Source organism: Mytilus trossulus, chromosome 5 (genome assembly GCF_036588685.1).
Source record: "Mytilus trossulus isolate FHL-02 chromosome 5, PNRI_Mtr1.1.1.hap1, whole genome shotgun sequence".
Lineage (NCBI taxonomy): Eukaryota > Metazoa > Mollusca > Bivalvia > Mytilida > Mytilidae > Mytilus > Mytilus trossulus.
This window is the reverse complement of record NC_086377.1, coordinates 44,824,665-44,876,685: the sequence shown is the minus strand read 5'-3', so window position 1 is coordinate 44,876,685 and position 52,021 is coordinate 44,824,665. Positions and strand designations below refer to the sequence as shown.

General features: G+C 32.9%; 4 protein-coding genes and 1 pseudogene across 4 annotated transcripts; 2 read left to right on the top strand and 3 right to left on the bottom strand.

The window, feature by feature from the left end:
• Positions 1-334: 334 nt before the first annotated feature.
• LOC134719678 (collectin-11-like) lies at positions 335-13,761 on the bottom strand. The gene is made up of 6 exons (XM_063582652.1): positions 13,489-13,761; positions 13,134-13,181; positions 5,162-5,260; positions 2,384-2,478; positions 1,826-1,910; positions 335-883 (listed from the first exon to the last, which is right to left on the bottom strand). The coding sequence occupies exons 1-6, from the start codon at positions 13,697-13,699 to the stop codon at positions 657-659; spliced, it is 765 nt and encodes a 254-aa protein (XP_063438722.1). The 5' UTR covers positions 13,700-13,761; the 3' UTR covers positions 335-656.
• A 6,318-nt stretch (positions 13,762-20,079) lies between these two features.
• Positions 20,080-22,683, bottom strand: LOC134719679 (perlucin-like protein). The gene is made up of 4 exons (XM_063582654.1): positions 22,589-22,683; positions 21,927-22,021; positions 21,348-21,432; positions 20,080-20,757 (listed from the first exon to the last, which is right to left on the bottom strand). Exons 1-4 carry the CDS (start codon positions 22,680-22,682, stop codon positions 20,528-20,530), a joined length of 504 nt encoding a protein of 167 aa, XP_063438724.1. The 5' UTR covers position 22,683; the 3' UTR covers positions 20,080-20,527.
• A 4,961-nt stretch (positions 22,684-27,644) lies between these two features.
• On the top strand, positions 27,645-29,250 carry LOC134717989 (uncharacterized). The gene is made up of 2 exons (XM_063580487.1): positions 27,645-28,002; positions 29,168-29,250. Exons 1-2 carry the CDS (start codon positions 27,645-27,647, stop codon positions 29,248-29,250), a joined length of 441 nt encoding a protein of 146 aa, XP_063436557.1.
• A 6,081-nt stretch (positions 29,251-35,331) lies between these two features.
• On the top strand, positions 35,332-38,100 carry LOC134717988 (uncharacterized; annotated as a pseudogene).
• A 7,618-nt stretch (positions 38,101-45,718) lies between these two features.
• On the bottom strand, positions 45,719-51,616 carry LOC134719680 (perlucin-like protein). The gene is made up of 4 exons (XM_063582655.1): positions 51,522-51,616; positions 47,819-47,913; positions 47,250-47,334; positions 45,719-46,348 (listed from the first exon to the last, which is right to left on the bottom strand). Exons 1-4 carry the CDS (start codon positions 51,613-51,615, stop codon positions 46,119-46,121), a joined length of 504 nt encoding a protein of 167 aa, XP_063438725.1. The 5' UTR covers position 51,616; the 3' UTR covers positions 45,719-46,118.
• Between the last annotated feature and the right edge of the window lie 405 nt (positions 51,617-52,021).

The window sequence follows — 52,021 nt, the reverse complement described above, 5'->3', positions numbered from 1 at the left end:
ACTGCATATGCTTACTTTAGTACTACCCAATATGAGATACAAACATCGTGTAAATAAGTCTTTTTTTCTGATTGGATAGACATACTTGGTGCTTTTGCCAATGCACCTACCAATAATCTGCCATTCAAATGTATATGCTATCTACTAAGTAACTCCATATTTTTATTCATAGCGCATGACTATCAATTTACCCTCCACGTTTTTCAAAATACTATCAAATCTTTGTATTCCCTAGCGTTGCATAAATACTCATTTAAAATTAAGAGGATAGAATAATATAAACAAACTACGAACTGTTAAATATTTATGTTATTGAAGACGTGATATAAAACAAATGAACGTGTAGGTGCAAACCGGAGTATGATATTGTGAATTCGCTTCTTGTTTTATCCGTTGGATGCCAATTTTCGTGGATTTCGTTGGTACACATGAAATACAAAATAATGTGTTGAACGACTAACATATTTTCATTGGGCTTGTATGCCGACTTCGGCATAACCACGAAATAAAATATCCATGAACATTTAAGTTTTCCTTCATCCACAAAAACTGGTATCCAAAAAAAATAAATGAATCCACAGCAACCGATGCTCGCAATCCGCAATCCTCCGGTTAATCCTCTACTCTCCGTCTATTCGTAAAATGAAGGCACGAAATCAGCCGAGTTCCGAATGTTTCTCACAAATATATGAAAATAAAAGTGAACATGCCCAATCATTCCATCGGTAGTCCCACCTTTTACCCATTGATGCACAATCCTCGCCTGGAGCAGCATTGTTAGGTTCATTAGGATTCCAGTCAGTAAAGGTAAGAGATGTATTGTCGGATTCCCAGACAAAATTAGATTCCTGTTCATTATCAGTTGCTCCAATCCAAACGTTATCTATTAAAAGAAACAACAACCTCTTTTAATATTCTCTTATCAAAATTGTTGATAAACCACATTGTTTAAATACGAGATAATATGTTACTAATTGGTTTAAGACTTTCAATACTCGTTTTGTTTGTACAATGTAATTAACATTATCTATCTTTCAAAAAGAAACATAACCATCCGAAATATTCAAATATCTAAATTTTGAAAACAATAAAAAAAAAAAACGTCACTTGTTGGTTGAAAATATGGAATATGTTTCACAGATGACGAAAATTATGTTCAAATTGTCTTAACCCCCTTTCGTCTTCTTTCTCCCTAATTTTACAACAGTTGGAACAGGATCTGCATTCCTTTCCGGAGAACTTGAATTATCTCCCCTTTATAAGTTTTCACACCACCGGTTGCACTTTAACATATTTATAAAGCACTCCGGTGTGATGACTTCCACAACGCATGTGTAATTCGCAAAGTCTCTTTTGGCGAAAAGTGTTCGCCTAAACAGATTTGGAAGGGGAGGTGGGTGGTAGCCAATATCATAAGTATTATTCTATGGTGGGGTCTGTATTGCTCAGCCTTTAGTTTTCTATGTTGTGTTTTGTATATTGTTGTTTGTTTTATTTTTTTGTTGCTATGGCGTTGTCAATTTCCTTTCTTTTCTATGTTGTTGTTGTATACTGTTGTTTTGTCTTTTTGTTTCTGCCGTTGTCAGTTTATTTACGATTTATAATTTTGAATATCCCTTTTGCCTCCATGGCGAAAGTTTTTTTAGTTTAGTTTCAAACATAATAGCAAACAAAAGCAAGATATTGGCTACTACATGACATATGCCGGAGGCCATGTCTTGACAAAAGCTCACATTGACATTATAGGAAGATGAGCGAATGACATATACGAGTCGTTTATGTCTTCATATAAATAACCACTACTATCTTCTTAAACATAACTTACCATTTTGCAAGTAAGATTTTAAAAAACAATTCTCCACGGCGTTGTCAATTTTTACAAGATAACCTCCTTTGCTATGACAGTCAATCTATGAAACATGCAAAGTTAAAAACATTAACACACAGGCCTATGAACTTATTACGTAGCATATTTACCTAACGAGATCGGGATATTGATATTTGTCAAATCCTGACCGGAAATTATGATATTTTTTCTCCTTTAGTAAGAGCACAATCATAGACAATGGTGTAGAGGACGACATTTAACTCACTGTATCGGTACAGATTTAATATGAGCATGCTAGGATGCAATTTGAAAAAAGGTAGAAGTTTTTGAGTAAATAAAGAACAGGAAGAAACAATTTGCTGGAAAATGACAGGATGACAATTTATGTAGAAAAATGTCAGGATAAATATTTAGACAGGACCGAATAGAATAAAAAATAAAAATGTGGGACAAAATTGTTCAAAACTACCACCCCACCATCAAAACCCAACCCTCATCAAATCCCAGGCACACACACGCACACACACACACATAAATCAATTGGTAGTCCCTTACCTTCGCATCTTTCCAAGTCTTCACTGATTCTAATTCAAAATAATAACAACTGTTCATGAACATTTCCCATCCAACCTCGCAGCCAACTGTCTTAACTGTTTTAAAAGATATTTTTTGCATTTTAAGAATATTCATTAATTCAGTCCTTTGTTTATTGATACATATAAGAAGATGTGGTAGGAGTGCCAGGGAGACAACTCTTGATCCAAGCTACAATTTGTAAAAGGAAACCATTATAGTTCAAAGTACGGTTTTCAATAACTTGGCTCACAACAAACAGTATGCTATAAAGGGCCCCTTTATATAAGTGTGCTTTCCCGCGTTTCGTTTAGTATAGCGGGACAATATTGTATTGACGGGTACGGGTCGTATGAATATATCATAAGGTCACACATAGTGACCAATTTGTTATACATTCTGGCAGTAAAGCAAAGATTCACTTTCTAGCTGTCGTGCATCGAGTAAACACTTGATGTACATGTATATACTAGTAATTTGATAGTTTTACTGCAATCAATTTTGCCAGTACGCACATGTTTTAGGTGTAGGTCAGAGACTTGGCCCTGGAGACGGGATTGCGCACTTGGCATCCACTGACACAGGTATCTAGAGAATTTTGGTCTGTTATATTGTTTTATCTCTAGTTGTTCCTGGCCGTCTATGAATGGGTGCATTTAGTCGGAAGTTTGGTTTTGGTGTATGTAGGATAATACGTACATTGGAATGATGATCCTCAATGCTCTTCAACTTTGTATTTATTTGGCTTTTTAACTATTTTGATCTGAGCGTCACTGATGAGTCTTATGTAGACGAAACGCGCGTCTGGCGTATAAAATTATAATCCTGGTACTTTTGATAACTATTTACACCACTGGGTCGATGCCACTGCTGGTGGACGTTTCGTCCCCGAGGGTATCACCAGCCCAGTAGTCAGCATTTCGGTTTTCTGTTTACCAAACTTTGAATTTTTCGAAATACTAAGGATTTTCTTACCCCAGGAGTAGATTACCTTAGCCGTATTTGGCACAACTTTTTGGAATTGTGGATCCTCAATGCTCTTCAACTTTGTATTTATTTGGCTTTTTAACTATTTTGATCTGAGCGTCACTGATGAGTATTATGTAGACGAAACGCGCGTCTGGCGTATAAAATTATAATCCTGGTACTTTTGATAACTATTTACACCACTGGGTCGATGCCACTGCTGGTGGACGTTTCGTCCCCGAGGGTATCACCAGCCCAGTAGTCAGCATTTCGGTGTTGACATGAATATCAATTATATGGTCATTTTTATAAATTTTCTGTTTACCAAACTTTGAATTTTTCGAAATACTAAGGATTTTCTTACCCCAGGAGTAGATTACCTTAGCCGTATTTGGCACAACTTTTTGGAATTTTGGATCCTCAATGCTCTTCAACTTTGTATTTATTTGGCTTTTTAACTATTTTGATCTTAGCGTCACTGATGAGTCTTATGTAGACGAAACGCGCGTCTGGCGTATAAAATTATAATCCTGGTACTTTTGATAACTATTTGAGTATGCATTGTAATTGTAATAATGATGATAATAATATTTGTAAATATTTATAATATAATCTGGTGTCTAACGAGCATGACGGGCTTTCGGCAAACTAAGATTATGTTTGCGTTGCTTATATTTGCCACGGGTATGTAGTTAATACGAATATAAATGTCAGTTAATACGATACACCATTGGTTGTGCTTCTTTTTTATTGTATTGTTAAAGAGTTGCTACTTACAACGAAACTACTGTAACAAGTAAAGTCGAAATCTTTTTTTCATTAAGTTTCATGCAAACCAATAGCCTACATGTATGTCATTCCAGAAAACATCAGAAGCCAGCTGATGTTTTAGTTGGGTTCACGTCGTATTCATGTAGTGATAATTTTGTCCGTAGTGAAAATCTGTTTGTCTTACTTTTTTCATTTGGTTATAGTTTTGTCTTTCCTTTATTTGACTTAAATGTTTTAACGCCTCAATATAGTTTCAAGTCTTCAATTTTACTTGTAAACTAAGTTAAATGTAAGGTGTGTCTTTCGTGGTTTAAGAGGAAGACAAGGACATTTTCTCTTGTAAATCATTTAAAAAATACAAGGAAATCAATTACAAAGACGGCAGACTTGATATGTTTACTTATTTCAAAATGGGAAATCAATTTACAAGTCTCCTTTTCTCTGAATACATTCCTGTGTTTTCTTCGTAGTTGTGTGAATTTCTGTTTGTTTTATCGGTTTTTTTTTGGTTATCGTTTTGTCTTTCTTTTTTTACTTATATTTTGACGCCTCAATATAGTGTCTAGTCTTCAATTTAACTTAGATACTAAGTTAAGTGTAAGGTCTCTCTTTCATGATTTAAGAAGAGTCTTATTTAACTTATGTTTAACGCCTCAAACTCGTTCCCTTACATGTTAACCTAATCCAACCCAGTCCCTAGCCTCTGATCCTAATATTTTTAATTATCTTAATCCCCAACCACTAAATATACCACTATACCTTACCCCAATCATTACCCTTAACCCTAGCATTTATCCATATCCCGATCAAATAACTCTGACCTAACATTAATCCATACCACTGAACCTAACAATAACCCTTACACAATCCCTAACCTTATAGTGTAACATGTAGGTTTGTCCCACTTTCTAAACCTAAACTTAAACATAGGGTTATCATAATCACAACTTTTAAACAAGTAATATGGTGCTAAATGCTAGCTTTAATATCGATCCAGACTGCTTGAGTAACTTGCTTACTTACCTAATAAATCAAATTGTCTATGAGCGCTGGAAAGGTCCGAAATATTTTTTGTCAGTTGTTGTATCTGGCCTTCTTGTCTTGCACTTTTTTCCATGATAGCTGAAATATTTTTCTGATAAATTTCTGATGTTTGAATTCGAATTAATTGAATAGTCAGTCATAATCAAATGTTATATACATATTCGAATTAAAAACTCTCAATCTACTGCAAGATTGCTCCCAAATATTTTAGAAATATTATTTCTCCTTTTCTTCGTAACATACAGAATGTAAATTAGCGATTTTAAATTATATTGTCCTTGTTTATGGCATGTTCCTCAGCTAATTAAATTTGTGTAGTGAAAGATTCATAAACCCAACATTTTGTTCCAGTCTTAACCACAGCAACATGTTCATAACTTAATAAACATGTCCATAACCACAGTATTATGTCTATAGCCACGTTAAGGTAATTCAGGGGTATACCGCCATCTTGAATTGTACAATCACAATAAATAATCGGTTCTTTTGCCAAAATCTTCAAATTCGGAGACAGATTTGCAATTTATTGGTAACACTGTTTATTTATATAAAGAAAACTTAATTATTTATTGCATTATCGAAAATGTTTTAACAAATACCACATAGTTGTGCTTTAAGAATTATTTTTTTCAAATGAGCCATTTAAAGGGAGAAGTCTTTTACGTACAAAATTTATACTGGAAATATAGGGAATTTTCATTTTTTACGTGTAGCAAGAAATAAGTTTAGTGACACCATTTTTCTTTTAATTTTCTTAAAATATATTATAATACCTTTCTTCTCATATTTTATTTCAAAATTATGTCTCATACATTTCTTTTTATGCACAAAAATGTGTTTTTTCATGAAAAATTTAAGCAAATTTTGGCAATTATAAACCACTCGTATCGTGAAAAATAGCGGCGACCCTTACTTTTTATCAATTTTTTGTAAAAAAGCATAGTAAAATCTATATTTTTGTATAAGAAAGTTCTGTCATTTTTTTCTATACCCCTGAACTACATATACATGTCCTTAACACGTTGTTCCGATTTTGAAAATGCTTTTTAATTTCACATTCAATTGGGGATTTTTCCCTGATTTTGGGACAGGAGGAATCCTTATAATAGTTCCAAAAAAATTAGACTTATCCGACCCAAATAATTACCGTCCTATAATTCTAGTTAGTGTGATGTAAAAATTTTTACATCTATTTCGACTAACAGATTTATCAATTGGGCCGATGACGAAGAAAAGCTTATTGACAATTGGTTCGGATTTCGACCAGACCGGTCAACTGTTAATGCCATATTCATGTTACATTAAATCATATCACACATATTACACAAGAAGTCTAAAGTTTATTGTGCTTATGTCGATTTCCACAAAGCCTTCGGAGAAGTTATTACAAAGTGGAGTCAGTGAGAAATTTATAACAATTATGAAAGCAGTATATGAAACCGTGCGTCTATGAATTAGAACGAAAGACGGTTTATCTGATGCGTTTGTAAATTTTCCTGGAGTGAAACAAGGGGAACCACTCTCTCATCTCTTGTTCCTATTTTCATTAACGATATAATCAGTGATATATACAAGTTGATAACAATGGTGACATAATCTAACTTAATGGTTACCTCATATATTTGATACAGTTCTGCTAGCAAAGTCTGCCGATGCTTTGCAAATTTTATAAGATAAACTTACATTATACTGTAGGAGATGGAATTTGACTGTAAATACGGACAAAACAAAAATTGTTGTATTTCGAAATGGTTGGAAGCCCGTAACTGACCATTTTTATTTCGAAGGCCAAGCACATGAAATCGTCAAATTATATATTTACCTTGGTATGCTGATACATTTCAATGGTAAATTTGTTCAAACTGAAAAAAAAATGGCACAACAAAGAGCTCTATTATCTTTAATTAACTCGATGAAAAAAGTATTAATTGGTCAAAGTCAACAGTGTTTTTTTATTCAATAGTATGATTGGATCCGTTCTGAACTATGCGTCCGAGGTGTGGAGATTTCATCGGGCCAACGAAATAGAATATGTTCATAATCGTTTTGGTAAGTATATACTCAACTTGGGTAAAACTGTACCAATTTTGTTTGTATGTGGTGAACTCGGACACTTTCCGAGGCGTATTTCAAGAAAATATAAAATTGTTAAATATTTGTTGCATTTAATTAAGGACCAACCAAATATTGTGTATGATGTATATAAAGTTTTATGTACTGATGCTACTAATGGCAAAACAAATTGGACATCCAATGTAAGAGACCTTTTGTTTAGTTTAGGTGTCATTTGACCTTATTAAATCACGTATGAACGATCAAAATTATCAAAGCTGGTACGCTAGTATTAATGCTTTTGAAAAACTGTCTATCTATAAATGTTTCAAACTAGTTTTTTATGGAGAATTATTTACAATATGATTTAAATACCAATATACTTACAAAACTACGTAGTGGAAGCTTGAAATTATATTTAGAAACAGGTCGCTATGACAATATTCCTAGAGACAATCGTATTTGTAGAAGTTGGTTGTAAAATGAATAATGTATTGAAGATGAATATCATTTTCTGTTGATTTGTCCTGCATATAGAACACTTAGCTGTATTTTTTTGCCAAAGTATTATTGTTCATGGCTAAATACATGAAAGCTAATTTTTCTGTTACAAGCTGGGTCTAAAAGCTCAACTAAAAATCTGTGTAATTATCTTAAAGCTGCATGGAAACTAAGATTGCAAATTATCAGTTCATATATTACTCATATTATTATAAGTTATCTCTTCATGTATTTTAAATAACGGGTGGATTTCAGAAACCTTCAACATTGAGCGCGGAATTCGACAAGGGTGTCCTTTAAGCGCTCTATTGTTTGTTTTATCAGTTGAATTACTTGCTTGCAGAATAAGAGACTCTAATGATATAAAAGGAATACAAATCAAAATTGATAAAAAAACTCATAGTCTAAAAATTTCACAGTTAGCAGATGACACAACTCTTTTTTTAAAAACTAAAAATGAAATAAAGCATGCACTTAATATAATTGAAACCTTTGGATCGCTCTCTGGACTAAAACTCAATAGAAACAAAACAGAAGGTATATGGCTAGGTAAACTTAAACACTGCAAGGACAAATTCGAAAACATTAATTGGAAAAATAACGTAAAAAGTCTTGGTATTTATTTTGGCTCTGATAAGAAAGAATGTCAAAAACTTAATACAGAAAAACAGTTGGAAAAATCAGAAAAAATAATTAATGATTGGAAAAAAAGGAAAATTAGCATGATTGGTAAAATCACTATCATCAAAACACTAGTCATACCTAATATAACATATATTGCATCACTAATAAATCTGTGCAAAGAAACTATATCTAAGTTTAAGAAGATGATATATAATTTTTTATGGGAGGGTGGTAGTGAGAAAGTTAAACGCTCAGTGCTAAGTAAAGATTATTTAGAAGGGGGGTTAAAAATGACAGATCTAGATTCTTACATAGAAGCAATGAAAATAAATTGGGTTAAAAGACTTACAGATAAAACTTGGGCAAACTGGAAAATTATTCCAACCTACTATTTCAGTGAGTTTGGGGGTAAAAACCTCATATTTAAAATGAATCTGGGTTCTCACAAATCATTAGAAAACATAAAATACCTGCCTACTTTTTACTTAGAAATCTTAAAATGCTGGATTAAAAATGGTGGCGGGAAGACAAAAAACCCTGAGAATTTTTTAGATATCAGGAAACAAGTTATATGGGGAAATCAATATATTAAGAATAAAGGCAAAAGTTTGTATTTTAAACATTGGATAGAAGAAGATATAATTTTTATTAATGACATAATTGACGATAAAGGAGAAATTTCTCAAAACATATTAGACAAGCTTAAAAGGAAACAAAATTGGATAGTAGAAACATGTTTTTTACGTAAAGCTATACCCAAATCTTGGAAAGAAAAATTAAAGAGTAAAACATCCACAAATACTAAACAAGATATAAGGATGAATAGCCATGGATTGTATTACAATCTGGACAAAATTTCATTCAAAGAAATATATAATATCTTAATTAAATCTAATAAAGAGCTCCCAGTAGGATTCTCTGTATGGAAAAATCATTTCACCTTTGACAACATTACTTATTTTATAAAGAAGAACCTTACTTTTACATTCCATTTTTTAAAAGATAATAGAATGAAAATGTTTAGATGGAAATTACTGCATAATATTACAGCAATTAATCTTAATTTGCACCGTTGGAAAATATCTGATAATCCAAATTGTGTGATTTGTTCCAAATGTGATAACTATAATCATTTTTTCTTTGAATGTAAATGGGTAAAAAATTATTGGTCCATAATTTATGACATATTTATGTATTTTAATATAGATCAACATGTCTTCTGTCTTAAAAATCTTGTACTTGGATATAAAATTGTAGATATTGAATATAATCCACTTAATCATGTCATAACAATGATTTGTTTTGTGATTTATAAATGTTTTTATTTATCAGAAAAGAGAACTAAATTTGTGAACATGCTGTCAGTTCTCAAAAATGAAATTGAAACACAAATGTTATATCATCCAGATAGTCTATTTTTGAGAAAATTTCATAGGAAAATATCAAAACTTTGATTATATTTTTATTTTTTATGTGAATTAGACCTCATATAAATACTACAGTAATTAAATAAAAAAAAAAAAAAAAACTCATTCAATCAATAATTTACAAATCAATCAAGATCAGGGGTCAATACTACAATAGCTCCTTCTTTGATCTCTTGGATATACTTCATTCTTACTTACCTGAAATACTCGATTATTATAAGTTTAAAAATTTACACATTTGATAAGTAACTTGACGACTATAATAAATTACTCACCATTTCATTAAAATTATTTGTCAAGCCACGAGGGCCATGAGGTCAACCATGCTTGATCATTCTTGATCATGCTACTTTCGGTTCAACTAGTTTTATATAATCAAAACAAATGACGGGCAAAAATCCGGTTATTTGGTATTCTTCTTTTTATTACTTTCTTATATGAATGTATAATTTTTTTTATATATATAGGATCACTGAATAATATATATGTATTGTGTGCTCGTATAAATATTTTGTAAAATGCAACTAACACGATATAAAGATAAGATATATTTTGCTAATCAAATCCCCTGGTTTCATTAGCGAATTAACAACTCAGGGAGGAACCTTAGCGTCATTGTTGTAGCGCTAAGGGACATTGTTCACAACCAGTAGTGAAATAAAATATTTAAAGTTGAAAAAAAAAAAAAAAAGTTATCTCTTCATTATATTTAGTTTTATTTAATTGTTCTCTGTATTTTGTCATATTTGTCATATACATGTATGTATATACCTTGTATGATGCTAAAGCAATGTAAATTGATAATGCAATTAAGATTCATTCATTTATTGTTCATAACCACATTAACATGTGCTAGTACTTGTCATGCATGTAATATTTCTCAATACAAGCTGCATGCAAAGGACATAATCTATTAATAGTTCTAAGCATGTAACATAAATTGTTCCCGTTAGGAAGAACATTTTTTTAATTTTTATGTACATCCAGATTAAGTATTGACACTTGTTTATAATTGTATGAATTGATACATACATATAAAGTGCCTAGACAATCAACCTAACGCTGTTATAAGAGATGATCTGTACTTTTTATTCCTAACCTCTACGACAACACCGCCTAGCATTGCACAAAGACCTTATCCCCTCTTCTAAATATAGCTTAAGAAAATAAGCTTTTGTTTTGGGACGTATTTCTCGTTAGAATTAAACAAGGATATCTGCTACAATACACGAAGTATTATTTGCAGTGTACATAAATGATCATTTACGCATCTCTTCATTATAATCATAGATTTTGTCTAATGCTTAGTCCGTTTCTGTGTGTGTTACATTTTAATGTTGTGTCGTTGTTCTCCTCTTATATTTAATACGTTTCCCTCAGTTTTAGTTTGTTTCCCCGATTTTGTTTTTTGTCTTTTGATTTATGAGTTTTGAACAGCGGTATACTACTGTTGCTTTTATTTATAGGATACTAATCTATTTTTAGAAGCATACAATGTATGTATATGTCTGATTTTGTGGAAGAACAACTGCAACTTAAACCTTGTCCATCAAATTTCTTATGATAAAGAAACACCACTGTAGTTAGAATATGTGTAAAGTGCCTCGAAAAATCAACATAACGATGGTATAGAATATTTGATTAGTAACTTCCTCCTCGAGCGGAGCTGGAACCTGCACTTTCTAATTCTACGATACCGCCTTTCACATTACCTCACCTCTTACTATAGCTTATTAAAATAAGCTTTCGTTTCGGGAGGGTTTACCTTTTCGTAGAAATTAAACAAGGATATCTGATACAATAAACGAGGTATTATTTTAAGTGGAAAGAAATTATCTACTTATCTCTCCAGTGTGATTACAGGATGCTCATCTATTTTTAGAAGCATACAATCACGGTCAATTAATATATTAATATGTCTGCTTATGTGTCGTGACAACAGCAAATTGTACTGTATATGTTTAAATATATATTTTAAAAGGTGTGCTACATCCGTGTCAATGAGAAAACTTTCCATCTAACAGAATTGGTAAAAAGTAAACCGTTACAAGTCAAAGTGCAGCCTTCAACAGTATTTTCAACTTGCGTATGTCCTTTCTTTTTTTGCTGTATATCATTATATTTAAAATATTTGTTTAGGTACCTTAACTTAAAATACCTATCTGAATACCAAAAAGCAAAATATGCCATTCTTCGCATAACATTTACACCTTTCTTTGAATCTATTGACAATTCTCAAAATTTTATATGTAATAAGGAATTTAAAAATTCGTCTGAAAGAAATAATACTTCTATGGGTTCCGAGTCATGTTGGAATCCTTGGAAACACAGCTGTAGACCTTGAGGCAAAGAATGCCATGGGTGACCCTATATCTAACTGTAATATACCATATACTGATTTTAAATCTAATATTAAAGAATATGTTTTTAATATATTGAAAATAAATGGAGTAAAATAGATGATAATAAATTGCATGAAATTAAACCTAATTTAGGCAAACCTTTTAATAATATTATGTGCAGAAAAGATCAGTGTGTTATTACTAGATGTTGTATTGGTTATACTAGAATAACACACGAGTATCTTTTAAAAAATGAAGATGAACCACAATGTGTTCCTTGCAACTGCAAGTATACTATTAAACATGTTTTAATTAATTGTATTGACTTTGCTGATATTCGTAAGATGCATTTCAATGTCAATAATATGTATGATTTATTCAATAATGTTCCATTAACAAATATTGTTGCATTTTTAAAAGAAATTGGAATGTATTATAGAATATAAAAATGTTATTATATTTAAATCGTTTTTAATTTTTATCACGTTATTTTACTGTTGATTTTTATTTGTATAATATATCAATTTGCTTTAGTCAAGAATTTTAGAATATTGAAGGACTTTTTGTCTTATTTTAAAAATATGCTATAAATTGTAAAAATATTCGAATTAGCTCTCGCTGCGATATAGCCTTTTTGTGCTAATGCGGCGTAAAGCAACCAACAATAAATCAATCAATTGAATCTATTGACAAAATGCACGGAATATATCAAGCTGAACTGTTCTGAAATGAGCGCCACTTATTAGTCTTATGTATACGAAAATCAAGTCTGGTGTACCTAGGAACAGTATACCTAACAATATACATGTTCCTGGGTGTGCCAAATTTTGATTATCAATTATAACGAATTGACATTTGTAGAAACTAAACTATCGAACATTTGTCGAATGTAATATACTTTGATTTAAGCATAAAAAACAGTTTATAGTGAGCTAACACCGCAGCCACAAGTAACTTGTTTTGTGGTACGAAAATGAATGTACCCAGAAATAATCAATAGTATACCTCCTAAATCTCCAGGACTTCCTTTTACGCCTTTTGATCCATGTGGTTCTACAATCAATATATTTAATAAGAATGCGAATGTTCATAAAATATCTAATCTTTTTACAGCTAGAAAATAATCAATTATTATTTTTTGGTTTCAAATATTTCTCATTTTGTAATGCAGACATGAAATTTCACATACCAAGATTGAAAAGAAAAACTAGTCGTCACCTTTAAAGGACTTTGGTGTAAAAGTTAGCGTTTGCTTACATAAAAACATATACTGTATTTTAAGATCCGATGGTATCAAATGGTGATTTGGTGGTTGGAAATTCAATTTATCCTCTAAGAGAAATATTGAAAAATGTCTTACCATAGAAATGAACAATGGATGCAACTGCCACTGATAAACAAATAAACTGCAGTACTATCAGGAGTAATAATATCTTATCTCTGTTTCTACTTGCTCTAAAAAGGTCAGCAGTTTTTTTAGTCCATTCTGTAGTCAGGGTACTATATGCGTGTGTTTGTGAATCCTGGTTATTCATCGGTATTTCAAATATGCTTCCATGTTGTTCGCCCATTATCTAATTACAAATTCTATTAGAATAGACTTAACACACCATTATATGTTTATACACCTTAGCAGTTTCTCCTGTATTTGAATAAGTTCGTTTAAGATTAATTGTAATGACCAAAAATAAAAAGTAAAAAACCCATTGCGTCAAATGTACATAGTGCCTTAAAGGTATCCGTTACCTTGTTGATCACGTGGTCGAAAATTTACATACCAAATATTTTTCACTTAGTCAATTTAAATATGTAATAAAAATATACTTGTAAGTGTTTTGATAACAACAAATGCTTGACCTATATATAGCTATGTGGTGATGTTGTTTTGTTATTGCATTTACAACATCTATTTCTAACGAATCTGTGATATAAATCAACATTTTGGTTATTTTTATCTTTGTGTTCATGTCGCATTGATGTATATATATATATATATCCCACAAGTCATTATATTCTTATTATACAATGATCAGTGGTTTTCATTTGTTGATGTGCTTCATCAATGTTTCTCGTTCTCGAGTTTTACATAGATTACACTGTTGGGTTTCCCGCTTGAATGGTTTTACACTATTCATATTTGGAGGCCCTTTATAGCTTGCTGTCCGATGTGAGCCAAGGCTCCGTGTGGAATACCGTACATTGACCTATAACGGTTTACTTTTACAAATTATGACTTGGATGGAGTGCTGTCTTACTGACACTCATATCACATCTTGTTATATCTATATTCGAATTGAAACTGCTCAATCTACTGAAGCGTACTGCAAAAGATTTTTGAAATGATTATTACTCCTTTTCTTCTTAACATACAGAATGAAGAAAAACAGTATAGACTGGTATTTTCTTTTCATAATTATAGTGTCCTCTACTAATTGAATGTGTGTAGTAGAAGGTTGATAAACCCAACTTGACGTTCTAGTCTTACATTAAACGGGACATGATAATAACCATATTTTCATTTTCATAACCACATCAACATGTCTATAACCACATAAACACATGTCCAGAACCATATTAACATTCCCAGAACCACATTTACATGTCCATAACCACATTAACGCGTCTACATTCAGATCAACTTGTTTGAAACGACATTGAAATATATGTTACCACATAGCATATTTATAACCATATTAACCATGTTAAAATGTCGATAACCACATTAACAAGTCCATAACCACACTTACATGTCCATAACAATAATAACACGTTCATAACCAAATTAACGTGTCAATAATCACTTCAACATGTTCATAACCACACTAACGCGTCTATAACTACAATAACACGTTCATAACCACATAAACATATCCATAACAACATTTAAATGAGCATAACCGCATTAACATGTCTATAACTACATTATCATGTCCATAACCACACTAACGTGTCCAAAACTACAATAACACGTTCATAACCACTTCCATATGTCCATAACCACCTTAGGGGCTTCCGGCTACAGCCCGGCTATAGTGAAGCTTCTGTATAATCAAACAAAACTTTTCCACGAAAGGTCCCTAGATCTGCCTATGCAAGATATTTAGGAAATTTACTCTGCATAAAATAAAAGGAACATTCAAACTTCAGTTGAAAAGAATGGAAAGCAGGAAAATCAAGTATGTTATCATGATTATTGGCCGCATTAAAACTCATTACACAAATCAAGACATTTCTTTATGTAAATCAACATTATTTTGATTATTAAAATATATTTATTATTTGGATTATTATGCATCGCAAAATTGTTTTATCTGCATCATCTGTTGATACCTATACAAGGGTCTGAGTTGTATTAACAGAATTGTAAACAGAAAATTAAGTAAAAACTTCATATTTCAGAAATAAATTAAGACATTTTCTAAGATTTGAAGGCTAGATACATCATGTCTAACTGTTCAGTTAAACCGTACACTTTTAAAGAGGTTCGTATAATTTTTAGGATAACAGCTAAGGTCTCTTGAATACTTCATGGCAGTAACTCACTAAAGGCAATTGAAAATTCTCAATTCTCAATTTGTCAGGGCCAACTACTAAATAAAGGCCGATTATTCTGAAATATAAGTAGATAGTAATTATCATGCTGATAATTTAGACTTTTAATCTAACTTATATTTTCAAAACAGTACCCAAGAACAGTTGAAAAATCAACAGCCCACTGACAACAACTCTTCAAAGGTGGATTGATTTTTCAATAATTTCAATCTACGTCAGTTTTTCAATTATTGTATCTCTTTCCGAGATACTAGCTAAACACTCAAGTTTGACTCCTACTTCTATGTTTAGCCATGGTGGCCATGTTGGTCGTAAAAAGTAATTAAAGGCATGTTATAGATGATGAAATACACTTTATATGCAATCCATCGAACATTTTCAGAGAATTTGTTTAGAAAATGTTACGGACAACAGACTGAAAGTGATGATAAATGATCACATGCCTTTGAGAAAGGTGAGTTGAAAGGGTTACTCGAATTATATTTTTGTTTAGAAAATGTCACGGACAACAGACTGAAAGTGATGATAAATGATCACATACCTTTGAGAAAGGTGAGTTGAAGGGTTACTCGAATTATATTTATATGCATTAGATGGACTTAAATATGTCTCCTACGAACATCCTTTGTATACAAAAAGGTTCCAGATTGTACTGAACTATGATTATTTTGTGTGATAATTTTTTATTTTTTTTAACGACATTATATATTTATTCACCAAATATGCTTGTTAAATTGTTACACCAATAAAACATGTGAAACAAGGCTTTCCTGATTTATCCTGTTATATCATATATAAAATTTCTTAAAATTCAATTGTACAATATTTTAACGCATTATGTTTCATTCCATTCAATCGTCTAAACATCTTTTTGGTGACGTCAGTAATGAATAAAATTGCATTGTTCTGTTTTCGTTTATCTTTTAATATATTATAGAACAAAAATTTGATAAATATTTACATTTGTTAATTTCTGATAAGATACATTATATGATAAATGTCCTATAAACTATACACAGCTGCATGTTTTGGAGATGAGACGCCAAATGCAATGTCTCGTGAAGATAAATTGCAATGACTTACGGAGGGATCCATCTTTGGTCTATTGTTATTTTGCTATTTGATAAGTGACTTTATGTTTTGAATTTGCTATGGAATTTGGTATTTTTGTTATTTTACTTTTTGTAAATATACTTGTACCCCTGAGAACCCATAGGTGGTCTGTTGCAAGGCAAAATTACTGCCTTTGTCAAACAAAAAATATATACAGCCCTTCAATCCATCACAATGCTTAGCAGAGCCTACATTTCATATTTATTTTAATTCTGTTTCTAGGCCTGAATATGCATGAAATATTTGCTACTGAACCATCAACTAAAATATAAAATCCCTGAATCAAAACATGATGAAAGTTTTATTTCTATATCATTCATATGTTCAATTTGTATATCTTTAATTTCTTAAATCTATATTTTAAGTACATGATATCAAACAGTTACATGTGGTTTTCAAAAACAGTTATTTAATTTATTATTTTAAATACCTGACTGGAGACCATTTAATTTAATGTGAGACCTCTAAATCAATGTTGGAGTTATTACCTAGAAAAGAACTTTTTTCATAATTTATTTCTTATTAATTTTTCTGAGTTAACATTTGAAACATCATTCCAGTCAGCTAAGAAGTATTTTTGAAAAATTAATTATGTTTTTCTTTATGTTTGTGTATGTCTTGCTTTGTTTGAATGTAATATATTGTACCTTGTTTTGTAGAGAGGGCTTACATAGGCTATGCCTGTTGCCTAATACAATTTATTTGAATAAAATATTGTTAAAATTAAACGAAAGTTTTAATGCCGATCATTATTTTTTTCAATTGAAGTTTCTTTATCTCTTTTAAAGTTTTCAAGATGATAGGCAAAACAAGAAATAAGAGTACACACTGAAATGTCTCGCCTGCTTTACTGATCATTGCTTTTATGTTGATAGTCCTAAATCTAAACCTTTTCTACAAGTGTCACATAAACTTAACATGATTAAAATTTTCTATAAATAGGGATAAAAAAGATTTGACATATCCAACTATCTCCGTCATCACGTGACTTTTACACTTAAGTTGTATATCATTAATGGCCGATAGATTATCAATGAAAGTGAACGGTTACATAAATAAAACGGTCATAACTTTTTTGTTATAATGTATATTTTACCTACCAACCCCGCGTTTTACAGTTTATACATTTTTACAATTAATTATGTTTTAAGTTTCAGTTCAGAAATATGATTTCGTGCTTCGAAATAATTTTGAAAATTGAGGTGACATAGCCACACAGTCTCCGTTGACATCTTCGTTAAAACTCGATAAAATTACAATGGGACCTTTTTGTAAAATCATTTTTCTCAACCAATTTATTGTTAATTATATCCTACCAACCCCTAAAAAGATCGACAACATGTTTATCTAATGTAAATCGCAAACTATATCAGTTCAGGTATTAAACTTTTTGCTTCGAACTTTATTTGAAAATTTCATACAACAATTGTCTTCAACAATATTTTCAAAATGGCGGCCACTGTTGAAGGTTCACAACAACACGACATGCCAGTATTCATTTAGTTATAAATCAAAAAGGAATATTGCAAATATTTATCAAAAAAGTGTGTCTTTTTGTACTTAAGAAATTTCATTTTTTACATGTTTTTCAATATATTTATTAGAAACAGTCTCTCACACTAAAAATAAAGATTTACATGCACCGACCATACAGTTTACATGAACATTGATAGCGTGGGGCGACATGGTAATATATATTTTTGAAGATTTGTACGATGAAAATCAAAAAATTGTTAGATGCATGTCTTTTCAATGATTGTCTTACCTTAATGCAGGATAGAATTAAACATTGTTTCCCTCTGTGATAGTGGATACATGTTATTTGTCTTGATAAAATTTCGAAGTTACATATAACAAAATGGCGACCAAATAATTTCAAACGTAGACGATGTTCGACACTTATTTTGCACATGCAAATAATTCATTAAGATTTTATTGTTTGTATTGCAATTAAATATGACACGTTATTGCAACTCGAATGATAATTAAGGGAAAAGCTAGATTGTGGAGATATTAATTGAGCCATCAATGTGATCAAAGAAAACAAACATGGCAACGTGGCCTAATCACGGTGTAAATTTTGCCAAGAACTTATATATATATTGATATTATACGATTATTATGAAATCATTTTATGATAATATTTTATATTAACGGAAGGAACCACGGATAGATTGTAACAAAGATGCAACATATATATAATATATATATATATATATTGAAATAATTACTTGTGGAACCAGTACATTTAACACAATCATAATTATTAAACCAGTCAAATACAGAGTTATCGAACCTAATTATGACTGGAATAGTTGCATACGAAGAATTATTTTTTAATTTGCATGATTTGTCCGGTCACAAATTTATGTTCACAATTTTCGGCAGATTTTTAAAAAAACAACCACCACAACAGTCACAATGGATTTTTTTTTTAATTACTTAGTGTGAAAGGTCAAACGTCAGTCAAGAGGGTGCAAACAACATAGTCCTGCAATATTCTTAACTATGTTTTGTGTAATATTGTTGGTCTTCTGGCCTTATTTAGTTTTACCTAGGGCGTTTTAAGTTTTTTTTCGTCTTATGAGTTTGACAGTTTGTTCACCTTGTTTAGCTTGATATGCTTGTTTGTTTTTGCTTATTGTTGAAACCGCGATCTATCATTGTCAACTTCTATGACGTTTACATTGGACTCTGAGAAATGTCTTCTTGGCAATTATACTGCATATGCTTACTTTAGTACTACCCAATATGAGATAAGAACATTGTGTAAATAAGTCCTTTTTCTGATTGGATAGACATACTTGGCGCTTTTGCCAATACACCTACCAATTATCTGCCATCCGAATGGATATGCTATTTTCATTCTACATTGGCAAGAGGTATAGGGGAGGGTTGAGATCTCATAAACATGTTTAACCCCGCCACATTTTTGCGCCTGTCCCAAGTCAGAAGCCTCTGGCCTTTGTTAGTCTTGTATTATTTTAATTTTAGTTTCTTGTGTACAATTTGGAAATTATTATGGTGTTCATTATCACTGAAATAGTATATATTTGTTTAGGGCCAGCTGAAGGACGCCTCCGGTTGCGGAAATTTCTCGCTACATTGAAGACCTGTTGGTGACCTTCTGCTGTTGTTTTTTCTATGGTCGGGTTGCTGTCTCTTGACACATTCCCCATTTCCATTCTCAATTTTATCTATTAAATAACCCCACATCTATCATTTATATTGCATGACTATCAATTTATCCTACACGTTTTTCAAAATACTATCAAATCTTTGTATTCCATAGCGTTGCATAAATACTCATTTCAAATTGAGAGGATAGAGTAATATAAACAAATACACAAACTGTTAAATATTTATGTTATTGAAGACGTGATATAAAAATAATGAACGTGTAGTTGCAAACCTGGATATGAAATTGTGAGGTCGCTACTTATATTATTCGTTGGATGCCAATTTTCGTGGATTTCGTAGGTACAATTTAACTACAAAATTGAATATTCAACGATTTTTTCATAGGCTTGCATGCAGACGTCGGTATTACCATAAATTAAAATATCCATGAACATATGTAAGTTTTCCTTCATTCAGGAAAACTGGTATCCAAAAAAACAAATTATCCACAGTAACCGTTGCTCATGATCATCAATCTTTGGGTGAATCCACTATTCTCCTTCTATCCGTAACATGAAGACACGGAATAAGCCGAGTTGTGACGAATGCGATGATCACTGTCGTTTCTCACAAATATATGGAAATAACCTTGAGCATGCCAAATCATTCCATCGGTAGTCCCACATTTTACGCATGGATGCACAATCCTCGCCTGGAGCAGCATTGTTTGGATCATTAGGATTCCAGTCAGTAAACGTAAGAGATGTATTGTCGGATTCCCAGACAAAATATGATTCCTGTGCATTATCATTTGCTCCAATCCAAACGCTATCTTTTTTGTTATCTATTAAAAGAAACAGTAACAGGTGGGTTGTAGCCAATATCGTATTATTCTATGGTGGGGAGTGTATTGCTCAGACTTTAGTTTACTATGTTGTGTTTTTGTTTATTGTTGTTTGTCTTATTTTTTGTCGCTATGGCGTTGTCAATTTATTTCTTTTCTATCTTGTTTTTGTATACTCTTGTTTTTCTTTTTCTGCGATGGTGTTGTCAGTTTGTTTACGATTTATTATTTTGAATATCCCTTTTGCCTCCATGTTGTATTTTTTTTAATTTAGTTTAGTTTCCATATTAATAGCAAACAAAAGCAAGATATTGGTACTAGTAAATAGTTATCAAAGGTACCAGGATTATAATTTAGTACGCCAGACGCGCGTTTCGTCAACATAAGACTCATCAGTGACGCTCATATCAAAATATTTATAAAGCCAAACAAGTTCAAAGTTGAAATGCATTGATGACAACGACATATGTCGGAGGCCACGTCTTGACAAAAGCTCACATTGACATTATGGGAAGATGAGCGAATGACATATACGGGTTGTTAATGTTTTCATATAAATAACCACTTCTATCTTGTTAATCATAACTTACCAGTTTGCAAGTAAGATTTTAAAAACCAATTCTCTAAGGCGTTGTCAATTTTTACAAGGTAACCTCTTTTGCTATGACAGTCAATCTTTGAAACATGCAAAGTTAAAAACATTAACACACAGGCCTATGAATTAACTTATTACGTAGCATATTTACCTAACGAGATCGGGATATTGATATTTGTCAAATCTTAACCGGAAATTATGATATTTTCCTCCTTTAGTAAGAGCACAATCATGGATAATGGTGTATAGGAGGACATTTAACACACTGTATCGGTACATATTTAATATGAGCATGCTAAGATGCAATTTGAAAAGATTTTTGAGTAAAAAAAAGGCAGGAAGAGACAATTTGCTGAAAATGGCAGGATGACAATTTATGTACAAAGATGTCAGGTTAAATATATAAAACAAGACAGGACCGAATAGAGTAAACAATAAAAATGCGGGACACAGATTACAATTTTTTTCAAAACAAAGCAAGACAAATGGTTCAAACTACCACCCACCCCCAATTTAAACCCCAACGCAGACACACACAGACACACACACATAAACCAAATGGTAGCTCCCTTACCTTAGCATCATTCCAAGTCTTCACTGATTCTAATTCAAAATAATAACAACTGGTCATGAACATTTCCCATCCATTATCGCAGCCAAGTGTCTTAACTGTTTAAAAGATATTTTTGCATTTTAAGAATAATCATTAATTCAGTCCGTTGTTTGTTGATAGATATAAGGAGATGTGATAGGAGTACCAGGGAGACAACTCATGATCCAAGCTACAATTTTTAAAAGGAAATAATTAAAGTTCAAAGTGCGGTCTTCAACATGGAACCTTGGCTCACACCGAACAGAAGGATATAAAGGGGCCCCTGTATATAAGAATACAAATGTCAGTTTGGGAGATACGTCTTAAACAAATCCAACCCCAGTCCCTAGCCTCTGATCCTAATATTGAAAATCTCTTAACCCCCAACCACTTAATCTACCACTAAACCTTACCCCAATCCTTACTCTTAACCCCTAGCATTTATCCGAATCCCGATCCACTCTGACCTAACATTAACCCTTACACAATCACTAACCTTTTATTGTAACATGTAGGTCTGCCCCACTTTCTAAACCTAAACTTAAACATAGGGTATTCATAATCCCAACTTTTAAACAAGCAATATGGTGTTAAATGCTAGCATTAATATCGATCCAGACTGCTTGGGTAACTTGTTTACTTACCTAATAAATCAAATTGTCTGTCAGCGCTGATAAGGTCCGAAATATTTTTTGTCAGTTGTTGTATCTGACCTTCTTGTCTTGCACTTTTTTGCATAATAGCTGAAATATTTTTTCTGATATTAATAAATTTCTGATGTTGAATTTGAATTAATTGAAAAGTCAGTCATAATCAAATGTTATATACATATTCGAATTGAAAACTCTCAATCTACTGCAAGATTGCTCTTAAACATTTTAGAAACATTATTTCTCCTTTTCTTCTTAACATACAGAATGTAAATTAGCAGCAGAGATTTATCTTTTCCTCGTTTATGGCATGTTCCTCAGCTAATTAAAATGTGTAAAATACGGACAAACAAAATTTGTTGTATTTCTAAATGGTTGGAAGCCCGTAACTGACCATTTTTATTTCGAAGGCCTAGAACTTGATAAATCGTCAAATCATATATATACCTTGGTATGCTGCTACATTTCAATTGTAAATTTGTTCAAACTCAAAAAAGATTGGCACAACAAGGAGCAAGAGCTCTATCATTTTTAATCAACTCGATGAAAAGAGCATTCATTGGTCCAAGTCAACAGTGTTTTTAATTCAATAGTATGGTTTGATCCATCCTGAACTATGCGTCCGAGGTGTGGGGATTTCATCGGACCAACGAAGTAGAATATGTTCATAGTCGTTTTTTGTAGTTATATACTCAACTTGGGTAAAACTGTACCAATTTTGTTTTTATGTGGTGAACTCGGACACTTTCCGATGTATTAAATTGTTAAATATTGGTTGCATTTAATTAAGGACCAACGAAATATTGTGTATGATGTGTATAGAGTTTTATGTATTGATTCTTCAAATGGCAAAACAAATTGTGCATCCAATGTAAGAGTCTTTTTATTAAGTTTAGATTTGAATTATATAGGGATTAACCAGGATTACATAAATAAGTTATTTGACCTTATTAAATCACGTATCAACGATCAATATTTTCAAAGCTGGTATGCTAATATTAATGCTTGTGAAAAACTGTCTATCTATAAATGTTTCAAATTAGAATGAAAAATCAATTTTGTACGGAGAATTATTTACAATATGATTTTAATACCAATATACATACAAAACTGCGTCTTTGAAGCTTGAAATTATATTTAGAAACAGGTCGCTATGAAAATATTCCTAGAGACAATCATATGTAGATGTTGTAAAATGAATAATATTGAAGATGAATATCATGCTGTGTTGATTTGTCCTGCATATATAACACTTACATGACTTAGATGTATTTTTTGGCCAAAGTATTATTGTTCATGGCCAAATACACGAAAGCTAATTTTTCTGTTACAAGCTGGGTCAAAAAGCTCAACTAAAAATATATGTAATTATCTTAAAGCTGCATGGAAACTAAGATTGCAAATTATCAGTTAAAACAATATTCATATTATTCATATTGTTATAAGTTATCTCTGCATTATTTAATTTATTTAATTGTTCTCTGTATTCTGTCATATTTGTCATATATGTATATACCTTGTATTATGCTAAAGTAATGTTGTTGCTAATGCAATAAAGATTCATTCATTTATTGTTAATAACCACATTAACATGAATTGTGCTAGTACTTGTCATGCATGTAATATTTATCAATACAAGTTACATGCAAAGGACATAATATATTATAAATATAGCATTAATAGTTCTAAGCATGTAACATAAATGGTTCCCGTTAGAAAGAACATTTTCAATTTTTATGTACATCCATATTAAGTATTGACACTTGTTTATAATTGTATGAATTAACACATACATATAAAGTGCCTAGAAAATCAACCTAACGCTGTTATAAGAGAGGATCTGATTCTTAACTTCCTCCCCGAGCGGGGCTGGAACCTGTACTTTTTATGCCTAACTTCTACGACAACACCGCCTAGCATTTCACAAAGACCTTATCCCCTCTTCTAAATATAGCTTAAGAAAATAAGCTTTTGTTTCGGGAGGTATTTCTCGTTGGAATTAAACAAGGATATCTGCTACAATACACGAAGTATTATTTTCAGTGTACATAAATGATCATCTACGCATCTCTTCATTATAATCATAGGATTTTGTCTTATGCTTAGTCCCTTTCTGTGTGTGTTACATTTTAATGTTGTGTCGTTGTTCTCCTCTTATATTTAAATAGTTTTGAACAGCGGTATACTACTGTTGCCTTTATTTATTAGGATGCTAATCTATTTTTAGAAGCATACAATGTATGTATATGTCTGATTTTGTGTAGGGACAACTGCAACTTATACCTTGTCCATCGGATTTCTTATGATAAAGAAATACCACTGGAGTTGGATTATGTATAAAGTGCCTAAGAAAAATCAACATAACGATGTAAGAGAAGATTTGATTAGTATCCTCTTCGAACAGGGCTGGAACCTGATTTTTCATTTCTAACTTCTACAACACCGCCTAGCTTCGAGCAGAGACCTTACCCCCTCCTCTAACTATAGTTTATTAAATAAGCTTTCGTTTCGGGAGGTTTTACCTTCTCGTAGATATTAATCACGGATATCGGATACAATAAACGAGGTATTATTTTAAGTGAAAGAAATGATAATCTATTTATCTCTTCAGTACGATTACAGGATGCTAATCTATTTTTAGAAGCATACAATCACGGAAAATTAATATATAAATATGTCTGTCTACGTGTAGTGACAACTGCAAATTGTACCTTGTATATGTTTTAAAATATATATAAACAGGTGTGCTATATCCGTGTCGATGAGAAAACTTTCCATCTAACAGAATTTATAAAAAATAAACCGTTACAAGTCAAATTGCAGCCTTCAACAGTAATTTTAACTTAGGTATGTCCTTTTTTTGCTGTATATAATTATATTTAAAATATATATATACCCTTTCTTTGAATCTATTGAAAAAATGCACGGAATATATCAATCTGAACTGTTCTGAATTGAGCGCCACTTATGAGTCTTTATGTAGACGAAATACCTAACAATATACATGTTCCTGGGTGTACCAAATTATAATTATCAATTATAACGACTTGACATTTGTAGAATCTAAACTATCGAATGTAATATACTTTGATTTAAACATAAAAAAAACAGTTTCTGGTGAGCTAACACCGTAGCCAGACAAGTCACTTGTTTTGTGGTACGAAAATGAATGTACCCATAAATAATCAATAGTATACCTCCTAAATCTCCAGGACTTCCCTTTTCATATTTTGATCCATGTGGTTCTAAAATCAATACATTTAATTAGAATGCGAATGTTCTTAAAATATTTAATCTTTTTTACAGCTAGAAAATAATCAATTATTTTTTTTTTGTTTCAAATATTTCTCATTTTGTAATGCAGCTATGAAATTGAACATACCAAGATTAAAAGAAAAACTAGCCGTCACCTTTAAGGTAAACTGGGACTTTGATGTAAAGGTTATCGTTTGCTTATATAAAAACATACATTGTATTTTAAGATCCGATGGTATTAAATGGTGATTACCGGATTTGTAATCACATAAGCAACACGACGGGTGCCGCATGTGGAGCAGGATCTGCTTACCCTTCCGGAGCACCTGAGATCAACCCTAGTTTTTGGTGGGGTTCGTGTTGTTTATTCTTTAGCTTTCTATGTTGTGTCATGTGTACTATTGTTTTTTTGTTTGTCTTTTTCATTTTTAGCCATGGCGTTGTCAGTTTGTTTTAGATTTACGAGTTTGACTGTCCCTTTGGTATCTTTCGTCCCTCTTTTAATGTTTGGAAATTCAATTTATCCTCTAAGAGCAATATTGAAATGTCTTACCATAGAAATGAACAATGGATGCAACTGCCACTGATAAACAAATAAACTGCAGAACTATCAGGAGCAATAATATCTTATCTCTGTTTCTACTTGCTCTAAAATTGTCAGCAGTTTTATTAGTCCATTCTGTAGTCAGGGTACTATATGCATGTGTTTGTGAATCCTCGTTATTCATCGGTATTTCATATATGCTTCCATGTTGTTCGCCCATTATCTAATTACAAATTCTATTAGAATAGACTTAACACACCATAATATGTTTATACACCTTAGTAGTTTCTCCTGTATTTGAATAAGTTCGTTTAAGATTAATTGTAATGACCAAAAATAAAAAGTAAAAAACCCATTGCGTCAAATATACATAGTGCCTCAAGGGTATCCGTTACAGTGTAGCTCACGTGGTCGAAAATTTACATACCAAATATTTTTCACTTAGTCAATTTAAATACGTAATAAAAATATACTTGTAAGTTTTATTATAAAAACAAATGCTTGACCTATATATAGCTATGTGATTATGTTGTTTTGTTATTGCATTTACAACATTTAGTTTTAACGAATCTGTAATATTAATCAACATTTTGGTTATTTTTATCTTTGTGTTAATGTCGCATTGATGTATATATATCCCACAAGTCATTCTATATCAGTGGTTTTCTAAGTTGATGTGGTTCATTAATGTTTCTGGTTCTCGAGTTTTCCCGCTTGAATGGTTTTACACTACTGTGGATTCATTTAGTTTCATTGGTATCAATTTTCGTAGATAGAGCAAAAAAGGAATTTCGTGGGATACGTAAATTCGTGGTTCGCTGTTTCGAAAATTTAAAAAATGTTTCAGATACGTAAATTCGTGGAACTCTGTATGAAGAATAGTAAAACAAAAGATAGTAATTCATTGAAAATGTTTTGAATTGTCAAAATCCTCTCTTAATCGTTCTATGTTAAAGTGCTCATTTACAAGCGTGGACAAAGGCAACTAATGATTTGTTTGGTTTACAATTTATAATTTGTCGTTAGAAATTTATAAGGTATACAAGGCCTTTTGATGTACAACTAATTGAAAGTTATTTTTCCTAATCAAGACATACTAAGAAGTAATTAGAAAATGATCAAAAGTAAGGAACAAGCTAACGAAGTTTGCCATCCAAGCTGGAACTCAAGCCATAAAACAATGATAAAATTTACTCATCTCACGATTTTATTATATATACTCTGGGGAATATGATTCCTTCAAGACAAACAATGTCGCTTCAACAGTGGTTAAAGTCCGGTAGTATTAAGGTGAAAGCTCCTGCCACATCAGGCTTGCCCGATCCATCTCAATGCAGTACACAACGTGATGTTCTTGTAACCCAAGCAGCCAACGACGGTATTGACACGATGAATTCTGCTACTAGCCTTACAACTACTCCAACCAGAAAACGCAAACGGGGAGACTACAACTATTATGATGACGAAACACGTGCTAAAATTGCCAGATACTCAGTCGAGAATGGCGTTGCTAGAGCTGCATGCAAGTTTTCCAGTGACCTCAGCAAGAAAGTTAGCGAGACGTCTGTTCGTAGCATGAGAGACACCTACCTTAAATTAAAAAAACAAGGTAATTATCGGATTTTTTTATCTGGTTTCAATGAAAAATATTTCCTTTTTTATTCAATGTTTAGATTCAATGATAAATATAATTATGTTTATTGAAAATTTCTTCAACGTTCTACTTTGAAAAAAATATTATATCTTAATAGTACTAGTACTTTGTTTTTTTTAAATGAAAAAGATAATTTATTCTTTTTTTTTAGTTTCATATTGGCATTGGTTATTGCACTTAAAATGTCGATGATCGAATTTTTAATTATAATTTTTATTTGCAAATGTATGTATAATGTACTGATCATGTATAAAGGGATTATAATTAAATTGTGTAACAGTAAATTGCGTATGGTTCAAGTGCCAGTAAATTTTCATTTAGTAAAAAATGTCGTTTTTGTCCAGAACAAACTAAAGTACACGCTTTAACGACAATTTTTACGGATTATTATTTGAAATGCAATTTGTGTCCTCCCAACTCCTTCTTAATCCAATTTGTACAGTAAGATTTTATTTTGATAAAATGTTGTTTCTGTCCAGAATAAAGAAACACAATGCTTTAACGGCATTTTATCAGAATATTATTTGAAAGCAATGTTACCCCCGAGCTCTTCCTTTATCCAATTTTTTGAGTAAAATTTTATTTCGAAAAAAAATGTCCTTTTTGTCCAGAAAAATAAATTATACGCTTAAATGACAATTTCACGGAATATTATTTCAATTGTAATTGTTGTCCTCCCTGCTCCTTCTTAATCCAATTTGCACAGTAAATTTTATTTTGATAAAATGTTGTTTCTGTCCAGAATAAAAAAACACAATGCTTAAACGGCATTTTATCAGAATATTGATTGAAAGTTGTGTCGTTTTTGTAAAGAATAAGCAAACCTACATCTGCAATTTATCAAAATTTTATGTAAAAAAAAACACATTTTCTACCTGTATTACCTTATTAAACGATTGTTTACATATTTGTAAAGTCAAAGGTGTGAATTTTCTTGTTCCTGTCACAAAAATATCACCTAAGGGCAATATCCCGTCCTTAATCCTTTTAATCAGCAATAAATCTGGATGTTGACACGGTAATAACAACTCGTTTACCGTTATTTTCTAATGCATATTTTTTATCAATTTAAAAACGTAAATTATGATTGATATTTTAAAGTTTTTATTATTTATTTAAGGAGGTGGAGACATAGAAGTTTTACCAAGATCGCCACGTGGAAATCCTCTCCTACTTGGTCACCTAGATAACGACGTTCTATAACGGATCCTTAACGTTCGTAAGAACAACGGAATCATCAACTCACGCATCCGTATGGCAGCAGCTGAGGCCGTTGTGACAAAGTTCTCTAGACACAAGCTGCAAAAGTATGGCGGGCATATCAACATCACAAAGACCTACGCTAATTCCGTTCTCCGCCGCATGGGCTTCGTTAAACGTAAGGGAACCAAGAGTGTAAAACATCTACTAGCTGATTTCGACGACATTAAAAAGGAGTACGTAAAAAAAGTCAGCACAGTCATTAAGCAATTCCTGACTCTCTGGTTATTAACTGGACCCAGACCGGGTGTCAGCTGATACCAGGCGGCGACTGGACAATGGAGCAACAGGGCCCCCAACAGGTACCAATCACCGGTAGTGATGACAAACGTCAAATGACACTTCTTCTTGCAACATCTATGAATGGGTCCTTATTGCCATCTCAGCTAATCTACCAGGGTAAAACAGACCGTAGCTTACCTAAATGTGTCGATTTTCCAGACAACTGGGATGTTACAAGTACCGAGACACATTGGAGCAACGAAGACACAATGATCCGTTTTGTAGAAAAAGTCATCTTGCCTTACGTAGAGGGTATTATTGAAGATCTTTCTCTTTCTCAGAAAAGTCAGAAAGCCGTAGCTATCTTTGATGTTTACAGAGCCCACACAGGAGAAAAGCTACTAAGCCACTTAAAGAAAAATGACATTATTCCCTTGTTTGTGCTTGCAGCCTGTACTGACAAACTACAGCTGTTAGACTTATCTGTAAACCGTGAATATAGAGAACAATAAAATCTTATTTCCATGACTGGTACTCAGCACAAGTACTGCAACAGCTAAACCACCAAGAAGACATCACCGGTGAACGTGCACCAAAGGTCATCGTAGATTTGAAGACGTCCGTCATGAAACCCATTCATGCCCAGTGGGTAGTTTCAACACATCAGATCATTTCCACCTGTACTGACCTAATCAAGTCTGGCTTCCGTAAAGCTGGTTTATTGTAAACTTGACATTATAACATACTACATGTATCTAGTGCTTTGATTCGTACTGAGTGACATTGTGTGTATGTGAACTAAAGTCTTGTTAAAGATTGTTAAAAGTATGTGTGCAAAAGTGTTGTTATGTGTATTTTATTTATTATATATAAAATTGAGAAGGGAAATACGGAATGTATCAAAGAGCCAACAACCCGACCATAGAAAAAACAACAGCAGAAGGTCACCAACAGGTCTTCAATGTAACGAGAAATTCCCGCTCCCGGTAGCGTACGTATGTAATGTTTGTTAAAATATTTAAATGAAAGTACAATACTAGTATATGAATAAAGGAATCAAAATACTTTTCTAATTTATTCAAAATACGTGTTTTGTAACCATGTTTGTCCCGAATCAACACTACACTAGTATTGCAAAAGATAACCGGAAGTTAACATCCGATTACTTTCACATTTGTCGGTATAATTCTTCGTTGCATTCTTAAATTCGTGGTTTGAAAACCACGAAAATTGGTATACCACGAATAAAAACGATTTTACAGTATTAATTTTTGTAGGCCCTTTATAGCTTGCTGTCCGGTGTGAGACAAGGCTCCGTGTTGAAGACCGTACTTTGACCAATAACGGTTTACTTTTACAAATTTTGACTTGGATGGAGTGTTGTTTTACTGGCACTCATATCACATCTTGTTATATCTATATTCGAATTGAAACTGCTCAATTTACTGCAAGCGTACTGCCCAAGATTTTAGAAATGATGATTACTCCTTTTCTTCTTAACATACAGAATGTGGAAGTAACAGTATAGACTGGTATTTTCTTTTCATAATTATAGTGTCCTCTGCTAATTAAATGTATGCAGTAGAAGGTTAATAAACCCAACTTGACGTTATAGTCTTAGATTAAAAAGGAAATGGTTATAACCATATTTACATGTTCATAAATACATCAACATGTCTATAACCACATTAACACATGTCCAGAACCATATTTACACGTCTAAAATCAGATTAACCTGTTTAAAACCACATTGAAATATATGTTACTACATAGCATATTTATAATCATATTAACATGTCGATAACCACATTAACATATCCAAAACCACATTAACAAGTCCATAATCACATACACATGTCCATAACCACATTAACATGTTCATAACCACTCTTACGTGTCCATAACAACAATAACACGTTCATAACCACATTAACATGTCCATAACAACATTAAAATGAGCATTACCACATTAACATGTCCATAACCACCTTAACAAGTCCATAACCACAAACAAATGTTCTTAACCACATTAACAAGTAATAAACTTTCAAATTAGTACCGTTAATGTTATTAGCTGTTTTTGTCAAAACCTTTTGGAATTTTGGGTCCTAAATGCTCTTCATCTTCGTACTTTATTGGCTGTTTTAACTTTTTTATTCGAGTGTCACTGATGAGTCCTTTGTAGACGACACGCTCGTCTGGCGTACAAAATTTCAATAATTGTATCTTTGATGAGTTTATTAACGGAATTAACAAATACAACAGCTTTAAATGACTTACTTTAAACGGATATTAACGTAAATTGACATTTTTTTACATTTTTATGAAATATTTTTCCAATAAGCTGCTTACAAATCTATGACTTTTTCAAAATACTAAGGATTTTCTACCACAGGATTAGATGACCTTAGCCGAATTTGGCAAAACCTTTTTGGAATTTTGGATCCGTCATGCTCCCAACTTCGTACTTAATTTGCCTTTTAAATCATCGTCACTTAAAAGTATTTTGTAGACGAACCGCACGTCTTGAGTGCAAAATTCTTATCCTGGTATCTGTGATGAGTGTATTTACTAGTTTATTATTAACGGTAAAATAAACTTTGAAATATAGCATTCTGTACATTTCAATTAAATATATTATTAAAAGGGATACATTTGTACATTCGGATATACAAGTATGTTATTTTCGCCAACTTTAAAACGTTTAAATAAAACACTGATTTTTGGGGTATATCTGTTTAAGACATGCCGTCGTCAACACTTCAGACGGTAATTAATAGTTATCCCACAAGGACGCGGTGTGTCAGTGTAAGATCACCCCGATGGCCGGAGGCCAGAGGATGATCTTACACTGACAACACCAAGTCCGAGTGGGATAACTATTTTACATCCCAGCTGTTTTAGATAAGACAAAAAAACGTTTACATTCATAAAATCTAGTTTAGAACGCCACACAACCATTATAATATACTTTATATATTACTATATGATGTATACCCTTTATGACCCCGAACACGATGAGTAAATATCAAACAATGCCAACTCGCCCCACTTGTCAATCGGCCCACACTATATCGCCCCTTCATAAAAAAAAAATCGCCCCATTCTTGTTTACCGATTCGCCCCACTTTTGAAAAAGTGTAAAATCAAATTGAACAATCAGTCTGACAACTCACTTATTAACGAAAAAGGTTTATGTCGTGGCTTTTATGCTAAAGGTCTTAGGTTCGAATCCCAGCATATGTACTGGATTTTTTCTACGTGAATTTTGATAGATAGTCTTTTCCGTATAATTAATTATAAGTTGTATAGTGAATTTGACATTCCCGCCAAAATGTTATTAAAAAAAGCAGGCATAACAAAGAAACTCAAACTGAGGTGATCTTGTAGGGGTGATCCGGCTCAGATCACCCCAGTTAGAACAAAGGAGCTGGGATGTAACTCAAAAGGTTTTTACCAATTTCCATGACGCTTTGGTTAATTGTTTATATCTATTGACTGACAAGTTTCGGACAATAGACGTTTTGAACAGTTTTCATGAAACTTTGGTGACTTGTTTACATAAATTATAAACTATTGTTTATATAAATTTCTGATATGACATTGTGGAGTTATAGAACTTTATTTGTTGAAAATAGTTAAAAATCTCAGTATATCTAGTTGATCATATAAATTCATTTAAAGCATAAAGACGATGTAAAAGGGCGATGGGCGTATCATGCGCCTTATTTCCTATCATTCATTCATTCATTCTAGTTTTAACTTTTGTGATGTATAACATCTGTTTTATGCAATGCATGTCACATTCAAGACGTACAGGGCAAATTGTTGGTTAAAAAAATACTGATATCAGTTGGGCTATCAACTAAAAGACTTGTTATTTTAGTGTTAAACGGTCATTTTGATCATAACATCATCTGAAAAGTCATGTTCAGTTTTTTCTGTAAATTTTTCGATTGATCCAACGCGGTAAATTCAGTAATATTCGTTTGCAGTCAGGTCGGTGATTTTCAGTAGCTTTTTAGATTGATCCACCGCGGTAAATTCAGTAGTATTCGATTGCAGTAAGGTCAGTAATTTTCAGTAGCTTTTTAGATTGATCTACCGCGGTAAATTCAGTAATATTCGTTTGCAGTCAGATCAGTGATTTCAGCAGCTTTTTAGATTGATCCACCGCGGTTAATTCAGTAGTATTCGATTGCAGTAAGGTCAGTCATTTTCAGTAGCTTGTTAGATTGATCCACCGCGATAAATTCAGTAGTATTCGATTGCAGTAAGGTCAATGATTTTCAGTAGCTTTTTAGATTGATCAACCGCGGTAAATTCAGTAGTATTCGATTGCAGTAAGGTCAGCAATTTTCAGTAGCTTGTTAGATTGATCAACCGTGGTAAATTCAGTAGTATTCGTTTGCAGTAAGGTCAGTTATTTTCAGTAGCTTTTTAGATTGATCAACCGTGGTAAATTCAGTAGTATTCGATTGCAGTAAGATCAGTAATTTTCAGTAGCTTTTTAGATTGATCCACCGCGGTAAATTCAGTAGTATTCGATTGCAGTAAGGTCAGTAATTTCAGTAGCTTTTTAGATTGATCCACCGCGGTAAATTCAGTAGTATTCGATTGCAGTAAGGTCAGTAATTTTCAGTAGCTTTTTAGATTGTTCCACCGCGGTAAATTCAGTAGTATTCTATTGCAGTAAGGTCAGTAATTTTCAGTAGCTTTTTAGCCAATTCAGTATGATGTTGTTATTAACAGGTAACCAGCAGTTACTGAACATAGACTTGACAGATCTTAATTCGCTGTATGCGACTTGTTTGGACAGTACTAAAGGTACCGCAGTGGATAAGTCTGAAAATTGAAAATGACATAAAGGTTTGTCATTCTGTGTTTTAATATGTGTTAAAATGACCGTTTTCGATAAAAATTGGCGTACTATACTAGTGAAATTTTTACATAAGATATCTAAGATCTCAAGTATATATTTTCTTTGATATTTCTTTATTTGACTTGTTTATTGATTTATTCTGCATTTATGTTTTTGCTACAATTGGCAAAGTTTCTTTTCGAGGAGAATCTTTTAAACAGGTTAAAATGGACAACGAATGCCAATACTTAAGAAAAAAATAGGGTGGCGTAAGGCTACAATTCTCACTTGGAAATGTTTTATCATATATACGTACAACTGTATAAACTTTCTCCTAGAGTTTCTTTTTCATTGTTTGTTGCTAGTCAAATATTCATGATAATCGCAAAACGTTTTCTATTTAACTTGGATCATGTATTAACCCCATTCCCTTATTAGCCATTCGGTCTTCTGCATCCACTGCGTCAAAATGATGACAATACTTCATACTTTAAATCATGATCAGACACATTAAGTGAAAAATAACAGTATTTTTATAATAAGTGTTACTATGCAATGGCTTGGGCTCCAGACGTGGACTAATTAACCATAGACATGGCCATGGTTAATTAGTTAATTCTAATTGGTCTAAATAGATGTTCGAAACACCTTGTGATCTATGGAGTTGGGTTGCTGGGAAAGGATTTGACAACGATTTATTGAAAAAACAAGTCTTTACAAAATTTAAAAACAATCTTGAGAGATAGCAGGCGCTTTTAAAGTATGCTTGTTTTTCACTTGTCGTATGCTATCCATCAATACGACCAAAAAAGGTCGTAAAGGATATTACAAGTCACATGTAAAGAATAAACGCAAAATTTTATTTATTTCAGGTCAGAAAACATAACAGTATAATATAGAGAGAAATTCGTTTCGTTATTAATTATTTTCTATACTTGCAGATGTCGAATGCCTTTCTTTTTGTCTTTTATGGAATTCTTGGATCCACTATTGGATTTCATTGTGACAAGACCGTTTACCACTGTTTTACATCTATTAACATCAAGAATGCTCTTACAATGAATGGAAATACAGTGGGCTAGGTGTATGCAAAGTCTCGGGAATTATACAAATTGCCCAAGTCAGAATCTTTAGTGAACACCCCATTCATTACAATTCCAATAGATGATATTATTTCTGCTGATGGATGGAACTTGACTAGAAATCTTATCACCGCCAATGGAACCATGCCAGGGCCATCTATTTTCATTTATGAAAATCTAACTATTACTATAATCGTTAATAACCTTCTGATCAATGAGGCTGTTACTATTCATTGGCACGGCATAGATCAGCTTGAACATCCAGCCATGGATGGCGTTGCGTTTGTTTCACAATGCCCAATTATGCCAGGTCAATCCTTTAATTACACATTCCATCCTAAATTTGGAGGGTCTTACTGGTACCACTCTCATGTAGACAACCAAAGAAACATGAGTTTATTTGGTGCTTAATTGTACTCCGCAAAAAGCACCACCTCCGAGTACCATTTATGAATCAGCATATACTTCAGATTCAAGAATGGAACCACCAGTATGATGCAGAGACATTACTAGATTTGAATGATCAATTGTACTATTGGACTTGGATTTCTAAATGTTCAGAAGGGAGATTCTTCAGCCATGAAATTTCACACTAATGATAACATGTTTCTGGTATAAAATTGCCCATTTCAAGGTTACCCACAAAGGGATGATTTTATTTGCGTCCCCGTGACTGATTTAAAATCACTTGGAATAAAGATGATAATGATTTTAATGTAGAATATGTAAAAGAAACAAATGAGAAGGCATTACATTTCTTGAACTTCGGTTTTCCCGGTGATCATTCATCCATAAATGGATGCATTTTTCGTTGGCCAACAGTTGCACCTCTGACACAGCCGTCTGAAACCAACACCGATTGTGATAAATGTGATGATGAGAACACCTGTATATGTAGTCATACATTAAACTTAAAATCTGGATCCGAAGTCACAATGATCCTTTTAAAGCTTGGAACAGGAGCAGCCATTTGTCATCCTATACATATGCATGGTCACACCTTTGAAGTTCTAAAGATGGGTTTTTCTGAGGTTAAAAATGATGGCCAGTTCATATTAACAAATGACATTAAATGCAGCGAAACGCTCTCTAATGAACTTGAAAGATACTGTACGAAAAGACACCATAGTTATACCATATGGGGGCTATGTGATTATCAGAATAGATGCTACGAACCCAGGAGTGTGGTTCATGCACTGTCATATTGATAAACACATGGTCAATGGAATGGCGCTCATGCTTAATTAATCATTTGAAAATCAGAATAGATATATTCCCAAAGGACTTCAAACATGCCACAGTTATTTAAGGACAATGGCAGGCGTTGTAAATGATCCAAACAAAAAACTTCTACAGGTATGTCAATTTTCAACTCAATTTTACCTTAATCTTGCTAGCAATAAATGTCTGTATACACCAATTTCGAGGTTTTCCGCCATTGAACTGAGTAAGCGTTCCCCCGTGGATTAGTGAGATGTACAAAACTAAACACATGTCTCGTGACATAGAACAAACTTATCGTACAAAAATAGTCATTAGTAAAACAGGTTCAAAAAGTAGGTCGTTCGTAAATTAGTGAGTACAACTGAAATATATAAAGGTAATGCTGACCGGTCTGTCATTCTAAATTACTAAACAGTTATAACACTTTCAGAATCTAATGCATTCTGGACGTATTTGTTTTTCAAATGCAAGACAAAGACTTTAATAAATCTCATAGGAAGAACTCGGCTTAAATTCAGAACATTGTGTTCGGGAAGGGGAACATATCTAAAACAGCGGGTTATCTTGTTGACTTGACCGTTAAAAGTACAATTCAGAGACTGTATCGTGTATAAATTAGTTTTTCCTTGTTTAACGTTAATTTGTTATTGTTCTGAAATGCATGTAATATTTGTCTCTTTTGATACATGAAACCACTTAATCATAGCCATTGCTTTCTATGGTAAACTCTGCAGTTAATATCTACTTTGTCTGAAGTTCAAATAGATTGACAGTCATTGCATTTCAAAACGATACCTTATTTTGATTTGTCCTGTTACATTTAACATCCGTTAAATTGCATATTAGAACGCACTGGTTCCCAAAAGATTGATAGTACAAAAACAGGTACTTTTGATCTGAACAACAGGACAAATTATAAAAATTTCATATATGTATGTATATATATATATATAAGTACGTCTGAGTCAGTGACAACTCTTTAACAGATGTATCCATCGGATGTGTACATGATGTATATGTCGTGTAAAAGTTGCGATTTTGTACAGGTTATAACATGTACAAAAATAGTGTACATGTTATAACTTGTATGATGCAAACATACAAGTTATAACATGTACAAAAGTACCTCATACATGTTATAACCTGTACAAAATATTGCTTAAAAATGGTTTTAACTTGTACAAAATCGAAAAATAAGGATATGTTTCTATTATCGCAACAGATGTTATTGACATCAATAATATTTTCATAACTTTTTTATTATTCCTTCATGTTAGAGTGTTTTGTCCTTTTTTGATACAGTTAATGTCCAGGGATCGGTATTACGAAGCATTCCTTAGACTTGTCATAAGATACATGTATATCTTAGGACGTGCCTTATGGTTCTCTTATGACTATCTATAGACATATCTTTATTTGATGAATTGTAAATGTGAGTGTCCACTTTGAAGGCAATAGTAAAATACTTTCATTCTAGTGGACACTAAAAGACATAAGAGGATAGCCAGGACAGATGTGTCTACAAATAAAATTGGGAATGGGAATGGGGTAATTGTCTAAAAGATAACAACCCGCTCAAGGAGCAGACAACACCCAAAGGACACAAATACAAACTTTCAAAGTAGAGGATATATATTTAAAACATAAAAATGACATTCGCCTAATGAAATAATCTTATAGTTTATAAAAGAAATTGAGTTATAAATTTACATAAGTCATGCTGAAGGTCAAAAATGTTGAAGAGTAGATCCAAAGATATTTATAATGAAACGTGGTGCAATGAAAACTATTCCAGCTCTCTCTTGATTTTACAGAGTAAGCATATAAGACATTGTTTTAGTCTTTGAAATCATAATCTTTCAGTCAGTTTAATTGAAGTCTGGAGCTGGCATGTCAGTTAACTGCTAGTAGTCTGTTGTTATTTATGTATTATTGTCATTTTGTTTATTTTCTTTGGTTACATCTTCTGACATCAGACTCGGACTTCTCTTGAACTGAATTTTAATGTGCGTATTGTTATGCTTTTACTTTTCTACACTGGTTAGAGGTATAGGGGGAGGGTTGAGATCTCACAAACATGTTTAACCCCGCCGCATTTTTGCGCCTGTCCCAAGTCAGGAGCCTCTGGCCTTTGTTAGTCTTGTATTATTTAAATTTTAGTTTCTTGTGTACAATTTGGAAATTAGTATGGTGTTCATTATCACTGAACTAGTATATATTTGTTTAGGGGCAAGCTGAAGGACGCCTCCGGGTGCGGGAATTTCTCGCTACATTGAAGACCTGTTGGTGACCTTCTGCTGTTGTGTTTTTTTATTTTGGTCGGGTTGTTGTCTCTTTGACACATTCCCCATTTCCATTCTCAATTTTATTTTCATGCTATACTAGAACACACCCGCGAAATCGCGGGCATTCAGAGCGTATTTGAGAGGATGTAAAGTGTTGTAGGCAGAATTTTGTAAAATATTTATAATGACTTCAGAATTTCAGGAAAAGTATCAAAAGTCATAGGTACTTGGGGACAGGAAAATGTTTGTTTATTAACCCTCCTCCTTTATTTCAAAAATTCCTATTTTTTGGTTTTCTATTAATGTCATTATTAACATACATTTAGTGTACATGTATTATGAACATTCCAGTCAGGAGCCTGTAATTCAGTGGTTCAGTGATATTTGTTTTTCGTTCATTTTTTGTACATAAATAAGGCTGTTAATTTTCTCATTTGAATTGTTTTACATTGTCATTTCGGGGCCTGTTATATCAGACTATGCAGTATCGGCTTTTGCTTATTGTTGAAGGCCGTAAGGTGACCTTTAAATGTTAATTTGTGTCATTTTGGTCTCTTGTGGAGAGCTGTCTCATTGGCATTCATAATACCACATCTTCTTTTTTTTGTAAAACATTTAGCGACTTGAGAATTTCAGGAAAGGTATCAAAAGTGATAGGTAATTTGGGACAGGATAATTGTTTTTCTAGCCCGGCTCCTCCTTTTTCCACATTTTTTTTTGTTCTCTATTAATTTTAATGACACATGGATAATTTTAGCGCTTATCTGTATATTATGACAATTCTTTAAGGGGGGATCGGGGCAGAGGCGGATTTAGGGAGCCCCCCCCCCTTTCTGAAAAATAATTGGTTGCTTATATAGGGTATCACTCAAGCATGACCAGAGCGGACCCCTTCTTAGGCAGTCAACGGGCCCCTGCGTATGAACATTTCTGGATCTGCCACTTCGGAGAGGCCCTTATCCCAATATCCCGGGCTTAAAAACATGAAATCCCGAGGTTCTGAAATTATTATACAAATTAAATATCTCGACATCCCGAAATTCGAAAAAGAGATCCCGGATCCCGAAATGGTCAATCCTGAAATTTCGATCTTAAAAACACCCGCTCCAGACGTCCTGAAAGTGTATTTTCTTTTTACAGTCAATTCTCAGTTTAATAATTGATCCACAGCGGTCATTGATATATTATTCAGACCCTCCCTATTAAATAAACCCTGTGACTGATAAGATAGTAAACTTGAAAATGATATCAGACAGAAAATACACTTTATTCGTAGTATATGTATTTGTTTCAAAGTAAAAAGAAAAACGCAAACCGGAGGTATAATCTGACTTAAATTTCGTCCAATGACGGATATAAGACAGACAATACACTGTATTCGTAGTATTAATGTATGTTCAAAGTATACATTAAAAACGCAAACCGGAAGTCTAATCTGACTTAAAATTTCGCCAAATGACGGAAACATATCCGGACGTCTTTTTTCTCGTTTTTCACCCAAAATAACTCAATCTGAAAAATCATTTGAATGGATGACAAATGCGATTATGCACTGAACCCATAGGACACAGATGCATGATGATTAATTTATTGTGGAAAGAAGAGAAGCGACACCCAAAATGAGGTCTTCTCGTTTAATAGTATAGAAAACGAGAGGGAGGAGTATTACCCAATATTATTAGGCATCGTTCTTAAAATTTTGGGAAGAATTTAGTTACATGTACTAGTATCTTATGTAAATGTCATTGAGTAAATGCAAGCTTTTAGTAAATAGTATCACACTTATTAAAGCCATGATGGACTGCATAAAACATTCAATCACATGAAAGCACATTTTGTCAACATAAGTCACGAAACATATATTTCTGTAACTATGTGATCATTGTCCTCTACAGAAAGAGACACGTTATGGCCTATTTATTGTTGTTGTTCTTTATGCATTGGTGAGTATTAAATGTGTATTTTACTTCATTAAGATTAATCTTAAATTTTGTACAAGTTAGAACTATTTTTAAGCAATATTTTGTACAGGTTATAACATGTATGAGGTACTTTTGTACATGTTATAACTTGTATTTTTGCGTTTTACATGTTATAACATGTACAATATTTTTGTACATGTTATAACCTGTACAAAAATGCAACTTGTACACGACATATATACAACTCGTCTAAACATCAACCCAACAATGTTAGATCTGTAAATTTGCTTTCGCAAATTTTTGGTTCTTCCCTCGCCGGGATTCGAACCCATACTACTGTGATATCGTGACATTTTATTAGATTTTAAAACAATTTTTCCTGACCATTGCCCCAATTTCTTGATACGAAGTTGGCAACCTTTCGCTTCGCTCTATAGTCGAGATTCACGTTGATAGTAAACATGCATATTTAGAGTATAAATATGGTATATTAGTGTATATATATGGTACAAATAAGTGATATATATCGAAAAATCTGAGATTTATGAATAAAAAAAAAGGGGAGGAGGGACTATATGGGGCTCATACAGGATCCTGTTCTCAAGCACCTGTGGCACTGCAGCTATATATAATCAAAAAGATCATTAATATCTATGCACACGAACAGACAAAAACATGTTAACACACACGGAAGAACGTTTTGTGGGAAAATATGAATGCCTACTTAAATCCAATCGATTAAATAAATCGAATTATTACAGAAAAGTTTCAACCATGCACTTGCACTGATCTATTATCAAAATAGTAGAATAGAATGAAATAAAAATGGATAAAAATTGTATAAACATAAGTATCATTACAATATAATAGTTATTAAGTTGAGGTTGAATTGCCTGTCATTTATTGACCATTTAGGGGGTTTTCTGGTTGTTTTTTTTTTATCCCGGATCCCGCTTACTGTTTTGTTAGATTCTCGTATCCCGCTTACACTATATGTTCTATTTTTTTTTTTGTAATTTACCGTATCCCGCTAGACTTCATTTCCCGTTTTCGCGGCACAATAATTTGACTTTCACGTGTAACGCTTACAAAAAAAATTCGGCACTCCCGCATCACGCTTAGACCCCAATGAGAACCACCATTTACGCTCGAACTTGTCTCAGAAAAAATAAATCTCGGTACATTAAGTTAACCTCACTTTCAGGTAAAGAGATATGATTGTTTTCTGAGGCAAGTCCTTGTGACCATCGGCAAAACTTGCGCACATCCGGTGTTAAGTAAACAATGAAGTAGTCAGACGGTTTTGGAGGGCTGAAAAGCAGTTAATTAAAAGGAAGTTTTAAAGATTTATAGATATAAGAAGATGGTGTATGAGTTCGAATGAGACAGCTGTCCATCAAAGTAACAATTTGTTAAAAGTAAACCATTATAGATCAAAGTACAGCCTTCAACACGGAGCCTTGGCTCACACCGAACACCACGTCATATAGGACCCAAAAAATTACTAGTGTTAAACGATTCAAACAGGAAAAAACAACGGTCTAATTTGTATAAAAAACGAGATTCAAATGTACTGGTCAGATTTTGTCGAATCAATCTGAACGAGGACAGTACATGATTCATCTTAGGCACAAGTTTCCAATAAAGAAAGTATGCCATGCGTTTGTTTGGAGAATATCGTATATATATTGTTTCGATGCGTTAATTAAGAAATTTAATAGATGTTATATATGTGAACAATAATGTTGATACTTAGCTATTTAATTACCACATTGTTTATAAAAATTGGTAAAGGCATTTTCAAATTTTGAACATGGTGGATTGACCCTGGTTTTATAGTGCTAAACCACTCAATTGTACGACAGTCGCATCAAATTCCATTATATTTACAACGATGCATGAACAAAACAGACATAATAGGTAAAGTTGTTAAAATATAGGCACATCCGTTTAATAGTGATACTAATTAGTACAAATATTGACATAACAAAAACACCGCTATGATATTTTAAAAGTATCGCGTTGATATTAGAATTTATAGCATTTGTTTATTTGTGTACATAAGGGACGACATCAAAAGTTCAATGAAGGATAAAAAAAAATTAATTCACATAGTTTTTTCACTGACCCCCCATCCCCCCCTCTTAACTTAATTTGGGAAAAATTGATTGATCAATAGGAAAATATGTAAAATCGATTTTGGATTAACAAAACTTGCAGCAATGTCGACACCCCCCCCCCTTTCCCCCAAACTATTTGATTTAAGTTTTTTTTATCCTACATCGATCTTTTGATGTCGTCCCTAAAAAAACACAGCACTTCAAACTTTACACGTAAATACACTTTTGATTTGTGTGAAAGGTCAAACGTCAGTCGTGAGGGTGCAAAAACCATCGTCCTTCAATATTCTATGTTTTGTGTATTATTGTTGGTCTTCTGGCCTTATATATTTTTACCTATGGCGTTTTAAGTTTATTTTCGTCTAATGAGTTGACAGTTTGTTCACCTTGTTTAGCAAGCTTTGCGGTATGGTTTTTGCTTATTGTTGAAACCGCGATCTATCATTGTCAACTTCTATGACGTTTGCATTGGACTCTGAGAAATGTCTTCTTGGCAATTATACTGCATATGCTTACTTTAGTACTACCCAATATGAGATAAGAACATTGTGTAAATAAGTCCTTTTTCTGATTGGATAGACATACTTAGCGCTTTTGCCAATACACCTACCAATTAGCTGCCATCCGAATGGATATGCTATTTTCATTTCTTCATTGGCTAGATGTATAGGGGGAGGGTTGAGATCTCATAAACATGTTTAACCCCGCCGCATTTTTGCGCCTGTCCCAAGTCAGAAGCCTCTGGCCTTTGTTAGTCTTGTATTATTTTAATTTTAGTTTCTTGTGTACAATTTGGAAATTAGTATGGTGTTCATTATCACTGAACTAGTATATATTTGTTTAGGGCCAGCTGAAGGACGCCTCCGGTTGCGGGAATTTCTCGCTACATTGAAGACCTGTTGGTGACCTTCTGCTGTTGTTTTTTCTATGGTCGGGTTGCTGTCTCTTGACACATTCCCCATTTCCATTCTCAATTTTATCTATTAAATAACCCCACATGTATCATTTATAGCGCATGACTATCAATTTTCCCTTCATTTTTAGCTGACCGGGCCCGAAGGGCCAAGTGAGTTTTACTCATCACTTGGCGTCCGTCGTCCGTCGTCCGGCGTTAACTTTTACAAAAATCTTCTCCTCTGAAACTATTTGGGCAAATTTAACCAAACTTGGCCACAATCGTCATTGATGTATCTAGTTTAATATTTGTGTTTTTTTAGATATATCTGCCCTGAAATTTTCAGATGAATCAGACAACCCATTGTTGGGTTGCTGTCCCTAAATTGGTAATTTTAAGGAAATTTGACTGTTTTTGGTTATTATCTTGAATATTATTATAGATGGAGATAAACTGTAAACAGCAATAATGTTCAGCAAAGTAAGATTTACAAATAAGTCGACATGACCAAAATGATCAGTTGACCTCTTTAGGAGTTATTGCCCTTTATAGTCAATTTTTAACCATTTTTCGTAAATCTCCATGATCTTTTACAAAAAATCTTCTCCTCTGAAACTACCGGGCCAAATTAATTCAAACTTGGCCACAATCATCATTGATGTATTTAGTTTAAAATTTGTGTTTTTTTACCCGGCCAACTAACCAAGATGGCCGCCACAGCTAAAAATAGAACATGGAGGTTAAATGCAGTTTTTGGTTATTACTCAAAAACCAAAGCATTTAGAGCAAATCTGAAAAGGGGTAAAATTGTTTATCTGGTCAAGATCTATCTGCCCTGAAATTTTAAGATGAATGGGACAACCCGTTGTTGGGTTGCTGCCCCTGAATTGGTGATTTTAAGGAAATTTTGCTGTTTTTGGATATTATCTTGAATATTATTATGGATCGAGATAAACTGTAAACAGCAAACATGTTCAGCAAAGTAAGATTTACAAAGAAGTGAACAGGACCAAAATGGTCAGTTGACCCCTTTAGGAGTAATTGCCCTTTGTAGTCAATTTTTATCCATTTTTCGTAAATCTTAGTTAACTTTTACAAAAATCTTCTTCTCTGAAACTACTGGGCCAAATTTTACCAAACATAGCCAGAATCATTATTAGGCTAGTTAGTTAAAACATTGTGTTTTGTGACCGGGCAAACCAACCAAGATGGTCGCTACGGCTAAAAATAGAACATAGGGGTAAAATGCAGTTTTTGGCTTATAACTAAAAAACCAAAGCATTTAGAGCAAATCTGACGGGGTAAAATTGTTTATCTGGTGTAGATCTATCTGCCCTGAAATTTTGAGATGAATCGGACAACTCGTTGTTAGGTTGCTGCCCCTAAATTGGTAATTTTGAGGAAATTTTGCTGTTTTGGGTTATTATCTTGAATATTATTATAGATAGAGATAAATTGTAAACAGCAATAATGTACAGCAATTTAAGAATCAAAAATAGTCAAAATGACCAAAATGGTCAATTGACCCCCTAAGAAGTTTTTGTCCTTTATAATCAATTTTTAACAATTTTCATAAAATTTGTAAATTTGTACAAGATGTACAAACACATCACAATCACCTAAACACAATTTTGTCATGAACTGTCTGCTTCCTTTGTTTAATTCACATATTCCAAGGTGAGCGACACAGGCTCTTTAGAGCCTCTAGTTTTCAAATTACTATCAAATCTCTGTATTCCCTAGCGTTGCATAAATACTCATTTCAAATTAAGAGGATAGAGTAATATAAACAAAAACACAAACTGTTAAATATTTATGATATTGAAGATGTGATATAAATATAATGAACGTGTAGTTGCAAACCGGAATATGAAATTGGGAGTTCGCTACTTCTATTATTCGTTGGATGCCAATTTTCGTGGATTTCGTTGGTACTAGTTGGTACTTTAAAATTAAATGTTAATAATGTGAATAACAAATTATCCTTAGTCTTGTATGCAGACTTCGGTATAACCACAAATTAAAATATCCATGAACATATGTTAGTTTTCCTACATCCACAGAAACTGGTATCCCCCAAAAATAAATGAATCCACAGTAACCGATGCTCATGATCGGCAATCCTCGTGTGTATCCGCCACTCTCCGTCTATCCGTAACATGAAGGCACGGAATCAGCCGAGTTGTGAGGAATGTGATGATCACTGTTGTCTCTCACAAATGTAGGGAAATAACATTGAACATTCCCAATCATTCCATTTGTAGTCCCAAAAAAAATGCATGGATGCACAATCCTCGCCTGGATCATCATTGTTAGGTGCACCAGTATACCAGTCAGTAAACGTAAGAGATGTATTGTCGGATTCCCAGACAAAATTAGATTCCTGTGCATTATCATTTGCTCCAATCCAAACGCTTTCTTTTTTGTTATCTATTAAAAGGAACAGAAACCTTTCTTTAATATTTTCTTATTAAAATTGTTGATAAACCACATTGTTTAATATATGAGATGATATGTTACTAATTGGTTTAAGACTTTCAATAATCGTTTTGTTCGCACAATGTAATGAAAACTCATTTTCTTTCAAAAGAAAACGTATATAACCATCAAAAATATTCAAATATTTAAATTTTGAAAACAATAAAAAAAAATCACTAAAAAAATCATTAAAAAACTAAAGGAGTCCGACACGTGTTGGTTGACAAATATGGAATATGTTTCACAGTTGACGAAAATTATGCTAAAATTTTCTTAAGAAAACCACCTTCCGTCCTCTTCCTCCCTAATTTTACAACATTTGGAGCAGAATCTGCCTTCTCTTTCGGAGAACTTGAACTATCTCCCCCTTATAAGCTTTTACACCAGCGTTTGCGCTTTAACATACCTATAGAGCACTCCGGTGTAATGACTCCCAACACGCATGTGTAAGTGGCAAAGTCTCTTTCGGCGAAAAGTGTTCGCCAAAACAGATTCAAAAGGGGAGACGCGTGAGAGCCAATAACGTTAGTATTATATTCTGTGGTGGGGTTTGTATTGCTCATACTTTAGTTTTCTATGTTGTATTTTGTATACTGTTGTTTGTTATAGCGCTTTCGATTAATGAGTTAGAATATCCCTTTTGTATCCATGGTGTAATTTTTTTTTATTTAGTATAGTTTCCACATAAAAGCAAACAAAAGCAAGATAATGGTACTAGTAACAGGATATATGTCAGGCGCCATGTGTTGACAAAAGCTCACATTGTCATTTTAGGAAGATAAGCGAATGACATCTACGTGTAATTTCTGTCTTCATATAAATAACCACTTCTAGCTTCCTAAACATAACTCACCAGTTTGCAAGTAAGATTTTAAAAACCAATTCTCCACGGCGTTGTCAATTTTTACAAGGTATCCTCCTTTGCTATGACAGTCATTCTATGAAACATGCAAAGATAAAAACATTACTAACACGCAAGCCTACGAATAAACTCATCATAGATGATAGTTAATTTATAGTTAATTTATAGTTAATTTATAATTATGAACATATCAATGATAACTCAAGTCAACACAGAAGTGCTGACTACTGGGCTGGTGATACCCTCGGGGAAATAAATCTCCACCAGCAGTGGCATCGACCCAGTGGGATAATCAGTATGTACAATAAACTCATCAAAGATACCAGGATCAAAATTTCATGTTTACGCCAGACGCGCGTTTCGTCTATAAAAGACTCGTCCTGAGCGACGCTCGATTCAAAAAATGTTTAAAAGGCCAAACAAAGTTGAAGAGCATCGAGGACCAAAAATTCCTAATTTTTTTGCCAAATACAGCTAAGGTAATCTATTCCAAAATTGTTCAAAACAACCACCCCCACCCCCAATACACACATATATAAATCAAATTGTAGCTCCCTTACCTTCGCATCATTCCAAGTCTTCACTGATTCTAATTCAAAATAATAACAACTTATCATGAACATTTTCCATCCAGCATCGCAGCCGAGAGTCTTAACTGTTTAAAAGATATTTTAGAATAATCATTAATTCAGTCAGTTATTTGTTGATAGATATAAGGAGATGTGGTAGGAGTACCATGGATACTACTCTTGATCCAAGCTACAATTTATAAAAGGAAATCATTAAAGTGCAAAGTGCGGTCTTCAACACGGAACCTTGGCTTACACCGAACAGAAGGATATAAAGGGTCCCTTTATATAAGAATATAAATGTCAGTTGATGCGATACGTCATAGGTTGTTCATCTTTTTTATTGTGTTGTTCAAGGGTTGCTACTTACAACGAAGCTACTGTTTTGTTACAGGTAAATTGGAAATCCTTTCTCATTAAGTTTTATAATCAAAGTGCTGGAAAGTTTGCAACTATAGCTGTGTATTTTTTACAAAAAAGGTTGTAGACGTGTATTATTTCAAATATGTATTTCATCACAACTTTGATGTTCTAAACTAAACCAATGTCTCGTCAGAAATTATCAAAAATCTTTTTTTTTTTTACATGTTTGTCATAAAATGTTTTGATATTTTCTGTTGCAACCTAAAACTGTAGATCTAAAATAATGAAATATACAGAAAGCTCTGTTAATTTCTTTATGTTCCCATGCCATATCAACTTCAAGGGCCTGTATATTTAGTATTTTTCTATTGGATTAGGTCCTTCATATTTGTTTTTAGTAAAATGTTTTGTTACTGATTAACACGTAAGTTTTCTTGTTTGAATTATTCAACATGTTTCATATCGGGGCCTTTTATAGCTTACTACACGTATATGGTCCAAATTTTTCTTCTTATTGACGACCGTATGGTGGCCTATAGTTATTAATACATCTTCCTCCTTTGAACTCTTTTAGATAGCATTGGTTCTTTGCAAAAAATACCGCATCCTTTTATATAAATAAGACAGTTACAGTAACAGTAACCCGGTACAACTGTAATGAAAGTGGATTTATATTAAAGGCTTTGATCAAAAATAGGGAACGTGTCCATGGGACACAAATGATGCCCCAGCTAGCATTAACGTTATAAAGGGTCACACCTCAAGAACTGCAAATGCACCGCTACCAAAATTTGTACTTGGTATGAGTTATGGGGTACTAAGCATTGTGTATACATTGATGGGAATAATATTTAACAACAAAGTGTATTGCTCAAAAGCAAAAAATATCAAGTTCATTAGACCAAATTCATTCTGTGCCAGAAACCTATGCTGTGTCAACTATTTAATCACAATCCAAATTCAGAGCTGTATCAAGATTGAAAGTTTGACCATTCTTGCCCCAACTGTTAAGGGTTAAGACCTCTTCGGACGTATAAAGCTGTGCCCTGCAAAGCATCTGGTTCCATTTGTGATGAGGCACAATCTTAGAGCAGTAAAAATTCAAACTTGATCTTGGTTTTATGGTAACGTATTGTGTATAAGTTTCATAACATTTGGTTGTGCGAACTAGATAGATAACTGAAACGAAAATATTCAGCATTTTTTACATAAATATGTAAAAGGGCATAACTCTAGAACGGTTTAACTATCACCACCAAAATTCAAACTTGATCGGTGTTTGTGATAATGAACATTGTGTATAATTTTCATGACATATGGTTAAGACAAACTAATGTTTTCAGCAACTTTTCTATTTGTAAAGTAGCATAAAACGCTAAAATGGTAAGTGACGCAACCAAAATTCAAACTTGACTTGTGTATTGTGGTTATAAGCATTGCGTATAACTTTCATACAATTTGATTCAGGCAAACTAAAGAAAGAGAACAGAAACGAATTTTGGGGTGTACAGAGGTAAGAGAAGGACATACATACTTACAGAAGAACAAGTATAAAACTCAATACGATGGGAGGATAGCAAGAGCAATAGCAGTATGACCACAGGAATAAAAAGTTTATATACACTAGATTCATAGTGGTGCTTATAACTTCAGTCATGGAACACATTTTAGTTGTTGCTGTGAAATTAAGCATTGTCTTATGAGTCAATAACACTATTTGAGAATTTTTGATTTAAGCCATTCATTTGATATAAAAGTAACCATTGCCTCTGTGTTTGGATGACAAAGCAATTGCATTCTATTTATATATGGCATGTTATGCCTTAATTTTTTTCGAGATGCACAGATTTGTCTGTACTCTATCTAAATGTTGAGGTGAAAATGCAACCATTTTAGCCATAGGGTACACATCATGAACCTTGAAATATATAATTTCTACAGCACTTGATATACTGAGCTATAATATTCTAAGAAGTAGATGCTGACTCGGTTGTTTTAATACGGATGCTATATGATACGAATTTACGATAATACACCAGAGGTGGTTTGATGTAAATTATTGGAAGAAAAAGAAGATTTGTCGTTGGGTCCATGTTTTTCTGCTGTCAGTTTGATCCACTTGAACATGCTGAACGAGTGAAGGTCCTTATATCCACATTGGAATGTGAAACAATTAGTATTTAAATAACGGAATTAAAAGTTTTCAAATGATTTTTGGCATCAAAATCTTCCGATCGATGTTTAGACAAAAACAATGTTGTTCTCTCTTTTTTTTCTATGAAAGCCGGTATATACCTTTACTCATCCTTGTCGTGATATTAGACATATAATTATCGAGTATTTTATATTCTATCACCTGTGGATCGTTTAAAGAACGGAGTGGCTATTTGTCCGGCTAGCCGAACGAATAGTGTCAGGGCTATTTGTCCGGCCATTGTAATGCACATGTCATAAAATGTGCGTTCGGAAGTGGGTGTAATATTATCTTCAGTAGCACCAAGGGGGCGCGTGTAATCTGATTACTGATTTGCAATTTTAAGATCATGGCTGAAAACGGTGATATCAATATTTGTGATAAATTTTGCAGTTTTCGGAGTTTGATAATGGAACACGATATTATGAACTTCCAAGAATGATATAATATTATAAAAGATACTTTAAAAAATTGAAATCACAAGGAAAATGGGATATGAAAGATAATTGATCGGAGAACTATAGTTTTACAAAATTATTCGACTCGCTACAGCTGTGTAAATGGTGGAAAAGATGTTCAAAGTAAGAGTAGTTGAGAAAGGCCTTTACAATTGCATGTCTAACTGAATGAAATTTAGCTTAGTTATATTCCAAAAATGAATCTTGCAAGTAGCCCTCGAAGTGGTATATTAGGGGGAGGGCGATTGAGGTTACAAACTTGAAGTTGGGATGTTGGAAATAGGATTATAAAAAGTAGGGTAATGATATACACAGAAAAAACAAAGATGGGATTAGGAGAAAAAAGAGAAATTTGAGAAAACGAGCACACCGTGTCACCCCGACCCCCTCACGTAAATAAAAAAAAAAGTGATTTTTACTTTTTGGGGTGGTGGGGGGCATTATTGAAAGATCTCTTACCTTTCGCTCAAATTATGAATAAATTTATGTCAAGGGGTCTAAACCCCGGTCCCATAACTCTGACCTAACATTAACCCTTACACAATCCAAAACCTTTTAGTGTAACATGTAGGTTTGCCCTACTTTCTTAACCTAAACTTAAACATAGGCTTATTATAATCCCAACTTTTTAACAAGCAATGCTAGCTTTAATATCGATCCAGACTGCTTGGGTACTTACCTAATAAATCAAATTGTCTGTCAGCGCTGATAAGGACCGAAATGTTTTTTGTCAGTTGTTGTATCTGACCTTCTTGTCTTGCACTTTTTTGCATAATAGCTGAAATATTTTTTCTGATATTAATAAATTTCTGATGTTGAATTTGAATTAATTGAAAAGTCAGTCATAATCAAATGTTATATACATATTCGAATTGAAAACTCTCAATCTACTGCAAGATTGCTCTCAAACATTTTAGAAACATTATTTCTCCTTTTCTTCTTAACATACAGAATGTAAATTAGCAGCAGAGATTTATCTTTTCCTCGTTTATGGCATGTTCCTCAGCTAATTAAATTGTGTAGTGGAAGATTAATACACCCAACTTTTCGTTCCAGTCTTAACCACATTTACATGGTCATAACTTAATAAACATGTCCATAACTACAGTATTATGTCCATAGCCACGTTAAGGTAATTCAGGGGTATACCGCCATCTTGAATTGTACAATCACAATAAA

Coding starts and splice junctions, on each gene's coding strand:
- LOC134719678 (XM_063582652.1), bottom strand. CDS start 13,699: ATGGGCGAACAACATGGAAGCATATTTGAAATACCGATGAATAACCAG. Junction 2,479..5,161: donor TAGACAATTTGATTTATTAG/GTAAGTAAGCAA, acceptor CTTTTAAAACAG/TTAAGACAGTTGGCTGCGAG. Junction 1,911..2,383: donor AGACTTGGAAAGATGCGAAG/GTAAGGGACTAC, acceptor CATGTTTCATAG/ATTGACTGTCATAGCAAAGG.
- LOC134719679 (XM_063582654.1), bottom strand. CDS start 22,682: ATGCAAAAAAGTGCAAGACAAGAAGGTCAGATACAACAACTGACAAAA. Junction 21,433..21,926: donor AGACTTGGAATGATGCTAAG/GTAAGGGAGCTA, acceptor CATGTTTCAAAG/ATTGACTGTCATAGCAAAAG. Junction 20,758..21,347: donor AAAATCTTACTTGCAAACTG/GTAAGTTATGAT, acceptor TTCTTTTAATAG/ATAACAAAAAAGATAGCGTT.
- LOC134717989 (XM_063580487.1), top strand. CDS start 27,645: ATGTCGCTTCAACAGTGGTTAAAGTCCGGTAGTATTAAGGTGAAAGCT. Junction 28,003..29,167: donor CCTTAAATTAAAAAAACAAG/GTAATTATCGGA, acceptor TATTTATTTAAG/GAGGTGGAGACATAGAAGTT.
- LOC134719680 (XM_063582655.1), bottom strand. CDS start 51,615: ATGCAAAAAAGTGCAAGACAAGAAGGTCAGATACAACAACTGACAAAA. Junction 47,914..51,521: donor CAGACAATTTGATTTATTAG/GTAAGTACCCAA, acceptor TCTTTTAAACAG/TTAAGACTCTCGGCTGCGAT. Junction 46,349..47,249: donor AAAATCTTACTTGCAAACTG/GTGAGTTATGTT, acceptor TCCTTTTAATAG/ATAACAAAAAAGAAAGCGTT.